The following is a 72,089-nucleotide window of genomic DNA, read 5'->3' as shown; positions in this document are numbered from 1 at the left end:
CCATATACCTAGAAAAAAGCTGGAAGTGGTGCTGTGGCCCAAGTGGCCAACCACTAGCCTTGAGCAAAAAGACAAAGAACAGTGCTCAGGCCCTGAGGTCAAGCCCCAGGACTGGGGAAAGAAAAAATCTACTAAACCAACACTTCAGGACATAGTAGAGTTTATAGGAAAACAGTTTCTCCCAGACATTCCAAATTATTACTTGATACTGATGCTTTAATGGGTCCTAGGGATACAGCAAACTACAAATGCAGTCACCATATCAGGACAATTATAATGCTTTCTAAGTTGTTTTTACTCTGTGTGTGTATATAGGTTTTATTGCAGTCTGGATTATAATGATCTAATATAAATAGGGTCTTTTGTTATTATATAGTTGATGTACACAGGGATTACAGTTACATTAAATCATTTCTTTCTTTCTTTATTTTTTTTACTTGCCAGTCTTGGGCTTGAGCTCAGGGCCTGAGCACTGTCCTTGGGCTTTCTCAAGGCAAGAGCTCTACCACTTGAGCCTCCGCACCACTTCCAGCTTTTTTCTATGTACATGGTACGGAGGAATCGAACCCAGATATTCCTGCATACTAGGCAAGCACTCTACCACTAGGCCAACCTTCCAGTCCTTTTTGTTTTTTTAATTCATTAATTTTCTTCTTCATTTATTTTTATGTGGATTATGGGACTTGAACTCTGGTCCTGGTTGCTGTCTCTGAGCTCTTCAGCTCAAGGCTACTGCCCTAGTCTTGAGCCACAGCCTCACTTCCCATTTCCTAATGATTAATTGGAAATACGAGTCTCTGGGGCCTGTAATCCTAGCTACTCAGGAGGCTGAGATTTGTGCATTGAGGTTGAAAGCCTGTCCAGGCACAAAAGCACCTAAGACTCTTATCTCCAATTAGCCACTAGAAAATCTAAGTGGCACTGTGGCTCAAGGGGTAGTGCAGTAGCCTTGAGCTGTAGAGCTGAGGGGCAATGCTCAGGCCCAGAGTTTGAGCCCCACGTCAGACACAGACACACACAATACCAAGACAGTAGAAAATTGTACCTTTAGGCACATCTAAAATTGGACTCATCTCCTTTCTAGGACTCAGCTGTCAATAGCACTAAGGGACAATGAAATGCACAGGTACCTCTATGCTTAATTCATAATTGATAGGGCATAGAAGGAATATTATCAGAAGTCACTGAAGGAAAATAAATGAGTTAAGCACCACCATAGATAAATAGGCAAATACGATATATGCAATAGCTTATTATACAACTGATTTAGAAAGGACATTATAAAAAGATGTACAGGTGATATTTTGGAGTATACTATATGAACCCTAATGGAAAAATTACCTTGAATAATAAGAATATTATTTTGGGGGGCCATGAGTTTGGCCTAGTGGTAGAGTGCTTGCCTAGCATACATGAAGACCCGGCTTCGATTCCTCGGTATCCCACATACATAGCAAAAAGCCAGAAGTGGTGCTGAGGCTCAAGTGGTAGAGCTCTAGCCTTGAGAAAGGCTAAGGACAGTGCTCAGGCCCTGAGCTCAAGCCCAGGACTGGAAAAAAAAGAATATTATTTTTGGCTCATTGAAAGCAATATACGTGTATGCTGGATATTATAAGAACATAGTATGAAAATAGTTCTTAAGGGTAAATAAAATACTGTATTTGATCATGAGAAAATGTTGTTAGTTTTACATTTACAAGAGGTAACTTTGTTTCATGCTTTTCTACATTTAAGAAATATATATATATATATGTAAAACAAATACAGCAAAATGTAACATCATTAACAGAGAAGGCACAGCTTGTGCATATTGCTTTTTAAAATATGTTGATTTTGGGCTGGGAGTTTGGCCTAGTTGTAGAGTGCTTGCCTAGCATGCACGAAGGCCTGAGTTCAATTCCCCAGTACTATATACATAGAAAAAGCTGGAACTGGTGCTGAGACTCAAGTGGTAGACCTCTCACCTTGAGAAAGCCCAAGACAGTGCTCAGTCTCTGAGCTTAAGCCCAAGACTGACAAAGAAAAAAAAAGCAAATAGTTGATTTAGGTAGCATGTTTATGCTTGACAAGACTGTAGTAACTTTTTGAAATCTGGAGACAAGTGTTATTTGTACTTTTATTATTACTATTAAGGTGTTGTACAGAGGGGTTACCACTACAAAAAAACTAAGGTAATGCCTACATTTCTCTTTAAATGAATTTGTAGCTGGCTGGAAGTACCTCCTGCCTATAATTCTAGCCACTTGAAGGTTTGAGATATGAAGATCATCATTCAAAGCTAGCGTATACGAGAAAGTTGACACTTTAATCTCTAGTTAACCACTAAAAAGTTGAAGTGAACTATGGCTCAAGTGGTAAAGTGATATCCATGTGCAAAATAAACTCAATGGTAATGCCCTGAGTTCAAACTCCATACCAGCACAAAACCCAACTTCTCAGTTTTGAATCTCAGTCCTCCAGGCAGACTTATTTTACAAAGTCTTCCAGATAATACTGTTGTTCATGTAAGTTTATTAACTCAAAATTAAATACACCCTGACATCACAGACAGTGGGCAGACACTCATTAGCAGTTCTTACTTGTTGGAGTAGGTGTCGTACAATCCTACTTTCCTGTCCTCAGTTCCAACAACTGAGCAATCTTCCTTGTTTGCGTGCAGCAGCACTAAAAGGAAAGTTTCCAAATGAGAACATAGGACACAAGGGGAATAGAGTGAGGAGAATTTTTAAAATACTCAAATGGAAAAATTTCTGCCCTGGAGTTCTTCAAAGTTTCAATTATTAAAAGAATAAAATATAAACACAACTACATACACATAAAAACCTATGACTCTATAGATATGTTTTATTTCATAAATTAATGTATCTATGATATACAAACCCTTTGCCTAATTTTGATTATGTTCTAAAAATTAAGTGCCAGCGATTGTATACAGAAATTCCCTTCTTGAACACTTGTTTGTTAAACATGTCATTTGAAATATAATGTAAAAATCAATGTTTATAAATTCTTTAATAAAAAAAGAAAAAAGAAAAAATAGTAGCTGGGCTCACACCTATAATTCTAGCTATTCAGGAGACGGAGATCTGAGGATCATTGTTGGAAACCACACTGGGCAGGAAAGTTCAAGACTCTTATCTCAATAACTAAAACAAGTTTGAATCCTCTTGCAATCTCACCTCCCACAAATGGTGAGGTTTTTGTTTCCAGTTTTGCATCACTTTGTCCATATCTGGGGACCTAAATGTGCACAGACATAGTAATAAAATAGTTCAAACAAATGATGGGCACATAAGACAGTTGGTGTTTGTTTTCTTTCTAGAAGAAGATGTGTTGACTTACCTCAGAGCCAGGAAAGTTGTAGATCCCGCGTGGTGGGTGGCGCCCCACCCGGCCCAGAAACACGGAGGTCCAGGTGGAAGAGGCACCAGCACCTGATTGCCACCCTGGGTGCAGAGCCAGAAAGGGAAAGCTCTGGCGTTCCCCATGACCACATGAACATGGAGAGCTAAGAAACCTGGAACCAAGGCCAGAAGAGAGGCCCCGGTAGCCTCTGAGCGCTGCCTTCCTTCTCTAGTGCCGGTTGTTTCTCAGCAGCCAGGATCACTGGGTGCCCGTGCGCATGCGTGGCACTTCTGCGCCAGGACCTAGCACTGGCCATGCATGCGTGTTCCTGTGCAGCACTGGGCTAATCTTGCAGTGGTCCAGCTCCATTTGCAAGTCAGCCCTGAGGCTAATAAAGCCTAATGCCAAACAAAGGCATGAAAAAAAAGAATTTCAGAGGTATCTTCCTGGGTTTGAGCACTATCCTATAAGATCAGGGGTTTTGAGGGGCGCTCTTGCTCTCTCTGTATCTACAGTTCTTGGGGCTTCAACGCAGTAACCTGGTGCAGTTCCTGTTCTATTTTTCTGTTTTTCTCTTGACTAGTGTTCTTCCACTTGAGCCATTGCACCACTTTTGGCCTTTTTTTGTCAGCCATGGGACTTGAACCCTGGGCCTGGGCACTGACCCTGACCTCTTCAGCTCAAGGCTACAGCTCTACCCCTGGAGCCAAATCACCACTTCTGGTTTTCTGGTGGTTAACAGGAGGTAAGAGTCTGACAGTCTTTAGTGTTCAGGCTGACTTTGAACCACAATTTTCAAATTTCAGCCTCCTGAGTAGCTAGGATTACAGGGGTGAGAAACCCTGGCCTGCTCTGACAATAGATTTGCATGTGTACAGATCCTGAGTTTTGAAGTCATGGTTTGGTCAATGCACCTGGGCTATTTTGCTCAAAATTCGTGCTCTACCACTAGAGTCAAAGCTCTAAGTTTAGTGTTCTTACTATTTAATTGCAAGTAAGTCTCATAGCTTTCCTATCCTGGCTGGCTTTGAACTCTAATTCTCAGACCTCAGTCTCCATAGTAACTAGGGATATAGGCATGAGACACATGCTCAGCCTGTAATTTTACCTGTATTTTCCTTGAGCAAAGCAGAATACTACATGAGTTACAATAGCCAATGAACTCTTCTTTTATTGAATAGTGCTACTTCCTATAACTATCTTTTTTCCATGCCAAGGGAATAGACTCAGCTTCCAAGATGACCCACTAAAGAAAACTAAAGAAAAATTTTGCTTTAGCAAACTATATCTTCAATGGGACAGAATAAGATTAGCCAAGATCTAGAATCATTTGAGCATAAGCAAAAGGGTGGAACACAATCGAATGTGCTAAGCAGAAGACTAAAAATTGTCTGTCTCAAAAGCTTTCTCAGGGCCTGGAGTTTGGCTTAGTGTAGATTGCTTGCCTAGCATGCACAAAGGCCTGGTACCACATATATAGAAAAAAATCTGGAAGTGGATCTGTGGCTGAAGTGGTAAAGCTCTAGCCATGAAAAACATCCTACTACAGTGCTCAAGCCCTGAGTTCAAGCCCCACGACTGACCAAAAAAAAAGTTTCTCAGCTCTGAATGTTTAACAGAAGTCCTGAAAAGTTTGATATGCCAAGTGGGAGAGGCAGGGCACCTCCAATGAGCCAGGGACCACCAAAGTCCTGGTAGAGGTGGAGAAATTAAAGGAAGATTGGAATGGAAGCAAGAATATACAAGTGGCTCTGCTAAGACATGAGTCCTGAGAATACGTAGTTTGCAGATCTGAAAACAGCCATGAAACAAGGATTTTGATTTCATGAGCAAATCCTTAAAGTACTGACTACTTACAAAGTACATTTTATAAAACAGCCCTTAGATAATGGCCCATATTGAGTGGTAAAATATCCTGGTTCAGTCTGATCAACTTTCAGTCATCAGATTAGGTTGTTCATTCTCACATATATGCAATCATGAACACAAAAATTAGAAAAAGCAAAATGAAAACAAAATTCTGTCATTTCTGCTGGAGTGGAGGGAGGGGATCCAAGGGTTCCCTTTATTTTCAATGACATGAATGAAATCAGGAAAGAAACAAGCTCTTTCCTTACTCTACTGGTGTTGAACACAAAACAAATATACTTAATTTCATCAGATGATTTTGTGTGAGAATATCAATGTTCAAATCCAAACTCTCCTAGGTTAAAGAAGAAAGTATAGGATTTTGGGGTTTTTTTTTTTTTTTGGTGGGCTTGGGTGCTGTCCCTAAGCTCTCGAGCTCAAGATTTGTGCTCTACCATTTGAGCCGAAGTGCCACTTCCTATTTTCTGGTAGTTAATTGGATGTAAGAGTCTCATGGACTTTAGTGCCTGGGCTAGCTTTGAACCACGATCCTCAGATCTCAGCCTTGTGAGTAATTAGGATTACTGGCATGAGACACTGGGACCCAGCTGACTTTTCCTTTTGTTCTGGACACCTGTTGATGGTACTTGTAGTTAAGACTGATGCCTTTTGGGTTTAGAGATAGTGAAATTTATCATTTTTTTAAGCATGCCTTTAAATAAAGGATTAATAAAAATCAGATGTTGCCTTTTTTCTTTTGCCAATCCTGGGGCTTGAACTGAGGGCTTCAGCACTGTCATTGGCTTTCCTTAAGGCCGGAGCTCTATCACTTGAGCCACAGCACCACTTCCAGCTTTTTTCTACATATGTGGTACCAAGGAAGCAAATCTGGGTTTTGATGCATGCTAGGCAAGCACTCAACCACTAGGACAAACTTCTGGCTCCAAATGTTGCTTTCTTCAAAACCAGTGTCTGTCCATCATTCAAGTAAAGATTTTCCTATGCAAATGTGTACAGGTAAAGGAATTGCTTTAGAAAATCCCACCCCCACCCCCACTGCCAGGGTTAAGTATCCTTAAAATGATAGCTCAGAGCGGGGTGCCAGTGATTCATGCCTGTAATCCTAGCCACTCAGGAGACAGACTGATAGATATCAGATAGAGATCAATAGATAGATTGATAGGTGGGTAAATAGAAAGAATAAGGCTAAAGCTATGGCTACAGCATGCTTGCCTAGTACATGGAAGCCCAGGAACTAAACACAAGTAAGGCATAAAATATATAAAGAATAATCTGTGACTGGGAACATGGCCTAGTGGTAAAGTGCCTGCCTAACAATCACAAAGCCTTAGGTTTGATTCTTTGGTACAACATACATAGGAAACTGAAATGATCCTGGGGCTAAAATGATAAAGCACTAACCTTGAAAAAGCCCAAGAAATTTGCCCAAGCCATGCGTTTAAGCTTCAAGCCTGTCAGAAATAAATAAAGGAAACAAGCAACATTTCATGAATGGTGATTAAAACACCTGTGTTGTCTGAGATTTGTCTTCCTCACACTCTCCTGTTCAAATACGTAGTTCACCATATAGAATATCAAAGTTAGATAACATTCTGACACTTGGCTAAAATAGTTATGAAAGATTTTAATCTTTAGGGTAACGCAAATGTGAACTACTGTAAAGCATTCTGAATACTACAGATTAGTTGAGGCCAAGATCAAACTGTACACAGATATTGAAACACACAGATCAAAAGATGGGCTTTTTATAATTAATAAATTTCAATTCATCTGAGAGTTTTAAAAACTTCAGTTATATGCCAGGCATGGTGGCTCATGCCTGTAATCATGGAAGGCTGAGATCTGAGGATCTAGGTTCAAAGCCATCCCTGGCACTAAAGAGAGACTCTTATCTACTATTAACTCCAGAAAATCAGAAGTGGTATAGGGTGGTAGCCTTGAGCTGAAGAGCTCAGAGACAGCATCCTGGCCCAGAGTCTAAGCCCTATGATTAAAGAAAAAGAAATCATTAATAAAAATATGTAGTGTACCCAGGCTCTGTGGCTCACACTTATAATCCTAGCTACTCAGGAGGCTGAGATCTGAGGATCACAGTTCAAAGCCAGTCCTGGCACTAAAGACAATGAGACCTTTTTTTGGGGGGGGGTGTCATCAGGCATGAACTTGGCAAGTTCAGCTCAAGGCTACTCTCCTACCCTTGAGCCAAACCCACTTCCCTTTTTCTAGTGGTTAATTGGAGATAAGAGTCTCTGGTCCATTTTGTGCCCTGACTGGCTTTGAACCTTGATCATAAGATCTCAGACTCCTGCCTAGGCAGGATTACAGGCATGAGCCACAGCACTGGGCTAAGTCCATGAGACTCATCACCATTTACCCAACAGAAAACCAGTAGTGGCACTGTGTCTTGAGGGGTATGGGAGTAGCCTTGTGCTGAAGAGCTCAATGACAGTGCCCAGGCCCAGAGTTCAATTCTCATGACCGACAAAAAATAAAAATATGCGGTGGAAGCTGGGGCCTGTGGGCTACTCACGTGTACTTCTGTCTATTCAGAGGCTGGATCTCAGGTTCATACTGTAAAGACAGCCTGGGCATGGGAAAGGAATGTGGCTCAATAGTAGAGAACTTCAGACATCAACAAATGCTGATGGTGATGTGGAGAAAGAGGAATCCTACTGCACTGCTGGTAAGAGTGTAAGTTAGTACAGCTGCTGGAAGGCAGTTTCCAGATATCTGAAAAAACTAAAAATAGATCTTCCCTATGCATCACCCATGCCACTCCTGGTCATCTATACTGAACATCATAACCCGGGATATGATAAGGACATCTGCACAGTTATATTCATCACTGCACTACTCAATAGCCAAGTGATGGAAACTACCCAGGTGCCCCCCTACAGATGAGTATATCATATATATATATGCTAATTATGTTGAGTGAGATAAGTTAAGACCAAAGGAAGAAAAGGTGCCTGGTCTTCTTGATATGTGGATACTACATCCAAACAGTACAAGAGCAATATTTGGGTACTCAAGGTTATTGACACTGTCTTGGAAATGTAAATATAACTACATAGACATAAAAATCCATGATCCCATATAAACTATATAAATCTGTTATTTAGATCTCTATGTGTCTATAACATACAAACTCTCACCTTAATTTTAATTATGTTCTAAAATTTATGTGCCAGTGGTTGCATATAGAGAGTCCCTTCTTCTCCCGTCCCGCGGGTTCAGTTATTCGTCAGGCCCGAGGAGGCACCTCCTAAGAGAAGAAAACCAATGGGGGAAAGAGAGGAAGGAGACCAGGCGCATAAAGAAAGACAGAGACAATCTGAGTCGCGTCAAGGTCTCATTTATTGAAAGCAGAGCAGGGTTTATATACCCTGAAATAGGAGGAAGGGGCAGTGTGGAAGGGTCCAGGGTTGGGTCACACTGCCCTTTTGGCCGTTGTGCTAATCTCGAAAGCGCATCTTGTGGTCCTTCCAGGAAATCCTTTGAGTAATGGTCTCTGCCAGGTGCTGTTTACTCAGGACTGAGTTATTGCTCAAGGCTACAGGATGTTGAACTGCTCCATTTCATGACCTCAGTCTCCAACAATTCCCCCTTTCCTTTAAAGAACAAGGTCTCTATAGGTGGAGAGAACACCCTGTCTTAGGCTGTATGGAGGGACCCTTACTCCTGGCAACATGCCTTGTTGAGCCGGCCTCGACGGCCTCTGTATGTTGTGCCTCCCAGGGTAAGCTCCATAATAGTCCCGTCATTGGATGCTCTCTAGCCGCTTTGGGGTTTATCGGCCAAGAAGTGTATGAAACTGGAGCCCTCTTTTGGGAGTGCTTGTTTTGGACCCCACAGGGTCATCCTGAGCCTCTAAACGATGATAATGCACCGAGATTAAGTTTTTGGAAATGGCAGAATCAATTTGATTTTTTATAAATCGCATAAGGCGCTGAAAAGCCCAAGGGCCAAAAGAAATTAGGAGGAGAAGTCCCACAAGGGGGCCCAAGAGGGAAGGTAAAAGAGTTGATAGCCAGGGAGATGTGGAGAACCAATTTTGATACCAAGATTCTTGTTTTTCCCTTTCTCTTTTTCGCTTTTCTAGGCTAGCTGTAATTTTTTCTAAGCTATCCTTAACAAGTCCTGTTCTATCTACATATACGCAGCATTTTTCCTTTAAAGCCGCGCATAGGCCTCCTTGCTGTAGAAAAAGTAAGTCTAATCCTCGTCGATTTTGGAGGACAACTTCTGCCAGAGAGCTCAAAGATTCTGTTAAATGCTCCATTCCTGTTTTTAAATCTTCCAAATCCTGACTTATGGCTGCATTTAGGGCATGAAGCTGTTGGGTATTTTCTTTAGAATCAACTATAGAGGCTATCCCTGTGCCTGTACCAACAGCTCCGAGCCCCAATAGCACAGACAAGGTAAGGGCAGTAATAGGTTCTCTTTTACTTCTGAGATGAGGGGCTGATCTTTCTTCCCAAAAATTTAAAGGCTCATTGGGTGAATAGATGGAGAAATTTGGGAGTAACTGTACTATTACACAGTAATCTCTATTCTTCCTAAAATCTTCTATAGCTATAAGATGAGTAAGTCCTTCAGAGCAGGCAAAATACGTATCGTTAGGGGCTAACAAATATCCTGTTGTAGAGGAGTTTATAATAAGGGTATCATTACAAATATATATAAGCTCAGCTGGAGGAATCATATGTGGACCCAATATGCAGGATCCAATACCAACAACCTCCGTGAGGGTCAGCTGTAAGCCTTGGATTAGTTCCTGGGGTGGCTGTGCAAGAATTATAGGGTTGCCAAAAAGAGCTCTTCCTTCGTAAAAAGGAGGACTAGCAGAAAAACACAGCCAACATTCCAAGTCATTGGTGTCATTATTTTTCTTTTTAGCTGTTAAAAGAGTGGAGGCAGATGCATTAAGAATGCTCCACAGTAATTCAGCTGAAGATTTAGGACTAGGGGGTATGGTAGGCTGAAAAATTGTGCTAAAATCTATAGAAGGCGTAGGGGTATTTAAGGCACTGTTTTTAGAAGGTAAGGGGTTCAATGGGCTTGATGGGCGATGAAGCTGAGTGTTGGGACCTATAGATGCCTTATATTGGGTGGGGATTTCTTTAAGTAATTTGATTTTAAAGGTGAGTCCAGGGTCCTGGCATCCCCAAGTCATGCCATCGCATGTCCTCAGCCTCATTCCCCATTCTGGTGCTTTTTCCCATGAGGTGAACCTTTTTCCTGAATCTGTAAATCTGATAAGAAGCGGGATGCACCACTCACTGGCACAACGTGTCCTTTCTGGGGTTTGTGTAGTAATTTGCAATATTTTCTGTAAATATTGTGGGAGATATAGTCTCCGTACTGTTATGAGGTCCCAGGACGAGGTTGGCTTCCAATAGGCATCCCCAGTGGTTTCACATTTCCAATAATAACAAAAATAAGAATCTCGAAAACCACATTGGTATTGTAGGGATCTATCCCTATGAACATCTCCTGGGCAAACATATAATCCAGTGGAATCTTCTGCCAAAGCCATACGAAAATAATATGAATTACATGCGGCTGTTCGCCCTTTGTAATCTGGATTAGGTCCATCTACAGGTCCCTTTTGGGGCATAAATTTATCAGGCGTTCCCCAGGAGGGATCAGCGCCTAAGGCTAGGGCGCATAAATCGACAAATAAATCAGGCCAAGGGATGGTGGCGCTTAGGGAGGAGGTAGCATTGGCTATATCCCCTGCTTGATTAATAATAACCCATGTATAGTTATATATTTGATAGGGAGTTTTTTGTTTTGTAGTTTAGACGTCTTCGATTACCAGGATCAGCATCACCGTCAATAGCATCATGCCGAGTGATGACGGGGAAGGCCTCATCATCATGGTTGTTGACCTGTAAAAGAAAAATATTTTTGTTCTCAGGCACCACCCTGGAATTAATTATATGGCTTTATTGTTTATTATATGGTTTTATTAATCTTTCAGGCAACCATCTAGCTCCCCCTTCTTTAGAATTATAAATGCAAGCTGATCCTTTTCCCCAGATAATGACTGGGTCAGGGCCGTTCCATATTCCCGTCAGTGGGTCTTTCCATAGGGCCTGGGCGTAGTCTGTTTGCGTGGTGGGATGCCAAAGGCATTCTGCGGCAGATTTGCCATTAGCGTCAAGGGTTAAAAAGTTTAAAACAAAGAGAGCATGTAATAGTAAAGTCTTATAGTTTCCTTTAAGGGAATATAATGTTTCTTGTGAGGCAAGTTTAATGAGGGTGTTTTTTAAAGTCTGATGAGCCCTTTCCACTATTCCTTGTCCTTGGGGGTTGTAGGGGATTCCAGTAATATGTTTTATGCTCATTTGGGAGCAAAATTGTTTGAACTTTTGACTGGTATATCCGGGCCCATTGTCCGTCTTTATAGCTTGGGGTTGTCCCATGACAGAAAAAACATATAGGAGATGGTCTATAACATCTTTTGTGGCCTCCCCTAAATGAGCGGAGGCACAAATAAATCCACTAAAGGTATCAATGGTAACATGTACATATTTTAACCTTCCAAAGGAGGGGACATGAGTAACATCCATTTGCCAAAGTTGTCCAGGTATGAGCCCTCTGGGGTTTACACCTACATGGGGTTCAGGGAGCAGGGTTAGGCAATTTTTGCAGTTTTTAACAATTTGTCTTGCCTGTTCTCTAGTAATTTTAAATTTTAAGCGCAGGGTATGAGCATTAAGGTGGTGAACAGCATGGGCCTCTTGTGCAAGGGTCACCGGATTAACTGTTTGAGATAAGGTAACTATTTGGGTTGCCAAATCAGCTAATTCATTGCCCTGGGTTAGTGGACCAGGTAGGCCAGAATGAGCACGAATATGTCCTACAAAGAAGAGGTACGAACGTTGTCTAATAAGTTTTTGCAATTCAAAAAATAATTGAAAAGTAGGTGTAGTAGGCTGAATAACCGGAACCATTTCTAAAACTTGTAAAGCTCTAACAACATAATGGCTATCCGAAAACAGGTTAAAAGGGTGGGTCTTTAACAACCGAAAAACACAAAGCGCAGCAAATAATTCTACTAACTGAGCAGAGTTAAAGGAAGTATTTACAAAGTGGGAAACATTATTAATAACATATGAAGCTTTTCCATTTTTCGAACCATCAATAAAGATGCTCAAAGTATTGGGGATGGGCTTTATTAAGGTATTTTTTAGAAAAACAAAAGGAGTAATATTAAGGAATTGAATAAGTCTGTCGCTGGGCATGTGAGTATCAAAACTACCCTGGAACCCAGTGCATAAAACAGCCCAATCATCTTGTCTTTGTTGTAACCAATTAATTTGTTCCTTAGAGTAAGGGGTAATTCTGATATCAGGATCCTTGCCAAAATATCTGACTGAAATTTTTAATCCTATAAAGATAAGTTGAGATATTAAAAGGGGGTAGGGGGGTAATACTTTAGATTGAGAGGCAGAAGCATGTACCGAAAATAGGGGTACTGCTCTCTGCCATAGTAAACCAATGGGGGTGAATTCGGTGGCAAATATAATTAAATAAAGAGGCAAACTGGGGTCAAAATAGCCTATATTTTGTTGGGTAATAGCTGCTTCTAATTTTATTAAGGCCTTTTAAGCCTCTGGAGTAATTTTTCTTGGGGACGTGGGATCAGAATTTCCCTGCAAAATATTAAACAAGGGTTTTAATTCTCCTGTTGTTAATTTAAGATAAGGGCGTAGCCAATTAATGTCCCCTAGAAGTTTTTGAAAATCATTTAGGCAAACTAATTTATCCCTTTTAATTTTAATTTTTTGTGAATAAATTAAGTTGGGTTCTAATTGAAATCCTAAAAATAAAAAGGGATAGCAGGTTTGAATTTTTTCTGGGGATATAAAAAATCCTCTATCTTGTAAAGCAATAATTATTTTTTGAGTCACTTGATGCGCCTCCGGTTCTTGTTTGGCGGCAATTAATAGATCATCCATATAATGTATAATATATATATGAAGGTATTGAACACGAATTGGGTCTATGGATTGAGCCACAAATTTTTGACAAAGAGTGGGAGAATTAGCCATACCCTGTGGCAACACTCGCCATTGAAAGCGGGGATTAGGGCCCTTATGGTTTATCACGGGTATGGAAAAGGCAAATCTTTTACAATCTCCAGGATCGAGGGGAATGGAGAAAAAACAGTCTTTTATATCTATTACAGTTTTAAAAAATCCTTTAGGGATAGCTGTGGGAGAGGGCAGTCCAGGTTGTAGGGCTCCCATGGGTGCCATGGTTTTATTAATTTCCCTTAGATCCTGTAGTAACCTCCAACTTCCATTTTTCTTTTTTATAACAAATATGGGAGTATTCCAGGGAGAGGTAGAAGGTTCAAGATGTCCCTGCTCTAATTGTTCCTGCACCAACTGAAGAGCAGCCTGAACCTTTTCTTGAGGCATGGACCACTGGTCTATCCAAACCGGATTGTCAGATTTCCAAGTTATTTTATCAGCTTGGAGCGCAGGGGGAGCAATGGTCTTTAGGAAAAAAGGTCGGTCCCAAGACCCTTTCTATCCCATTTAGGGGTGGGTATAATTGGGTGACTAATTCCTTGCTCATGCTTTCCCAGCCCTTTTCCTGGGAAATATCCAGACTTGAGCATCATGTTAGTCACAGTCTCATTAGGACTGAACATGATAACTCCCATTTGGGTCATTATATCTCTCCCCCATAGATTTACAGGGAGTCCGTCCACCACAAAAGGTTTAACTGTCCCAGTGTTTCCCTCTGGGTCTGTCCATGTTAATATTTTAGAACTCTGGAGTGTATTTTGAGTCTGCCCAATACCCTTTAAATGGGTAGCGGTGGGTTCCAGAGGCCAAGAGATAGGCCAATGTTGTTTTGCAATGACAGTAGCATCGGCCCCTGTATCTAAAAGACCCAGGAATTGTTTTCCTTCCAAAAAAAGTTTTAAAGTTGGTCTAGATTCTGTCAATTGATGTACCCAAAATATATCTGTTGATCCTGGGGTAGAATTGCCACGCTGGGGATGCTTATATGGGAACTGTCCTGTTACGGGCAGAGGGAGGGCTTGTGCAATGCGTTGGCCTGCCGATATGGCAAGAGGGCCTTGAGAGGCATGAACTAAAATTTTTAATTCGCCTGAATAATCAGTGTCAACCACCGAGGGAATGACAGAGAGTCCTTGCAGTGAGCTTGAAGCTCGGCCTATAATAAGAAAAAACATTCCTGGCGGGGGAGGCCCAAACCTTCCAGTGTTTATAACAACTGTTCCTTCCTCTGGAGTTATAATCCTGGTGGTGGAGGAACAGAGGTCCAGTCCTGCGCTGCCTGCAGTGGCTCAGAACAAGTCTGAGTCAGCGATGTTTGCATCAGAGGCAGATTTTGGGCGGGAAGGGTCATTGGTTGTCGCGGTGGGTATGTAGGGCCCTGTACTGGGGCCCATAGCCCGTTTCCCGAGACCGCAGATAAAGGCTGGCCATTTATATCGGTCTTGGACCGGCACTCTCTAGCCCAGTGACGGCCTCTTTTGCATTTAGGACAAAGGCCAGGGGGAAGGGGGAGGGGAATCGTCCCAGGAACGTTGGGTTGTTTAATAGCTCCAGGGCATTCTCTAGCAAAATGTCCGATTTGTCCACATTTAAAACAGTTTTTAGGGGTAGATATTTGTCCTAGTTTTCCTGAAGGTGGAGTCTGGTTTTGGAGTATGGCTCCAATGGCCAAATTAACAGATTTAGACATTTTATGTTCAAAGGAATCCACATCATTGCAAATTTTAATCATACCATTTAAATCTAGGGTCTTTGTTTTGCCTCTTAAAGCAGCTTTACAGGCTGCATTAGCATTTTCTATGGCCAACTGTCTAACTATAATATCATCTGTATCTACCTCACCTAATATTCTTTTTTTTTCTTTTTTTTGTTTATTTTACTGTTGAGATAATGTTCAGAGAAGTGACAGTTACATTCATCAGGTTGTGGGTGCATTACTTCTCTCACATTGATACCCCTTCTCATGTCTTTGTTCCCATTTCCCTCCCCCCACCCCTTCCCAATTATCTTGGTTTCCCCCTTCCCTTCCCTATTTCAAATAAACATATATACAATATACCCGGTAACAGAGTCAGATACAGTAACATAAGACTAATCATAACGGCAAAAAAGACAGAGAAGAGAAATAACATAGTACATTAAGAGCAACAATCACACAAGATAAACCCTTGTTTCCATATCTTAGAGTTCATTTCATTTAGTCTCATCCTATATGACCTTATGTACAAAGTTTTTGACCTACTGCAGTCCTCTGCTAGAAGAATCCTAGAGGTGTACTAATTATTACAAATGAGAGAAACCATTGAGCCTAGTTCCTTTGGGTCTTGCTTACTTCACTTAATATGATTTGTTCCAAGTCTTTGCATTTTCTTACAAATGGGGCGATGCCATTCTTTCCGGTGGCTACATAGAATTCCATTGTGTATAAATACCACATTTTCTTGATCCAGTCATCTACTGAGGGGCATCTGGGTTGGTTCCATAGCTTAGTTATGGTAAATAATGCTGCAATGAACATCATTGTGCTAGCAGCTTTAGTATGTCCTTGGTTCTAGACATTTGAGTAAGTGCCAAGGAATGGAATTGCTGGATCATAGGGGAGCTCTATGTTTAGTCTTTTGAGGAACCACCATACTGCTTTCCATTGTGGTTGAATGAGTTTACACTACCACCAACAGTGTAGTAGTGATCCCTCCCCGCCAGCATCTGTTGTTATTAGATTTCTTGATCTTGGCCCTTCTGACTGGAACGAGGTGGAATCTCAAGGTTGTTTTAATTTGCATTTCTTTTATGGCCAGAGATGTGGAGCATTTCTTCATTTGTCTCTAGGCAATTTCTATTTTCTCTTCAGAGAAGTCTCTAAATCTTTAGCCCACCTTTTAATGGGATGGTTGTTTCTTTGAGGATTTGTTTTTTTGTTTTTTGGTTTTTGGGTTTTTTTTTTTTGCCACTCCTGGGCATGGGCTTAGGGCCTGAGCACTGTCCTTGGACTTTCTCAAGGCTAGAGCTCTACCACTTGAGCCTCAGCACCACTTCCGGCTTTTTTCTATGTATGTGGTACCAAGGAATTGAACCCGGGTCTTCATGCATGCTAGGCAAGCACTTTAACCACTAGGCCAAACTCCCGGCCCTGAGGATTTGTTTTTTATCTCTCTTCACTTCTTAACTCACATGCTGATGTTTCTTCCACAGCCTCCCACCTACTACAAAGGATTTATGAAAACATTCATCAGAGGTGAAAGCCAAGTTCACCTTCATTCATTATAGCACAGATGGAATATTCCCTCCCATTCTGAAGCCTGATCAAGTGATGGGTATTTGCTACTCCTTGACACTACAGATGCTTGGTCACCAAAATGACTTCCTCATGGGCAGTGATGACACCCAGTCCCATGGGTTGAGATGATAGGAGCTTTCCACTTTGGAGATGGCCAACTGCTTTAGTTCACTTTTTGCTTCTCCTTTTGGAAAAACAACTAATAGACTTATGACAGTGAGCCATTTCCCTTCTCTGCCTGCTCCTCTTGTCTGTATCACCCACTGGAAGGGGCATCACAGACAGTCTTCTTTCTTTGTTTACTGTTGCTCTGAATTGCTGGTGTCTGACCTGTGCTCTCTTGAATCTATGGATAAGGTAGTTTCAGACTGGGCAGATTTTCTTATTGGCTGTTTAAACTTGGGTTCCCTGCAGCAGAGATTAAATATCCTTTTTAGGTTTACATTTTACAGAGTTGGAAGAAGCAGATTTGTTATTCTTCATTCATAAACTGTATTCATTAAACTTTAATCAAATAATTGCTTTACATGGGATTACAAGATTCAAACTCAGAGAAATTATAACATATCTTACCAATCACATCTGGTACCAAAATTATTTTAAAAAACAAAAATATCATGGACTTTTGTTCCCCCGGCTGGCGTTGAACCCCAATCCTCCCATCTTAGCCTTCTGAGTATCTAGGACTACAGGTGTGAGCCACCAGCACTCAGCCTAAAATTCATTTTGATAAATGGTATTTAAAATGTTCAGAGAAGTTATGCTTTTTGATTTCTTCTCTAAGAGTATTCACCTTCAGTTTGACTGTGTGTGATGACCTAGAGTTCTGTATAAGTTATCATGTCCAGTCATATTTTAGATCTAGTGTCTACATATGAAAGAAAACATGCACTGTTTGTTTCTCAGCATTTGGTTTACTTCCTTAGCATGACTTGGTCTAAGTCTATCCATTTTCTAAGTCTATCCATTTCCCTGAAAATGACATAAGCATATTTTTTTGCCAGTCCTGGGACTTGAACTCATGGTCTGGGCACTATCCCTGGACTTTCTCTTTTTTGCCAGTCCTGAGCTTGAGCTCAGGGCCTGAGCACTGTCCTTGGACTTTCTCAAGGCTAGAGCTCTAACACTTGAGCCTCAAGCTAAAGCTCTAACACTTGAGCCTCAGCACCACTTCCGGCTTTTTTCTATGTATGTGGTACTGAGGACTCGAGCCTGGGTCTTCATGCATGCTAGGCAAGCACTTTAACCACTAGGCCAAACTCCCGGCCCCTTCCTGGGCTTTCTCAAGGCTAGTGTTCTACTGCTTGAGCCACGGCACTACTTCCAGCTTTTTCTATGTATGTGTTACCAAGGAATTGAACTCAGGGCTTTGAGCATGCTAGGCAGGTACTCTACCACACTGGCCACACTCTCAGCCCAAGCACAAATCTTTTTTAGAAAAAAAAATTAGATGCATATAAGACCAGTCTTCATTAACACCAGTGAGATGTACAAGGGAGTTTTATTTCTATGTGAATGTGTGTGTGTGTGTGTGTGTGTGTGTGTGTGTGTGTGTGTGTGTGTGTACAGGTACGTTAATCAGACTCACCCCCTTCATCATGCTCTCTTTTCCCCCTCACCACCCAAACCAGTATTAACAAGTTTCATTGCTCCACTTTTGCACCTGTACATAAAGTGCTTTGAGCATACTTACCATCCTTCACGCTCTCCTCTCCCTCTCCTGCTCTTACCCTTACCCAAGACAGGACACATTCGAACTTCCCAATATGCATTTTGGTAAAGTGTATCTGAATTACTTAAAGAGAGTCTTCTTCTTTTTTCTTCTCAAGGCTAACACTTTACCACTTGAGCCACAAATGCAATGTTGTTTCCCCCAGAGAGAGGGCTTGGTCACTACTATTAGTCAAAGACAGCCAGCCACAAGGCTTGGCAAAGAAAGCCCTCTGAAAGCCAGTGATGCTGCATGTACTATACTAATACTATACTATACTATGATATCAGATTGATTTCCTCCCTGACACTCACTTTTCCCAAACCCACTACCCCCTATTGTTCAACTTCTTTTTTTTTTCTCTTTTTTTTGGCACTTTTTTAATTGTAATTACTAAAAGGGTTACATGATATTTGCCAGATAGAAGGTGCATTAAATCAAATACATTGATAACCTTTCACATGTCTTGGTACTCATTTCCCTCCCCCCCACACCCCCTACCCGTCTTGGTTTTCCCCCCTTCCCTATCAAATTTCAAATATCCAAATACAAATAAATTCAATATATCAGATAACAAAGTGAGATACTATACCAATATGAAATAACCAAGGGACAGCAAAGGAGATGAGAGACAACATAGTACATAAAGGACAAGAATCATTCATTATATGGCTTTTGTTTCACTATCCCTGAGGTCCTTTCAATTAGCTTCACATTATATGTCCTTATGTATCAAGATTTTGCTCTATTGCAAATCTCTGCTAGTAGAGCCCAAGGTTTCTACTGATTATGACGAATGAGGGAAACCATTGAGCCTAAGTTCCTTTGAGTCTGGCTTACTTCACTTAATATGATTTTTTCTAAGTCTTTCCATTTCCTAACAAATGGGGCGATGTCATTCTTTCTAACAGCAGCACAGAATTCCATTGTGTACAAATACCACAACTTGTTGATCCACTCATCAACTGAGGGACATCTAGGTTGGTTCCATATCTTTGCTATGGTGAATAGTGCTGCAATGAACATTGTTGTGCTAGTGGGTTTAGTATGTCCTTGTTTCTGGATGGTTGGGTAAATGCCAAGTAGTGGAATTGCTGGGTCATAGGGGAGTTCTATGTTTAGCCTTTTGAGGCACTGCCACACTGCTTTCCATAGTGGTTGGACGAGTTTACACTCCCACCAACAGTGTAGTAGTGATCCCTCCTGGCCACATCCCCTCCAGCATCTGTTGTCATTTGTTTTCCTGATCCTGGCCATTCTAGCTGGAGTGAGGTGGAATCTTACAGTTGTTTTGATTTGCATTTCTTTTATGACCAGAGATGTTGAGCATTTCTTCATGTGTCTATAGGCCATTTTTGTTTCTTCTTCAGAGAAGACTCTCTTTAAGTCTTTGGCCCATTTTTTAATGGGATGGTTGTTACTTTGGAGGTTAGTTTTGGAGTGATTCAATTTTTTGAGTTGTTGATATATTTTAGATATGAGGCCTTTGTCCGTTGTTTGGTTGGTGAAGATCTTCTCCCACTCTGTAGGCTTCCTGATTAGTTTACTAGCTATGTCCTTTGCCATGCAAAAGCTCTGCAGTTTAATGCAGTCCCACTTATCCAGCCTTTCTCTGATTTGTTGTGATTCTTGGTCCTTATTAAGAAAGTTTCGACCTGTGCCAAGGAGGCCTAGTGTATCTCCTATTCCTTCCTGTAGAGCTTTCAGTTTGTCAGCTTTTACCTCCAGGTCTTTGATCCATTTGGAGTTAATTCTAGTGCAAGGTGACAAAGAAGGATCCAGCTTTAGTTTTCTGCAGGTGCTTAACCAGTTCTGCCAGCACAACTTGTTGAAGAGGCTGTCTTTCTTCCATTCTATTTTTTTGGCTCCCTTGTCAAAGATTAGGTGGCCATAGGTCTGTGGTTTAATATCTGGGTCCTCAGTTCTATTCCATTGGTCTTCAGGCCTGTTCCTGTGCCAGTACCAAGCTGTTTTTAGAATTATAGCTCTGTAATAGAGTCTAAAGTTTGGAATTGAAATTCCTCCAGCGCTGTTCTTTCTGCTAAGAAGTGTTTTTGCTATACGGGGTCTTTTATTATTCCATATGAAATTTTAGATTGCCTCTTCTATTTCTTTAAAGAATGACATTGGTATGTTGATGGGTATTGCATTGAATTTGTAGATAGCTTTTGGCAAGATTGTCAATTTCACAATGTTGATTCTTCTAATCCAGGAGCATGGGAGGTTTTTCCATTTCCTTAGTTCTGCTTTAATTTCCTTTTTTGGGGTTTTCAAGTTTTCGTCAAAAAGGTCCTTTACATTCTTAGTTAAGCTAATTCCTAGGTACTTTATTTTCTTTGAGACTATTGTGAAAGGAGTTTCTTTCCTGATTATTGCCTCGTTCCTCTCACTGTTGGCATAAAGGAAGGCAGTTGATTTTTGAGGGTTGATTTTATAGCCTGCTACTCTTCCAAAGCTTTGGATCAGCTCACGGAGCTTGGCAGTAGAGTCTATAGGATTCTTTAAATACAGAATCATGTCATCTGCAAAGAGGGATAGTTTTACTTCCTCTTTCCCTACTTGGATCCCCTTTATGCTTGCTTCTTGCCTTATTGCACTAGCTAGGAATTCTAGTACTATGTTAAAGAGGAGTGGAGAGAGTGGGCATCCTTGTCTCGTTCCTGATTTTAGAGGGAATGGCTTTAGATTTTCACCATTAAGTGTAATACTAGCAGTAGGTTTCTCATACACAGCCTTTATTACATTGAGGAATGTTCCATGGATTCCTAGTTTCTCCAGAGCTTTTAACATAAAGGGGTGTTGGATCTTGTCAAATGCCTTTTCCGCGTCTATTGAGACAATCATGTGATTTTTGTCTTTGCTCCTGTTGATGTGTTGAATTATATTAATTGATTTGCGTATGTTGAACCAGCTCTGCCTCCCTGTGATGGATCCAGTTTGATCATAGTGTATAATTTTTTTGATGAGTTGTTGTAGACGGTTGGCCAGTATTTTGTTGAGAAGTTTTGCATCGATGTTCATCAAAGATATAGGTCTATAGTTCTCTTTCTTTGATGAATCTCTGTCTGGTTTGGCGATGAGGGTTATACTGGCTTCACAGAATGAGTTTGGTAAGGAACCTTCATTTTCAATTTCGTTGAAGATCTTGAGGAGTATTGGTGTGAGCTCTGCTTTGAAGATCTTATAGAATTCAGCTGTGAATCCATCTGGCCCTGGGCTTTTCTTAGGTGGAAGTTATCTAATTGCCATTTCTATTTCAGAGCTTGAAATAGGCCTGTTGAGTTGGCTTAGTTCTTCTTGGTTCAGTGTGGGTATGTTAATATTGGCTAGGAATTCATCCATTTCATCTAGATTCTCAAATTTGTTGGCATAAAGGTTTGAGAAGTATTCCCTCATGATATTCTGGATCTTGGTAATTTCTGTCGTGATATTACCATTTTCATCTGCGATTTTGTTTATTTCGATATGCTCTCTTCTTTTTTTGGTAAGATTTGCTAAGGGCTTGTCAATTTTGTTAATTCTTTCAAAGAACCAACTCCTTGTTTTGTTGAGTCTTTCTATAGTTTTTTTGGATTCCAAATCATTTAATTCTGCTTTGATTTTAATTATTTGCTTTCTTCTACTGGGATTAGGGTTGGTTTGTTGCTCTTTTCCAGGAGCTTAAGGTGAGACATTAACTTGTTGGTTTGCAATTTTTCCAACTTGTTGTTGTAGGCACTCAGCGCTATAAATTTTCCTCTGAGTACTGCCTTTGCTGTGTCCCAAAGGAGTTGGTATTTTGTGTGCTCCTTACTGTTAAATTTCATAAACTGTTGGATTTCTGTTCTGATCTCTTCGATGACCCATTGGTGGTTCAACAATGTGTTGTTCAGTCTCTATGAGTTACAGGGTTTTCGTTGGTGGAGATGTGTGTTCAGTTCCAGTTTGATGCCTTTGTGGTCTGAGAGTGTGCATGGAATAATTTCTGTGTTTCTGAATCTGTCCAGGTTTGTTTTATGGCCTAAGATGTGATCTATTTTGGAAAATGTTCCATGTGCTGCTGAGAAAAACGTATATTGTGTTGTTGCTGGGTGGAATATTCTGCAGATGTCTGTTAGATCTAGTTGGTCTATATAGTTGTTCAGTTCTAAGGTTTCTCTGTTGAGTTTTTGCCTTGTTGATCTGTCCATAGGTGAAAGTGGTGCGTTAAAGTCACCGACAATCACTGTATTTCGATCGCTGTATGGTTTCAGTGTAAGTAAAGTTTGCTTGATGAAGTTTGGAGCTCCGGGATTGGGTGTGTAAATATTTAGGATCGTTATGTCTTCCTGGGGGAAAGATCCCTTTAGTAGTATGTAGTAACCTTCTTTGTCTTTTCTTACTAATTTTGGTTTGAAGTCTATTTTATCTGATATGAGGATGGCAACTCCAGCGTGTATATGGGGGACATTAGCTTGATAGAGTTTATTCTAACCTCTCACTTTCAAAAGATGCTTGTTTTTTGGGGTAAGATGTGTCTCTTGAAGACAGCAGAACGATGGCTCTTGCTTTTTGATCCAACTAGACAGCCTATGCCGTTTAATTGGAGAGTTGAGTCCATTGATATTGAGAGTTAGGATTGAGAGATATTTATTAGGTCCTACCATTTTTAAAAGCTTTTATTTGGGCCTGTGTCTTGACAGTTCTTGTGGTCCTTAGGTGGTATGCTGTTTAGGTGCCATTTCTTTCCCTATATTGCCTTTATTTTGGTTTTCTATGTATAGGACATCTTTCAGAATTCTCTGTAGTGTTGGTTTTGTTTCGACATATTATTGCAGCTTTTCCCTGGAATGGAATGTTTTTATTGTTCCCTCAGTTATGAATGAGAGCTTAGCTGGGTACAGTATTCTTGGTTCGTAGTTATTTGACTTAAGGGCATGACATATATGCTTCCAGTCACTTCTTGCTTGCATGGTCTCTGCTGAGTAATCTGGGGTTATTCTGATTGGTTTTCCTTTATAGGTTACTGAACCCTTTTCCCTGGCTGCCTTTAGGATCCTTTGTTTGGTTTCTACTGATCCAGTTTGGATTACGATGTGGCGGTGAGATGTTCTTTTCTGGTCAGGTCTGTTTGGGGTTCTAAAAGCTTCTTGTATCTGGATGGGCCTGCCCTTCTGGATATTTGGGAAATTCTCTGAGATGATTCCCTGAAGTATATTTCCAATACCATTGACGTCTTTCTCCAGACCCTCCTCAATACCAATTAGCCTTAAATTAGGCTTCCTAATTGTATCTTGGACCTCCTGAAGCGCTCTCTCATTTTTCCTAGATTTGGATTGACTCATTTTCTGTTCTTTCTCTATAATAACTAAATTATCTTCAGCCCCGGAAATTCTCTCCTCTGCATTGTCTATCCTGCTATCAAAGCTATCTACTTTATTTTTCATCTCCCTTGCTACTAATTGCTCATTTTTGATGCCTTGCATCTCTTCTTTTAGATCATGTATGGATTTCTTTAGCTCCTTGATTTCCATTTGCGTGGTTAGCTCAGTAGCTTTATTTTCTTTGAACATTTGCTGGAGTTCGGTCACCTTTTCATTTGTGGATTCTATGAACTCATCCATCTTTCTTTGAACAGCCTTTATTATGTCTTCCTTTATGGCTCCTTCTTTTTCACTTATCACCTTGTTTATGGTTTCCTCTTGTTCAGCTATGGCTTCCTCCCTTATCTCTTTCTTTATATTTTCACATTTTTCACTAATGATGTTTATCAATTGCATTTGTACAGCACTTGGAAGACTCTCCTCTAGGCTTGCCAGTGACTGTTCCATTGGCTGTTTACATTGGGTGGGGGAGGTGGGAGGTGTTGTTTCTTGATTTGACATTTTTCTTGATTTTCTTGTTCTGCCCATTTGAAAATGGGAGCAAGATTAATACTAAACACGATTATAGTTTTTCAGATATAACCAACCTAGATCTCTGTAGCTGGCAGACTCTAGATGTTCACAAGTTTTGATTGGTGTTATCACTCTTTCTATTTGTGCAGTTACCGACTAGTCTAATTATTCACTGATATGCGATTTATATCCAAAACAATAAGCCTCTCAATCCAATCTCTATTGTCTTTAAGTCCCTCTGAGCCTAGAGAATAATTAAACACCTGGATATACAATGTTGCTCAACAGCCATCAAGTGTAGATCCATGCAGTATAAGGGTTGAAAGAGGAGCAGAGTTCCAGAGATAGAAAACTAGAATGAGAGAGGTCAGGGGGTAAGTAGGTAGAGTATTTGAGTACAAAGTTTGGAAAGTATTAGAATAAAACTTATGTGTTGCTGCGCGACTAGCTCTTAGCCCAACCAGTGGCCTCACAGTGGACCATGGGATGGATCTGCGAGCTTCCGTTTGAGCGAGGTTGGTGGACATTTTCCTGTGCTGCTTCCAGGGGCGGACCCAAGCCAAGGGTCTGGGGATTGAGAGTTTCAGGAGCTCTCAGCAGGACCAGCAGGAGGCCCCTCTATTCCCAGGGGCGGGGCCCAGCTGGGGACCTGGGCTCCAAGGGCGGAGCCGTGCCTTATTGGTTCTCAGAAGGGGAGCTTGGCTGCTGGTGGGCCCTTGAGATCCCTGCTGTGTTTCCACTGCTTTGTCAGAGTCTGTGACTGTGGGGGGGGCCCTCGGTGGTGTCTTGCTCAGGATTCCCAGCTGGAGGATGCCCTGCTCGAGAATTGAGGGGGGGCAGATTCTGGCTCCTATTTACCCGCACCCCCTACCCTCTGTTGTAAGGCAGGGTCACAAAGCCCTCCACTCTCCAGATCCAGTGGCCTGGGAGAGGATCCTGGTGGGCGGGTGGGAGCTGGGACAGCTCCGCCTCCCCTGGTGGGGTGCTGAGTCTTAGGGTCCGCCCTCTTGTCTCCAGTCAGAGGGCTGGGGGTTGAGCCCGTTGGGCGGGTGGGAGTTGGGGCCGCCCCGCCTCCCTTGGTGGGGTGCTGGGTCTTATGGGTAGCCCGCCTGTCAATCTCCAGTCAATGGCCTGAGGGAGGGGGGCCTCTGCGTCCGTCTGCGGGTGCTCCACGGTGGTGGGGAGTCTTTCACTCCCCTGGGGTCTCCGCCACCGCCTGTGGTCTGCGTCTGGGTTCCGCTGCTTGCTGTTCTGGCTCCGCGTCTGGGTTCCGCTGCTTCCGCCGTTCGCTGGCCCGGTTCTGTGCTGGTTTCTGCAGCCGTTGGGCTCCCAGCCTGGTGCCCTCCACTGCCGCCGCTTTTCGTGGGTTAGAGGCGGTGCCCACCCCCGCTTTCCCTGCGTGGAGCCGGCGCCCGCTTAAGCTACTTTTCCTGACTTGGTCGGGCACCAGCTGCCGCTTATCGCAGCTTTCCGCGGCTTTGGGCGAGAGGTGGGGGAGGGGTCCTCGCGTTCCGAATTCTTTGAGAAAGTTGGATGTGAGCTTTATCTGGATTTCTTTTCCGGTTTGAGTCCTTTTCCGTTGCTTTTTGAGTTTGTTGTTGTGGATTTCTTTAGAAAGTTGGCTCGTGGGACTCCCTGGTTCTCTCTTTTTGTCAGAGAAAGGTAGGCAGCGTCCCTATTGTCTCGGCGCCATCTTCCTTCCCCCCTCTCCTAATATTCTTTCGGCTGCTTCCAACAGTCTGGCAACAAATTGAGAATATGGTTCATTATTGCCTTGTACTACCCTGGAAAGAGAGGTAGTGACCGCTCCTGCAGCAGGCACGGCTCTCCAGGAGGCCAGGGCAGCCTGAGCAGTCTGGGTTAATATTCCTGCAGGGAGTTTTTGTTGTTTTTCCTCTGAGGCAAATTTGCCCCTCCCTGAAATTTTATCAGAAGACCATGAAGCCATTTGTGTATGTTTTTTATTGGTAATGGCTTGATTTTCTGCCTCATCTATAAATTCAGCTTTCCAGGTTAGATATTGACTCCTGGTTAAAACAGATTGTACAATCTTGTGCCACTCATGAGGCAATAAATGTCCCTCACCCCCGAGGCCCTCCAGTACTGTTAAAGTAAAAGGGGCGTTAATTCCATAATTCTTAACAGCCGAATGTAGTTCTTTAATTTGTTTAAACGTTAATTTCCTATATGTAATTTGAGAATCTCTCCTTGGCTCCTCCTGATCACCCCCTTCCTCCTCGGAGGCAGAGGAATCTAGGTTTTGTCCCTCCTCCTGCCTTCTGGTGGTGTCCGCCTCCTCCTCTCCCGCTTCTCCTCCCTCCCCCTCTTGTTCCTGAGGTTGAGTGTTAGAGCGAGTAATTACGGGGAAGGAGAGGGGAACAGTTTGCGCCCCGGATCCGAGTCTACTATTGCGGCTCTTTGAGGCCGAGGGTGTTTTAGCAGGCTTGTTACCCGAGGCATGGGGGGTAGTCGTGGCTTCCCCAACAAGATCCATTTGTAAATCATGAATTTGCAAAGTGAGGTCCCTTAACTCTCTTTTTAAATGAAGCACGTTTTTTAATTCTGTCACTTGTTTCAAGAGAGAGTCTTTGGGTTTAAGGAGACCTTGCACCTCCGAAGGAACAGAAAATGATCTCAACATTTCCTGTGGTGGGGCTGACGGCAGAGGGGTGTCTGGATAGGGGGGAGGGGTGGGCCAGTGAAGGGCCCTTATCTCTGGAGTCTGTGTAGCTGCAGAAACTTGGGGAAGAGGAAAAGGGCCATATCTTTCTTCCTCATAATGTGCTGCCTCCTCCTCTAGCTCCACCTCAGAGGGGGGGTTGAGCCTGCCATTATCAGAAGTCTTAGGAATAATAGGATAAATATTTTTGTAAGGTTTTAGTGACATATTTTTCCTTTTAGTATTGTTCTTGATGCTGTCTTCTAAAGGGGGTTGGACTTGTTCCTCTTTTTCGGGGATTAAAGGTGGCGCCAAGCAGCGTCCTGAGGGCACAGGCTCATCAATCAAAGAGGGGGTGCGCGAGCCAGGCCGAAGGCCAGTGACCATAGGTTTTTCATTGTCACTTTTGCTTTTGCGAGACGGGCAACATGACTCCGTTAGGTAATTCTCTGTTAAAGCTAGTAAGCGAACACTGTCACCTCCCTCCTCTGCTTCCTTTAAAATATCTCTAATAACCCCATAGAAGCTAAAGAAGGCCTCGGGGACTTCCTCTCCCTGACGGAGTAATTCATTGATATTTTTTCCTACCTTATTCCAGGTAAGGGGATGGATGTCTGGTCCGTGCAAGACCAACCACGGACACTTTTCTCCAACAAAACAAAAGAATTTTACCAAATCTTTCTTTTTAACTCTTATTCCTCTCTCCCTAAGTGATCCTTTCATTTCTTTTATAAATAAGACCTCTTTTGATAACGCTTTGCCCATGGTTGATGGGATGGCAGAACTTACCTCAAGACTCTCCCACGGTGCACGAGCGATGCGGTGTGGGCGTCTCTACCTTAATATAATCGGGGTCCCCTGCTCTCCACGCCATCCGGTAGGTCACTGTGCCTCGAGCCCCACGTTGGGCGCCACTTCTCCCGTCCCGCGGGTTCAGTTATTCGTCAGGCTCGAGGAGGCACCTCCTAAGAGAAGAAAACCAATGGGGGAAAGAGAGGAAGGAGACCAGGCGCATAAAGAAAGACAGAGACAATCTGAGTCGCGTCAAGGTCTCATTTATTGAAAGCAGAGCAGGGTTTATATACCCTGAAAAGAGGAGGAAGGGGCAGGGTGGAAGGGTCCAGGGTTGGGTCACACTGCCCTTTTGGCCATTGTGCTAATCTCGAAAGCGCATCTTGTGGTCCTTCCAGGAAATCCTTTGAGTAATGGTCTCTGCCAGGTGCTGTTTACTCAGGACTGAGTTATTGCTCAAGGCTACAGGATGTTGAACTGCTCCATTTCATGACCTCAGTCTCCAACACCTTCTTGAATACTTGTTAAACATGACATTTGAAATATGATGTAAAAAATCAGTTTTAATAAAATCTTTTAATAAACAAAAGCAAAAGCAACAAAAAAAGTAGAGAACTTGCCTAGCATACATGAAGCCCTGGGTTTGATTCCTCACTATCACATAAACAAGGCTAAAAGCATGGCGCTATGGCTCAAGCAGTAGAGTGGTAGCCTTCACCAAAGCAAACTCAAGAAAAGTTCACAGGCTCTGAGTTTCAGCCAGAGGCTATCAAATTTTAAAAATAAGACCCTGGCAAAAAAAAATCTGTGAGAATTACATTTCAAAATCTCATTCCCAGCTTTGGAAAACAAATCAAAGACAAAAAATAGATCTACAGATCCATTGATCTACACATCAAGTGGTAGAAAGCAAGCCAGAGAGAGTGTCCAGCCCTGACTTGAAGCCCTAGATCCGGCACCAAGGGAGAAAATAATACTGGTGGAATGAGATTTTTTGGTTTGGTGCTATTTTGGGAATTTGAAGCTAGGCATATGGTCTGTCCCTGAGATTCTTTGAAGTCAAGAGGAAATGGATCATCTCCCATGTTATGTGTTTGGTTTTTTGGTTGGTGGTTTTTTGCTAGTCCTGGGACTTTAACTCAGGGCTTGAGAACTGGCCTTGAGATTTCTCAAGGCTTGTGCTCTACCACTTGAACCACAGCACCACTTCGTTTTTTCTGTGTATGTGGCACCAGGGAATCAAATTCAGGCTTCATTCATGCTACCAGTAGGCTACACTCCTGGCCCTCACATCCCACCTTGCAGTGAGTTTTCACACTTGACCCTGTGTCCCAAAGCCACCAACTGGGAAGCTTCACAAAGCTGGTCATATGACCAGGATCCCTTTCCATTCTGACACATATTCTTGATTCTAAAGAAGAAAAAATGTGAAACAAACCCCAGGGATGTCACCTGCCACCTATAGCACAAATACCAGTGCTTGAAAATAGTACCTCAGATTTTCTTATCTGTTTACATAAAAGCATATCTACTCATATATTAGAGATTGAAGTTAGTAATCTCAATGGTAGCAAGTCAACCAAAATGACTTCTTATATAGATTAAAGTCTAGCCCAAATGTTCTGTGCAGCAAGCTTCTTTCCAGGCCTTTCTCCAAACAGACCCCTAGATCGGCTGTTGTGTCATCTTGAAAATCAACAGTCCATGTCATACCTCATGCACACTTAGAAAATCTTCATGAACACTTCCAAAAAAGCAGCAGCTTACAGCATAAAATTGTAGTGAAGACTTACCTCTACGACTTCAACTTCTTTCATTTCATATTTGCACAAAGCAGTCTGGCTCACTGAAGGCAAAGTGCTTCACTTATCAACCCTTTCCTTTGGTGGATGGAAAGGGGAAGTTATCCCAAAGAACAGCTAGGAGCTTGAGGTTCAAGCTGGACCAGCTTTGAGACATCTGTTATGTAAAATACAGCTTACATATCTCAACATCAAGGGTCCTATCTTACCACAGTCTACATCCTCCATTGCCTGCATTCCTTTGGCTCTCTGTATTCACCAATAAATGAAGCAGATTCACTCCCCCAAATACAGCTCACTGGCCCCTCACTAAGGACCTATATGCTGGGACATCAGATTGTACATGGAAAAGAACAATGTTCGGGTCAGGAGTTTTACGTAGGGGTTGAGTGCTTGCCTAGCATGCATGAAGACCCAGATTTGATTCCTTGATACACCACATACATAGAAAAGGCTGGAAGTGATACTGTGGCTAAAGTGGTACAGCTCTAGCTTTAAAACCCAAGGACAATCAATACTCAGACTCTGAGTTGAAGCCCAGGACTGGCAAAAAAAACCCCCACAAAACCTCTGATTTGTATTCAAGAATTTGAACAGGCAAATTTTAATAAAATTAAAACAATTTATGATATAAACATTAGATATCAATCAATAGTAAAATATTTGTGAGAAGCAGGAGTCGGGGGAGGAAGCAAGTTCAAAGTTGCCTGCAGGCCGAAAGGCTAAGTCAGGGTCCACAATGGTATCTACCAACTTAGGAAAGACAAGCGATCTTCTTGTCACTTATTCAGTTTACTAAGTGTAAGAACGGAGAAATTTTCCATTAATCACACAGGAGTTGGTTGATCCCGCTAACCAAGAGCTTTGCCAATTTGAACTGTTTGTGGCAGATCTAGGAAGTGTTAAAGTAAATGGAAGAAAGACTGCTTGTTCTTCAGAAATATCTCTGAGTCATTGTTCCACATTTGGGGTTAAAACAAGTTGGGTATCCATACAATTCAAAACTGAGTTGGGCCTTTCTACAAATGAAAAATCACATGCCATCCACAGGCTTCATACAGTAGTGATGGCTCCAGATCTCCATCTGTCACCATCATTCGCATCACTGGTGGCTACTAGGTTATGAGTTCTGGGGTGACTGCATTCTGTAGGCCCAAATCAGAGAATGAAAATAAATATATGATTATTAGAGAAGTTCTGGGGTGACACAAATGCCATGAGGACCTAATGGAAAAAGCTGTGGAATGTGAATTTGAAATGAACATGGATGAGGAATTAGGGTCTATTTAATGCCTGGCCATGCTTGTTTTCTTTCTATAAGAGAACACACAATACCTGGAAGAGAATTCCCATAAAAGGCCATTGTTCCAAACTGGTAGTAATAAGGACTATCTCCAGCCTGGGAGGACTTTCCCTAGGGATCTGGTTCCATCCATACTCACAGGCGCCCACACAAGGACTTCCCTGCCTTGTCCTTGATCTGATAGGTCACAGGTTCTTCCAGTTGGTCAAGGAGAATGTGTAAACGGAGGAGTATGTCCGAGGAGGGCATGTTGAGCATCACGTAGAACAGGAGTTCAGTCAGGGTGTGTCTGTTCTTCAATCATAGAAATCATCAGGAGAAAAGTCCATCCACATCATGAAGATGGAGCAAAGGGTGCTGTGGGCAGACTGGTGACAGGAGGATGAGCAGCGCCCTCCCTATCATCAGGACTTTCCCACCGAAGTCCCTTTCTTTGCTTGACTCCCAAGCAGAGGCTGTTCATCTTAGATGCACACATGCAACTTGTGAAAGAAGTAGACACTCCTGCAAGCAGAATGATCTTCACCACTCAATTCTAGAAACTTCTAGAGTACAAGTCTTCAAAATTTCATTCAGAGGGGCAATTTTAACACTGATTGTAGACTTTCTGCACAGAGCCCTCCCTGTCATCCCTGAGACCAGAAGCACACCCACAAGTATGTGCTCTGCCATCCACTCAAGTCCCAAGCCTCAATGCCCTCCTGCAAATCACATTTGGTGTGCAAAGGAGAAATTTGCACTTGGAGACAGAAAGTCCAAAGATCCAGTTTCAAGGACACCCCTTCCCTTGGCCCCAAAGCCCACTTCTTCACTTGCTCATCTTCCTTACAGTTAGGCCAGAGTGATTTGTACCTGATGAAGAGGAGGAGGAGAAAGTCACCCTCTGGCTCTCTTTTTCAGAACTAAAAGGACATCTATGGGGTTGGTTAAATCACAGTTGAGAATACATAACAAGAAGGCACATGGAATCAATCTATACTTTTCTCTGAAAAATTGAAGAGGTTTGAAGGACTGTGTCCAATATAAATGCTCTGCATGGTGACAGTGGCTTGTGCCTAAAATCCTAGCTATTTTGGAGGTTGAGCTCTGAGGAACAGAGTTCAACACCAGCATGTGAAGGAAATTTCCACGAGACTGTTATGTCCATTAACGAGCAATCAGCCCAAAATGGCTCAAGTAATGAGCACTCCATCACTTCACCACCAAAATCAGAGACAAAAAACAGGTCTTTCATTCAAGGAAAAGGATCAGAACCAAATATAAAATGCCTCATATATCTGCAAAAGTGCAAACACAGTATCTCCTTTCCTGGTGGTTCAGTAGACACAGAGCCCTCAGTCCACCTGCTTCCTAGCTGTCCTCTGTCCACATTACTGCACAGGCCTCCAAGATTGCTTTTGAAACCTTAACTAATTGGAAATATGGTTTCCTAGGGCTGCATTCATGTGAGGGCTGAATTTGTGTGCCAGTGTCATGTGCCTCTGATCATACCCTCTTAGTAAGTAGACTTCTGAGGCTTCTGTAGCTTCTGAGGGGAATGACATGTACTGGGAGGCCAGGTCTAGGAAACCAGACAAGGTGTACAGTTGTGTTATCCCATATTCCCAATACAACACCCCAGTGGGAACACACAGGCTCTGAGATGCTGAGTATTCTCAAGTCCCAGCCAGGAAAGGCTAATTAGCCCTGAGCTTGAGGAAGGAACACTCACTTTCGAACCAAAATAGTCAGCACTTGCTCCATTGTCCCACAGAGTCTATAATTGTGTAGAAAGTTTTGAAGAAAGAAAACTGCCTTTCTGGGTTTCATCACCAGCATCTCCAGCAGGCCTACCTCCAGGCTCCACACGTTACAGGGCACATTCACAATCCGCCCTGAGTCATTGTCACTCTAAGGGGTAAAGACAAATTATCTTTTAAGAGTGGAAATGGGAGCACATTTCAAATTGAGTAATTGTGACAGAGTAGACTGAAAACCATACAGAAAATAGTCTATCATTATTGGAACAGAAAAGCACAGAAGGAGACGGTATCCAGACTATACTTCACCTGAGCTGCCTTGTGATTTCCATTGATTTCTTGGTGGAAAATAGACTGAGGTGGCTGGGCACGGTTCCAACCTCTGCAGGCTTGAGAGACACACATTTCCCAATTTTCTGAAACCTGAGTCTCCTGACAGTCTCCTACAGCATGAGAACATCTTTCCCCTTCCAGAGTCACAGGCCAAGTGAGCTGGCTTGACCAGAATGTCAGTTATAGTTCCTGGCTACCAGAGTTCCAGGTTCCATTCCATTGTGAAGGAGGTAGGGTCACTGCTCAGAGTCCAATGACCTATTCTGCTTCTCACATAAGTCCTACCTGGAGACAAACTAGAGGCCAAATGCCCCTTCCCACTGCACAATGTGTACACATAGACAAAGTAAAAGTCATACCTTGTCTTTTGAATCCTGAATTCCGCAGCTAGGTCTAGGTTCTGTCCTGGACTGTGCTGAAAGGAGCCATTCCTAGGTTACATCAATATCTTCCTTGTCACCATTCCTCTCATCCTGCACAAAACATTTTGTCTGACTGTGCCATGGACTTTCTGCACACTTTGCTGACATTACGAGGACTTTGTTAAGTGTTTATAAGTTAAATATCAGATTTTCCTTGAAATCGCTTTGTGGTGTCATCCAGAGCAAATACACATACTTGGCTAATGGAAAATAAAGACATATCTGAATCAATGTCATGTGTTCTCATATGCACTCAGGAACATATGAGATTAGAAATACCATGCCTCTGGCCCTACATAGGCTACAGCACTATCTGTAAAGCCAGCGGAGCGTATTCATTGCTGCTGCAGCAGCAGCTCCAGCAGAGGAGACCAGTATCCAATCCTGAGTCCCCAGGGACCCGGGCCAAGTGAACACCCCATACCAGCTCCCAGTACACACCAGTAGATGACCACCCAACCCACCCCTGCAACTTTCTCACAACCCTGTTGGTGTGGAGGGACCATCAGAGGAGTGGGATACACCACTGAGGCTGGAAGGGGGAGATCTAATGTTGGAACCAGCAGATTGCACCAGAGAGACTGGAAAGCTCCACAAGAAGGCAGATCGCCAAGGATACAGATGTTTGATAGCAAGTGTATAAGAGGGCACCACAAGCCTGGTGGCTCCATGGTACCCAACACTGGTGTTGGGGGTGGGACTCACTCCCACCCCCCACAGCGCTGACTCAGCCGAAACTTGGAGCCTGTGGGTGGGGCCTTGCTGGAGACTGTGCTCCAATAGCCTCTGTCTCTGCCATGGTGGAACCTAAGTACCTAAAACCCTGAGGAGCTAGGATGACAGGCAGGTGCCAGTGGCTCCCAAAGCTAACCTTATCTTTGATTTAGAAACTCTTTGTCAATAACAGTTCAGTGTGAAGTAATAGGATATAGTAATTGGATAAAAGTTAAGTGGACATACATATGTGAGAAATTTACAATTTAGAAATAATGTCAGGAATCAAATCTGTTTACACTAGTATAAACAGTAAAACACTTACGAATAAATATATCCCAGATGAACAATATAGAGAAGATTGGCATGGCCCCTGTGCAAGGATGACACTCAAATTCGTGAAGCATTCCATATTTTTGTATATATCATTGTTTCTTTGGAATAGAATAGGGAAGGGAGGACAAGATGATTAGGAGGGGTGGGGGTAAGAAATGGGGACAAAAACATGAGAAAGGGTAGCAATGTTCGTGAAGTAATGCACGTTCTTCCTGGAGAATATAATGTATTCCTTCTATTAATTACAATAAAATATAATTTAAAAATATATCCAAAATGTTACCTTGAACAATGAAAATTACACTGCACAGATAGTCTTGAAAGCATCCCAGTTTTTGCCTGATCTGCTTGCCTCTGAGGAATTTTCTTTTAAGGAAGAAATTATTAGTTTGTATAGTTGTATTTGGTATGAAGTTCAAGTCAATATATTCAAATATGCTCTATGACCTCCATTTTCATGTGGAATAGCTCAGGTTTACAAAAAGACCCAATGAGAAACCATGTACTCAAGGACTAAATATCATGTATGAAAGTTTCTTACCCAATATTTCCTGATCATGTTGTGTGTAAAGGATCATCAAAACTCATAACAAGCTGGGCCTGATAGCTCACACCTGTAATTCTACCTACTCAGGTGCCTGAGAACTGATGATCATAGTTCAAAGCCAGCCCGGTCACTAAAGGCCATGAGACTCTTATCGTCAATTAACCACTAGAAAGGTAGAGGTGGCACAGTGGATCAAGGGTAGGGTCATTGCCTTGACCTGAAGAGCTCAGGGACTGTGACCAGACCCAGTCAAGCCCCAAACATGAAAAAAAATCATAATAAGCCTTTAAGAGAGAAGCATAGGATCTTAGATATGAGGGAGACAAGAGATCTGTCCCAGCCAGGAGTGGCAACTCACACTGCAATCCTAGCTACTCAGTAGTCAGCTGAAGAAATTATTAAAGAAAAGGCAAGGCCAATAGTTTGGACTAGAGGTAGAGTCCATGCCTTGTACAAATGAAGACCTGGGTTCCATTCCTCGGTACCACATACACAGAAAAAAGCCAGAAGTGGAGCTGTGGCTGAAGTGGTGGAGCTCTAGCCTTGAGAAAGCCCAAGGACAGTGCTCAGGCCCTAAGTTCAATACCCAGAATGGGCAAAAACATTTTTAATTTAAAAATTTTGATTTATTTAATAAATGATTTTTCTAATGGGACAGATCAGTCATCAGGAGAGCCATCCCATATCACTCTAGGAACAGGTTGAGCGATGTTCAGCAACAGGTGGGGGACCAAAGGGGATGGGGACTGACCCCAGCCACTGCTTTGCGCTTCCCTTGGCTGGGGCTTCCTCATGATTCAGTGCCCATGGGAAGGTCCAGGTTCTTTTGCCTTGCCCCCTGCTCCTCTATGCCAGGACCTGGGTGTCTTTAGTGCCGAGGCTGGCTTTGAACCCTGATTCTTAGATCTCAGTCTCCTGAGTAGCTAGGATTAGAGGCATGAGCCAATAGCACCTGGATCAAGGCTACTTCTATTATTAGCTTCTTATTTATTTTTTGTGGGTCATGGGGCTTAAACTCACCCTGGGTGTTGTCCTTGAGCTCATCAGCTCAAGGCTACCACCCTACCCTTGAGCCAAGCCCCACTTCCAGTATTCTAGAGGTTAATTGGAGATAAGCATCTCAGGGTGTCAATGTGTGAGACTTAATGCACCTACTACATGGCGAATGTAACTGTAACCCCTTTATACATTACTCCAACAATAAAAAATAAAGTTAAAAAAAAGTCTCAGGTCCTTTTGTGCCTGGGCTGGCCTTTAACCTTGATCCTCAGATGTCACCCTCCTGAGTACCTAGGATTATAGGTGTGACCCACCACGCCTGGCTCCATCCAACCATCATGTTTTTTTCCTTTAATACCAAAATTAAGTTTAACAAAAGCAGGTATGAATTGTGTGGTATCTTCAGATAGATGGAGAAAGGGAAAGAAGTTATGGCAGATAGATATTCATCCTCCTGAGAACTTTACTTACAACCTCCAGAGCAGGGAGAAAGCCCAGGGGCTTCATATCATCCACACTGGTGTTTTACTGTAACTCAACAAATGTAATCCTAGCTACTGAGGAGGCTGAGATGTGAAGACTGACCTTCACAGCCACCCTGGGCAGTAAAGACCACTAAAGACTAAGAAACCCTTATCTCCAACTAATCTCTAGAAAAAGGAAAGTGGGACTGTGGTTCAAGGGGCAGGGAGGTAGCCTAGAGCTGAAGAGCTCAGGGACAGTGCCCAGGCCCAGACTTCAACCCCCATGACCCACCCAAAAGAAAAGGTGTTAAGAGAGATTTGACTTCTGTGCAAATTTTATACTAAGCATGGAATTGCATCTTCTATTCACAATTCAACTCTATGTAGTATGTCATTTCTATAATGCATGGACATACAGTGGGAGACTTTAGAGGAGTAGTGGGAAATGGATGCCTTCCAAGTCCTTGGCTGATGAAAAATCATTAAATATTTGTTCTGTTTTCTAATTTTCTTCTAGTGAATCTCTTCTCTGATAAATATTGAGGCTTGCCTTCCAGACAAAAGATTTTATTCCATTGTTATAGTAATGAGATTTCTCTCTCCTGTGTGTTTTAGAAGTACAGAGCCATGAATTCTTAGTACAGGGCATTCCACAGTTGTTCCATTCAAACAATTTCTCTCCTGTGTGTTTTCTTCTGGAAAATGACTTCTTGAAAACATTTCACAGGTGCTGGTGACTCAAGCCTGGAATCCTAGCTACTCAGGAGGCTGAGATCTGAGGATCGCGATTCAAAGCCAGCCCTGGCACAAAAAGTCCAAGAGACACATATAGCCAGTTAACTACCAGAAATTAACTAGTCTTACATCCAATTAACTAGCCAACAAGTAAAGTAAAAACAAAAACAAAAGCAAACAACTTCCCACATTTGTTTCATTCATAGGATTTCTGTCATGTGGAACCCTGAGCTGTGCCTTCTGAGTGAAAGACTACACATTTGCTACATTCATTAGCCTTCACTCTGTGTGGGTACCCTGATACAAACCGAGTTTTCTTCTAGGAAGACTTCACATATTTTATTAGTCTTAAGCTTTCTCATCAGTGAGACTTCTTTTATAGTTGCTTAGATGTCATATTTATGTGAAGGACATTGTACATTTGTTACATTCAAACGTTTTCTCTTCTATGTCATCTCTGATTATTAGTAAGTCCTTCCTCTGGATGAAAGAGTTTCCACATTCATAACATTCATAAGGTTTTTCTGTTTGTCTCTTTTGATGGTTGGCAAGGTCTGCCTTTTAGGTGAAAAGTTTTCCACATTAATTATGTAAGTTTTCTCTCCTGTGTGTACTTTGAGATTTAATAAGGTTTGCCTTCCAAGTGAAAAACCCTTCACATTCATTAAAATTCATAAAGTTTCTGTCTTGTGTGTGTTCTGGTGATTATTAAGGATTGTTTTCCAGGTGAAAGACTTTCCTCATCTGTTACATTGATAACATTTCTCTCCTGTGTGTGTTCTCTGATGCAAAGGGAGCTATGACTTCTTTCTGAAAGACTCTCCACATCTGTCACATTGATAAGGTTTCTGATGGGTATTAAGTGCTGACTTGTGGGCAAAATCTTTCCACACTTCTTACATTGATAAGGTTTCTCTCCTGAGTGTGTTCTCTGATGCAAAATGAGGCATGATTTCATTCTGAAAGACTTTTGACATTTCTTACATTGATATGATTTCTCTCCTGTGTGTGTTGTCTGATGATTAGTAAGGCTTGTCTTCCAGGAGAATGACTTTCCACATGCATTACATTCATAAGGTGTCTATCCTATGTGTGTTCTCTAATGGCAAGGTCTATTTTCCTGGTGAAAGACTTTCCACACATCTTACATGTACTTGATTTCTTTCCTGTGTGTATTCTCTGATGGGTAGTAAGGTATGCTTTCAGGGAGAAGGACTTTCCACATTCATTACATCCATAAGGTTTCTCTCCTGTGTGTGTTCTCCAACTATTATTAAGGCCTACTTTCTGGTTGAAAGATTTTCCAGGTTTGTTGCATTCAGATTGTTTTTTGTATGAACTCTGCAGTGCCTCCTAAGAGCTTGATTTGTGGGTGTTTTCCCACATCTACTACAATCAGTTGTTTTCTTCCCTCTCTGAATTACTGCTTGGATATTGTGAGTAGACTTATCATAGTTGTCTCTATGCTGGTTATGGTTACTGTCAGAGTCTCCCACAAAAACCCAATTCTGCTTAATATGCTCTGAGTTTAATACGGAAAAAGAGGATGACTTTTACACCCCACTTCCAGAAGCTTCTGAGACACAATCCTCCAAAATGCTCAATGTCATAGGCAATGTGAAGGTTGTTTCCCTATGGGATCTGACTGTCTGCACACAGCCCTAGCTGTAATCCATGAGAGTCCACACTCACAATTGCACCCACAACTCTATTCTGTATTTTTGTTGGCAGTCCTGGGCCTTGAACTTAGCTCCCTGACCAGTGTCCTTGGGCTTTTTGCTCAAAGTTAGCACTCTGCCACTTGAGGCATAGCACTACTTCCAGCTTTTTTTTTCTTTCTATGGATGCACTACCTAGCAATCAAGCCTGGGCCTTGGTGCATGCTAGGGAAGCACTCTACCAATAGGCCAAACCTCGGGGGCCCTACAACTGTGTTATCTAACATGTACTGAAGTCTGAACCTCAAGATCTAGGGGAAATCACAATTGATGTGCAAATAAGAAATTTGTGCTTTGAATAGACGCCTCAAAAATACCCAATTTTTAGGCAGGTGTGGTGGCTCATGCCTACAATTCTAACTACCCAAGGGGCTGAGATCTGAGGAAGGAGGGTTACAGCCAGCTCAGGCACAAAAGACTGTGGAAATCTTATCTCCAATTAACCACCAGAAAATCGGGAAATAGTGCTGTGGTTCAAGAGTAGAGCGATAGCTTTGAACTGAAGAGATCATTGTCACCACCCAGGCCCAGAGTTTAAGTCTCATGACCAATTAAAAAGATACCCAGTTTTACATGACAGATCTATTTCTGTGTAAGTCCACTTCTTTACTTGCTCATCTTCCTCCCAACTACAATGGATGGATCTGTAGTGATGGAAGGAGAGAAGGAAGTCAAACTCTATGGTTTTTCAATGTGGATCTAACAAGAGAAGTACATGGCTAGCTAAATCCCAGGCAGGAATATGAAACTACCCAGGTGAGATATGTCTACACAGTTCCATGAAAATTCTCCTAAGAGGCCTCTATGCATCTGTCCAAAGTAAATGCACCTCTAAATAACTAAATGCTCTAAATAAATAAATGAATGAATTAAAGAATTCTCAAAATAAAGAAGTAAATGCCATGCCTCTAATCTTAGCCACTCAGTAGGCTGAGATCTGAGGATCACAGTTGGAAGCCAGTGTAGTCAGTAAAAGTCTAAAGGCACTTGTCTTCAATTAGCAAAAAGCCAGAACTTGACCTATGACTCAAACGGTACAGTGCTAATCTTTGAACAACAAAGGGATGACACTCAGGCTGTGGGTTCAAGAGGTAGGACTGGGCTACACACCAAAATGTAAATGCTTTGAGGTTTTAACAGGCAAAGCTAACACAATCCCTCCTTGATGGCTCAGAAGTGATTCAGCTCCCGGCCTTTCCTCTGTCTCCAGTACTTCACAGGCCTCTGCCATTGTTAATGAAACCTTATTTCCTACTGGGAAATGTCTTTTCCTAGGAAATGAAATGGCATGTTGGCATAGTCCTAATAAAATAGTCAGCTTGAGCACTTGTGTCATGCTCAGTTCCCCTGTAAACACCCCAATGAACCAAACAGGCTGAGAGAGGTGCCAAGTATTCCAAGACTTGGCCAGGAATGGCTGATCAGGCCTGGGTTTGGGGGGGAACACTCACTTTTTCAAGAGAATATCCAGCAACTGCTCCATTGTCCCCCACTCTCTGAAACTGTGCAGGAAATTTCCCACATAAAAGAGATCACCTTTCTGGTAGGCAGGGATCAGCTTTATCAGCAGCATCTCTAGCAGGCCTTCCTCCAGGATCTATAGGATGCAAGGTTCATTCAGAGTCTGAGCTGACTCACCGACACACTATGTTGGCAAAAAAAATGGATCTTTCAAACACAGAAATGGGGGCAAACTTCACACTGAGGAATTGGGATACAGTAGATTGAAAATGACACAAACTGTCATCTTAGTATAGACACTTGAAAGCACACAAGAAGTTTGTAGTGTGTGGGGAGGATGATGATGGTGTCAAAGTGGTTTCCTTTCAGGAATATACCTCGTCTGAGTTGCCCTGGAGTTTCCTGGCTTTCTTCCCAGAGAAAGGCCTGATATACTGGAATTTTGGCTTGGCACTGATGCAGCATCTACCTCTTCTAGTGAGGCATCCAAATCTCTCATGCCTGAAACCCAAGTCTCCTGACCTTTGGCAACAGCACAGCAACATCTTTCTTGTTCCTAAGCCACAGGCCAAGTGAGCTGGCTTGAGCTGGTTGTCAGATACAGTGGCTTGGTTACCAGGGTTCCATACTCTGTTCCATTGTGATGGAGGTAGGGTCACCTTTCAGGGCCCAATGGCCAAAGATCCTTGCTCATAGAAGACCTCACCAAAGATATAATGGAGGCAGAAATCTCCACTCCAACCCACAATATACATGTGGAGGTAGTAAAAAGCACACTTTGTTTGTAAAATCCCAACATCTTTAACTAAGCCTAGCTACCAGTCTGGTCTCTGGCTCAAGGAGCCTTTCTTGAGTAAGATCTAAACTTAACTGTCACTATTCCCCTCATCCTTCACAAGCCATTTTGATTCACAGTGCCTTCTCAGCCTGCATTTTGCCTCTTGCACATTTTTTTGCTTTTGCTAGTCCCAGTGCTTGAACTCAGAGCCTGAGCATTGTTCTTGGGCTTTCTTTAGGCTATAGTTGTCCCACCGAGCCACAGCACCTCTTCCAGCATTTTCTATGTATGTGGTAGTGAGGAATAAAACCTGAGACTTTTTGCGTGTAGCCAAACACTCTATCACTAGATCAAACTCCCAGGCCATCTTGCACATATTTTTTGACATTGATCGACTAGGACATTGTTAGATTTCTGTATCCTAATCTATTTTTTTCCTGATGAACATCTATGCTGTCATCTGTAAAAAATGTAAGTGGGAAAATCACAGAAGTATGGGCGAAAAAAAACCATTACACACATAGAGAAGTGTTCATTCTTTGTAGGATAAAGGATATTTTGATATGGTGATGATGACTATTATAAATACTATGTCCGGGTTGGGAGTTTGGCCTAGTGGTAGAGTGCCTGCCTAGCATCCATGAAGACCTGGGTTCCATTCCTCAGTACCATGGGGATAGAAAATCTAGATGTGGCAAGGTGGCTCAAGTGGCCGAGGGCTAGACTTGAGAAAACCCAAGGACAGTGCACAGGCCCTGAGTTCAAGCCACAGGACTGGCAGAAGAAATAACAGAATGTACTTTTTACAAACTATTCACTCACAGCATTTGCCTCTGAAGTCTTTGCTTCTGCATCTTGTGACCTATTCCTTTCCCTCAAAGTAGAAAAGAAAAACAGATTTCATAACTTGCTATGCTTTTGTCCAATCTCTGGATATTAATTCAAGATACAATATTGCCTGAGATATTGTGTGTGTGTGCATGTGTGTGTATGTGTGCCAGTGTGTGCATGCACATGTGTGTATAGGGTTTTAGGTTTACTCTGGCCTATGGGATAACCCTGAGCATCTTTTCCTGAAAGGTATTGGTCTTTCGCTTCTAGCTTATTGTAGCTAATTGGAGTTGAGAAATTCACACAATTTCTTGCCCTGTGCATTGGAACTGAATTCTCATATGCCCAGTGCTGGGTTCTCATACTGTTAATTGTAGCTATAGAGGAGGCTGAGATCTGAGGATCCTGGTTAGAAGCCAGCCCTAGAAAGAAAGTCAGTGATAGAGATCTTTATCTTCAGTTAGGCACACACAAAAAAGGGAAAAGTGGAACTGTGACTCTGTTCCTCTTGTACCAGCCATGAGAAAAATTGTAATTGGCAGCACCTGGTCCCTGAGAGGTATCCTTAGTACTGGTTTAAAAAAAAAGAAGTAAAATAATGAAAAAAATTGAAACTTGCTGAGGACTTCATAAGGATAAAGGTTCCTGAATAATCTTGTCCTTTCAGATTCCCCCAAGTGCTTATGTCTATCTACATTTCATCAAAGTAATGTAAAGGCATTTACACATATTCTATCTTTCTTAAACAGAGATAACCATCCAGAGAAACACACACAAACTCACATGTACTATACCACACACCCATATGTGTCTGGCTATGAATGTATGTATAGTCATATATATTAATCTGTCTCTCTATACAAATACATAAATGCATAAAGAATATGTATTTAGACAAACAGATAGGATACATAGATAGGTCTCAGGGATTTCCAGATTGTGTACAAGTCCTCTGAGTGCAACTTACCATTCCATTGTTTGTCCAGTTAGAGTCCCTCTAACTTTTGGCCAGCTCCTTGTCCTTTGCTACTCTGCTTTTAGATTTTTCTCGTATTAATCCACAAAACCTTTTTTTTATCACTTGTCTAGCTATTTCATGGACGAAACCAGCATTCCTCCAGACTTAGATCCCCATTCCACCAGAACATACAAGGGTGGATTAGGTGTGGGGTCTGCAGGTGGATCAGAGCCTGTTTAATTTGGAGGGGATTTCTCCACTACAGGAAATGGAATACAAATTTAGAATCTGCATTCATGAGGTGACAAACTGGTAGAAGTTCTTATCAAATGTGGCAATGCATACTTCCAGCTTAGGACATGGTTTGATGACGCAGCACTACAGAGAATGTATTCACCCAAGTCCAATGGGACCCTGAACTTTGAGCCCCCTCTCATGAGGCATAGTGAACGGAGCCAAAGTGCAACCCAGTTAAGCAGCAGATCAAGCTTCCCATCTTCAGTATGGTATCGTTTGAAAACTGTGCATAGCTAACATTTGAGGTTCTGTTTGAAGCCAGCCCAGAAAAGAAAGTCCAAGAAACGCTCATTTCCAATTAACTGCCAAGAAAAAGCCAAACACAGAGATAAAGCTCAAGAGAGGTACAGAGTCACCTGTAAAGAATGAGTAGTTAGACCCTGCAGCAACCACACTATCTGACCTTGAAAACACCTCTGCCTGCACCCCAGCATGTATCCAGCATCTGGGGGTGACAGAGCCCCCTGCGCCCCTTGCCAATCTGCACTGACTCTGACATCTGCGGTGTTAACCTCACTCTGTGGGTTCTGCGAAGAGCTATCAACACTGCAGAAGGAGCCAACTATGCCCTAACTCCCACTGTCCCCTGGGACCCCTAGCATTCTCCCATCTGCACCCCTCCTGTGGCCTCTGGTCCTAGAGAGCCCTCCTGCTCTGTCCAGCACTCACATGAAGTGCATATTTCTTCTCCTGGGGCAACTTCTCCACAGAGAGAACATGACATGGCCACTCTCCATGGCAGGGGTAGAGCCTGCTAAAGCAGCTAATCAGTGATAAGGACATAAAGTGATGAACAGAATGCTTAGGCCCTTATGGCAGATTGTCTGCAAAATCCAAGGGAGAATGGAATTGGTGGGAACCAGGGATTAGGTTGTGGGCATGGCACCTCCTTGCAAAGGGTGGAGCAGGGGACGTTACAAGCTGGAGCATGCACAGGATGGGTGATAGGCCATGGGAAGCTGCTGGGCCACCCCCTTCTGCATCTCAGCCTTTGGGTTTGAGCTCTGTGATCGCCATGGTGTGCATTCTGTGCTCTGGATGGCAGAAGAAAGGGCCCCTGGAATACAAGTGTAGCCCCTATGTGAGTGTGGGAAAATGTAGCCTGGATATCCAGGCTCCAGGAGCTGGGAGTGGGGTAGAGGGGAATGCGAAGACTGGGGGGTGAGGGGTGCAGGCAGTCACGGTCACAGCACAGATAATTCTGTCTGTGGTGTGAGTGCCTCCCAAAAGTACAGCCCCATTTGTAAGGAAATGGAAAGACTTCGCAGAGATTTATTATAGAACAAACCAAGATACATAAGGCCACATAGAATGATGCTAAATGAAAAGACCTCCAGAATATACAAACAAAAGGCATATAAAGAGTAATTGTTGTCCTTCATGTACTATGTTATCTCTCATCTCTTTTGCTATCCCTTGGTTATCTCATATTGTTACTGTGTTTCAACTTGTTATCTGATATATTGAATATATGCATATTTGGTTATTTAAAATAGGATAGGAAAGGGTGGAAAACAAGAGGGATGGGGGTAGGGGAGGAAAACGGGGACAAAGTCATGAGAAAGCATATCAATGCTTGTGAGAAAATGCACCATCTGTCTTGTGAATATAACCCTTCTATTAATTACAATAAAAATATACGAAAAAAAAGAAGCCAGACTATGCCTCCATGGAATCATCAGATGAGGATGATGAATTTCAGTTCATTAAGAAAGCCGAAGAACATGAAGCATAGTCAGAGCAACAAGAGGAGTCATCTGTGTTGCTTACAAAACTGTCAGTGAAGAAGTGGAAGAGACTGGCTAAACATGGAAAAACAAAGGGAACCTGAAGTGTTAGGAGAAAGTAGGAGATGCCTGGCAGATTGAACAAGATATCAGTCAAGAAAAGGAACTAGAAATGCATGATTCTTTTTGTGCGATTGCTCAATATCTTTCTGTATGTTAGCTTAATGTATTATCGGCCATAACCATCCAAGAGAGACTGTCCTCCTGACAAAGGAACATGCAATCTGGCTTTGTATATGCAATCATTGCACAATGAGAACATGGAACATAATACTGTACTTCAATTACCTACCACATTTCTCCCTATATCTAGTTGTCTCTCTCATCCCTTAGATTTTTGCCAGTGCTAGAGCTTGGACTTAGGGCTTGAGCACTGTTCTTGGACTTTCTCAAGGCCAGAAATCTACCATTTGAGCCACCACACCACTTCCAGCCTTTTCTATGTATGTGGTACTGAGGAATCAAACCCGGGTCTTTGTGCATGCGAGGATAGCACTCTACCCGTAGGAAAAACTCCCAGACCACATCCCTTGGATTTCCAAAATGATCTTCTAACTAGCTGCTCTTCCTCATCTTTTCCATGTTTCTAATTTTTTTGTAGGGAGGTCATGGGGCTTGATCTTCTCCTGGGCACTGTCCTTGAGCTTTTCACCTCAAGGCTATTGCCCTATCCTACGCCTGAGGGTTGTCCTTGAGGTCTTCAGCTCAAGGCACGATCCTTCAGCAAAGCCCCACTTCCTGTTTTCTAGAGTTTAACTGGGGATAGGATTCTCAAATCCTTTTGTGCCTGGGCAGGACTTGAGCTTTGATCCTCAGATCTCAGCCTCCTGAATAGCTAGGATTACAGGTGTGAGCCATTGCGCCCTGCCAAGCTTGTAACTTTTGACACTACTGTTAAGTTTAACAAATCTATGCCTTAGTAGTGTTTGGCCACAAAATTCTGAAGGGAGCTGGTTAAAGGAATAATTACTGGTGGTAGAAAGATATTCATCCTCCTGTTAATTTCACCTCCAGAACAGTGAGAAAACACAGGCTCTTCACTTTATGAACACCGGTGTTTTATTAAAACTCATTCAGCAGAACAAAAGAACAGGCTACGAGTCACAAGTGATTCATCATCAGTGAGTAATTAAATATAAAGGCAACACTGAAGTCATTTTGGACTTACTCATCCAAAACCAAATACTTAAGACTCTTGTCTTTACCCAACAAAGAAACCAGAAGTAGAGCTGGGGCTCAAGTGGTAAGCATTAGCATTGGGCAAAGATGCTAAAGGAGTGCTTATTCTCTAAGTTCAAGCTAAATGACTTGTGTACACAGACAAACACACACACACACACACACACACACACACACACACACACACACACACACACACAAAATATATCCCCAAAAGTGTGTCCTTACATGTTTTCTGAATGTTTCCTAAATAACTTGAGGCATAACGTGATGAAAAGCATTTTCCTATTGTGCAAATTTTGCAATAAACAAGGAATAGTATCTTCCATTCAAAAATTGAATTTGAAATAGTAAGTCATTTCTGTTTTAATGCATGGACCACACACAGAAGAGACTTTACAGGAGCAGTGGAGAAATTGATGCTCTCAGGTCCTTGGCTCAAATTGTGAGTCTTTCCCCATCCATCACTCCCCAGACCATCGTGAAGATTCTTATTCCAGTCTCAGTAGGACAGAGCTCTTATTACTGAGTTAATAAAATTAACAACACAAAACATTCCCTATTATAAAAGCCACAAGTCAACAACTTCACTCTCCTAATTATTTGCAAATCCTGAAGTAATTAATGCCCATCGTTTGTGTTCATTTCCTCTGGATAATATTCAGGGATTTCACCACTAAACACAATGAGAAGTGTTGGCTCAGTAAGTGCCCAAGCTGAAGAGTCATTTCCATTACACCTAGCTTACCTCGGCCATGCAGAATTTCTTGTCCAGTTTAGTAGTCTCTCTCTCTCTCTGTCTCTCTGTCTCTCTCTGTCTCTCTCTCTCTTCCCCCCTTTTCTCTTTTTGGTGACAATCATCAGGCTTGAATTCAGGGCCTGAGCTTCTTTTGCTCAAGATTATCACTCTACCACTTGAAACACAGTGCTGCTTCTGGCTTGCTTTTTATTTAGTAATTAGGAATAGAACCCAGGCCTTCATGCTTGTTAGTTAAGCCACACAGTCACCCCATATACAGGTTTCTGACAATGGTTTTTCTATATTGTATTTATTTCTTCTCTGAGTGCTCTTAATGCTTGCTGAAGGTTGACATGTTTTGAAGAACTTCCCCTAATGCTTACATATTCAGTGATTCTATATATAGCTAAAAGTTTTTCATTACTCAGAATTTCTCTCTTGTGTATGTTCTGAAATGTACTGAAGACTAACTTTTGATTAAAAGTCATTGCACATTTGTTATATTCATTGGTTTTCGTTTCTTCTATGTGAATCAGGTTTGTGATGAACACAAAGGTATGCCTTCCAGGTCGAACACTTCCCACATTCATAGTATTCATAAGGTTTTTCTCTTCTATGTTCATTCTATAGTTAGCCATGGGTTCATGATAGATTTTTCACATTCCTTACATTCATATGGTTTCTATCCTGTGTATGTGGTCTCATGCAAATTCAAGTATGACTTCTTGAAAAACTTTCCCTTTTATTTCATTCATAGGATTCTCTCCTGTGGGTGTTTAGTGATAAATCCTTAGTTGTGCCTTTTGGGTTAAAGACTGAAAATTTGCCACATTCATTAAGGGTTTTATCTTGTGTTGGTTGTGTGACACAAGCTGAGTTTTCTTCCAAAGACTAAAAAGTCTTTCCCATTTATTACATTGCTACGGCTTCCCTAGTGTGTGAATTTCCTTATGCTTCCTGAGGGGTGAAGACTGCATGAAGGACTTTCCACTTTGGTTACATTACTAAGGTTCCTCATATGTGTGAATTCTGTTATGCCTCCCTAGATGTGACTTCCACCTGAAGGTCTTTCCACATTTGTTGCACTCATAAGGTTTCTCTCCTGTGTGTGTTCTCTGATGCAAATTGAGGGTAGACTTCCATCTGAAAGACTTTCCACATTGGTTACATTCATAAGGTTTTTCTCCTCTGTGAATTGTCATGTGTCCGTTGAGGTCTGATTTCCATGTGAAGGATTTTCCACATCTGTTACACTCATAAGGTTTCTCTCCTGTGTGTATTCTCTAATGAACATGGAGTTTTGCCTTCCAGGTGAAAGATTTTCCACATTCACTACATTCATAAGGTTTCTCTCCTGTGTGAGTTCTATTATGCATTGCAAGATATGACTTCCATGTGAAGGCCTTTCCACATGTGTTGCACTCATAAGGTTTCTCTCCTGTGTGTATTCTCTGATGAACACGGAGTTTTACCTTCCAGGTGAAAGATCTTCCACATTCACTACATTCATATGGTTTCTCTCCTGTGTGAGCTCTATTATGCGTAGCAAGATATGACTTCCATTTGAAGGTCTTTCCACATTTGTTGCACTCATAAGGTTTCTCTCCTGTGTGTGTTCTCTGATGCAAACTGAGGGACTACTTCTGTCTGAAAGACTTTCCACATTGGTTACATTCATAAGGTTTCTCTCCTGTGTGAATTGTCGTATGTCTCTTGAGGTTTGACTTCTGTGTGAAGGACTTTCCACATCTGTTACCCTCATAAGTTTTCTCTCCTGTGTGTATTCTCTGATGAACACGGAGTTGTGCCATCCAGTTGAAGGACTTTCTACATTCATTACACTTATAAGATTTTTCTCCAGTGTGTGTTCCCTGATGAACAGTATGTTGTTCCTTCCACATGAAAGACTTTCCACATTTATTATTTTTATAAGGTTTCTCTCCCATGTGTGTTCTCTGATGAACTCGAAGGTGTGCGTTCTGGGTGAAAGACTTTCCACATTTGTTACGTTCATAAGGTTTCTCTCCTGTGTGTATTCTCTGATGCACAGTGAGGAATGACTTCAGTCTGAAAAACTTCCCACATTTATTGCATTCATAAGATTTCTCTTCTTTGTGAGTTCTCTGATGCCTGCTGAAAGCTGACTTCTGGGCGAAAATTTTATTACGTTCCTCATATTTGTAAGGTTTCCCTTCTCTTGGAGATCTGATTTCTCAGAAATTAAATTTTCACACTTGATATACTCATCGGATATCTCAGGATATTTGCTATGAGGTATTGTAAGGTGTATTTCATTAGTGATAGTTTTCTCACATTCCCTACATGTACGAGGAGTCTCTCCTGTGTATATTTTCGGATGTGTAGTGATGGTCAGTGTTAAGTACAATATTTTTCGACACACAGTACATTCAGCATTTTTCCTCCCTCCCTGAAGAATTTCTTGGGAAGGGAGAACAGAATTATGATACTGCAGCTCTTTTGGACTATCACAATTTTGACTAAAATGCTCTGAATATTTGAGGGATTGTTCAACAACAGGAGATATATGAGACCTATATGCAGCATGCATCTCATCAGGCTCAGGAGAGAGAAGCGTGTTCTGACACTTAATGAACTCCTCAGTCCTCAACTCTAAGGTGTTCCCACTAATACTAATCACCTCTGGCTTATGTGTGGAGCTCAAATTAAAAGTTGTTGCTAATCTCACATTTTCCTCTGCTTGGATACTACTTGCAACTGCTACTTCACAAAGACATTCATGTGGACTTTCCTGGCAGGTCTTAAACACATTCTCCATTACTTGGACATCTAAAATGAGTTATAGAAAAAAAAACACAAACATTCATGAGATCCAAATATTCCTCAATGTAAAGGTAAACTCTTAGATATTTTAAAATATAAAAGTGGAAATTGATTTGTGAGAAATATATGCATTTCTCTCTAACATATTAAGAATATTTTACAATGACCAATAATGTTTTTCTGTGTTTTAGTTTTCTTTCTATATAACAAGAAATATTTATTCAAATTACCCAACTATGTATTGCTACAGTTTTAAGCTGAGTACTGCCGATACTATACCTGTAGCTGTTTTTCAAATATTGTTTTATTTATATATTGGGGAATAGCTGTCTTTCTTTTATGAGAAATAATTTATATAATGTGCTGGTTTGCTTCTTTTTTAAACTTTCTTTGTTTTCCTTTCTTTTTTTTTTTCTTGGTTCATAGCCCTGGGTCCTGTGCCTGAACTCTTCAGCAGAAGGCTACAGCCCCTATTCTTGGGCTATAGCCCCACTTCCTGTTTTGTAGAGGTTAACTGGTGATAAGAGTCTCAGGTCCTTTTGTGCCCAGGCTGGCTTTGAACATTGATCCTCAGATCCTGAGTAGCAGCTAGAATTACATTAACCAGCTCCAATGCTACTTTGCTTCTTAACCATTAAGTGAGGAACAGGAATACTTTCTAGACTCAGAGGCCACAAGAGTGGTTTATATGTCTGTTTGCCTTTGATCTAAGCAAGAATGGTTCTTGAGAGTAAGGACTTAAACTTACATCCCTTCAGTCATAACTTCTCACTAACATCTCAATTTAGGTACTTGTGGGAATTTTGAAATTTGTTTCTTTCCATTTGAAGTCTCATCAAAATTCCTTTTCTCACACTCCTGTAACTTAGACACATGGAAGACCAGAAATACTCCACCTCATTGCCTAGTTAATTATCTTCTCTAGAATAAAACATCATGTATTTTTTTTCCCTTCTACTCCTGGCCTTGAACTTAGGACCTGACCACTGTCCTTGGGTTTTCTCAAGGATAGAACATTACCAAGTAAGTCATTACTTCCAGCTTTTTCTATGTATGTGGTACTGAGGAATCAAATGTCTTTGTGCATGCTAGGTAAGCACTCTACCACTAGGTTCAACTAGTGGCTGGAAAGGTTTGGTTCTGAATCCCAGTCTCTGCCTATCAGTGAAAAGCTATTATCTTTACCAGAGAATAAAGCCCTGACACTTATTCCTTGTTCCCTCATATCTTTATAGTCTTAGTTTCAAAAAAAATAACATCTCATTTCTACCTTTCTTTATTTCTCTCTTTTTTTTTCTTTATCACTCATGGGACTTAAACTCTGGACCTGCGTGTTGCCCCTGAGCTCCTCAGCTCAAGGCTACTGCCCTACCTAATTGAGCCATAGTCCCACTTCCCATTTTCTATTGGTTCATTGGAAAGAAGAGTCTAAGTTCCTTTTGTTATTGGTCTGGCTTTGAACTTTGATCCTCAGATCTCAGCCTCCTAAGTTGCTAGGATTACAGGCTTGAGCCACCAGCACCAGGCTTTCTCGTTTTATTTTGTTTCACATTGATTTCCACAGAGAAATCTACCTTTAACTCTACTGCCACATAGAATTCATTATATCACCATATGATTCTTGGGGTTGGGAGTTTGGCCTAGCATGCACAAAGACCTGGTTCAATTCCTTGGTACCACATACACAGAAAAAAGCCAGAAGTGGTGCTATAGCTCAAGTGGTAGAGAGCTAGCCTTGAGAAAATCCAAGGATCATGCTCAGGCCTGAGTCCAAGGCCAGGACTGACAAAAAGAAAAATGATTCTGGGCCAGGAGTTTGGCCTAGTGGTAAAAGTGCTTGCCTAGCATTCATGGAGACCCGGGTTCGATTCCTCGGTACCACATACATAGAAAAAAGCCGAAAGTGGTGTTGAAGCTCAAGTAGTAGAGCTCTAGCCTTGAGAAAGTCCAAGGACAGTGCTTAGGCCCTGAGCTCAAGCCCAGGACTGGCAAAAAGAAAAAAAAAGAAAAATTATTCTTTATTCATTCACAAAGAATCCCCTAGGTTCCACACACAGGACTTAGGGTAACTAAGAACATTATTACTCAGTACATCCCAACATGAACTTACCAACTAGGCTCAGGCTCCAACATCAATATGAAGATGCCTTAACTCACCTGTGGTATTCTTGTCAGAGGAATTTCCCATCCAGGGTTCTGCACCTTGCTCTAGCTTGACAATCAATACAGGTTTGGGAACACAGAGCCCTGTAAATTAGAAATAGTGGAGAAATATTGCTTATGCTGGGTCATCATTTCTTTAATATCTCAGACATCCAGCTCACAAGGTAGCTATTCAATCTTTTCTTTATTTCTCACTAGCTCCATGGTTGACATTTCCCTAGCTCTGGATTCATTTTGTATGACATAAACTTAGGTCTTTTGCTCAAGGCTGGAAATCTACCACTTTGAGGTCCAGCGCCACTTACACGCATGGGTCTTCAGGCATGCTAGACAAGCACTCAACCACAAGGCCAAATTCCCTGCCCTCCACCAACATTTTTGAGGGGTTAATTGCAGTTATAGAATTTAATGGGGACTTTTCTGCCATTGCTGGCTTCAAATTAGAATTCTCAGATTTCTTCCTCCTGAGTGTCTAAGAATACAGGCCTGAAATGAAACGTTGTACGTATTTCAGGTTTCCATTATAAACTCACTGTTTAGTGATTTGTAGATCCTATTTCCAATAATGATATATATTCTATTCTAGAAAATTTATCCACTTACAATTACTGTGTAAGTTTGGAATGTTGTCTCCATTAGTGGTAACATAATTTAGAACTTTTGTCAAAGTGCTGATTAGGTATCCTGAAGAATGAGAACAAAATTACCTTAGGTTTTCCTTAGAAAGAAATGATACTTCTCAGGGACTGGAATCTTACATTTAAAAAGCATTGAAAGTTTGATAAATATTCACGTATCTACAAAATAACAAGGCACTTGACCTTATAAGTTAATTTGACTTTTGCCCACCTAATGACACCAGGTTGCTGTAGGTCTCCAGCATTACATCTCTGTACAGGGTCCTCTGAGCATTGTCCAGATCCTGCCACTCCTCCCAGCTGAAGTCTACAGCCACATCATCAAATGACACAGACTTCTGTAATGGCACATTTCCATCAAGCAATTAGCCCTGAGTTATAAACACACCATGTCTGGAATTTTATTCTTCTACATGAATGCTTTAGACTTCTATAAAATATTGACCTGAAGAGCTTAGGGATGATGCCTAGGCCCAGAGTTCAAGTCCCATGACCCAAAAAAGAACAAAAAGGCAAACCAGGTGTTGGTGGCTCACACCTATAATCCTAGATACTCAGGAGACTGAGATCTGAGGACCATGGTTCAAAGCAAGCCTGGCACAGAATTCCATGAGACTCATTTCCAATCACCCACCTGAAATTGGGTAATGGCTTGTGGCATATAATGGCAGAGCAACTGTGGTACCAAGAAAAAGGAGAGGGGAGGCAACAGATTTAGGTTATAAATGGAATTATTCCACTGAAAAGAAACTACATTATATGATGGTATATGCTGGTACTGTGAGAACATTGCAAAATCTTAGGGTATGAAGTAATAATACAGTGAAGTACATGCACAATGTTAATTTCCTATGTCTGGCATAATAATCAGTTGGGGAAGAAATATTTTTCCTCTTTTTCATTTTTGTATGTTGTAGGACTTTTACTCTGGCTCTGAGCACTGTTCCTGAGCTCTTCACCTCAAGGCCACCATCCTTCCTAGGAAGATACAGTGCCACTTCCCATATTCTAATGGTTGGCTGGAGATGAGAGTCTCACAGATTTTTAATAGCCAGATTGGCTTTGAACCAAATCCTCAGATATCAGCCTGATATCTGAGTAGGTAAGATTATAGGTATAAGTCTCTGCACCTGGCAAGAAATTTATTTGTTGCTGTTTTATATTACTACAACAAGTTTACTGTATGTTTTCCTTTTTAAAAAGCACTAAGGGTTCAGACTGAGGATGGCCTTTCTTCTGTACATACTGGGGTAGTGTTAGAGAAAGGGCAGCTGTAGGGTCAAATTTATTATAAAAACTAGTAGTAGCAAAGTATATGTGAAATTTAGTCTGTGGTTACTTCTTTATGAAGAAGACAGACAAACTATTATAATACATTATAGCTACAACATAATAGACTTTTCAAAGGAATATATAAACTGGGCATGGTGGCTCACACCTTTAAACCTACTTACTCAGGAGGCTGAGATCTGAGGATCAAGGTTCAAAGCCAAGCCGGGCACAAAAGGATCTGAGAATCTTATCCCCAGTTAACCTCTAGAAAACGGGAAGTGGGGCTTGGCTCAAGGGTCAGTCAGTAGCCTTAAGCTGAAGAGCTAAGGGACAACACCCAAGCTGAGTTCAAACCCCATGACCCACCAAAAAAAAATCAAAGGAATATATTAGGTTTCTTATATTTGTGAGATGCACAGATTCAACTAACCATAAAACCAAAATGCCTGAAAAACTATGGTGCCTGTATTCAACATGCAGCCTTTGGGGGAAAAAAAAGAAACAAAAAAGAAAAAACTGTCATTATCCTATGAACAAAGTAGTATAGAAAATACTTACACAGGATTTAAAGTGTAATAGGCATGATGAATGATTTAAAGTGTAGGGAAGGATGTGTGAACATTATATGGAAGCCACATAAGAAATGAATATCAGATGAGACAATCAGATAATAAATAGCCCAAGGGCCATTAAAATGAAATTGTATTAATATTGTATTATAAATATAGTAAACATATAAGGTACCATCTGATTTAAACAAAAGCAAAAAACAAAATTCAATAAGCTATCCAAAGAGACATACATTGAATACAGAGAAACAAAAATTAGTAAATACGAAAATACCACATGCAAAGATCACTAATAAGCTGGGTGACAGTAGCTCAGGCCTGTAATCCAAGCTACTCAGCAGACTGAGTACTGAGGATTGTGGATCAAAGACAGCTTGGGCATGGAGCATGAAAGTCCATGGATGCTCATCTCCAATTAACTGCCAGAAAACTGAAAGTGGTGCCTTGGCTCAAGTGATAGAGTGATAGTCTTAAGCTGAAGAACTCAGCAACAGCGCCCATGCCCAGCAAACAAAAAAAAATAAAAATCACTAATGAGGGACAGGAGCATGGTCTAGTGGTAGAGTGCTTGCCTAGCATGAATGAAGCCCAGGGTTCAATTTGCTAGAAACACATACACAGATAAAGCTCAAAGTGGGGCTTACCTCAAGTGGTAGAGCAATAGCCTTAAGCAAAAAATATCTAAGAACAGTGCCCGCGCCCTGAGTTCAAGCCCCAGGACTGACAAAAAAAAAAAAAAAGAAAATCACTATTGGAAAACACAAACAGTGATAATATGAAAATAAATAAATACTTAAACATCAGCACAAATCGTTTCACCACAGATACACAACACTTGATTAGAGACAAATCATACATCTGGATAATAAAAGTTGAATGCTGAAAAGGAGGTCTCCAAGGATGTTTAATAGGCCATGAAATTATAATTTTTTAAATGTACCATTACTACTGGAAAATTAATATTCCTCTTCCTGATAGAAGAACCAGACAAAAAAGTCAGCAGGAAGGCCGGGAGTTTGGCCTAGTGGTACCGTGCTTGCCTAGCATGTATGAAGACCTGGGTTTGATTCCTCAGTACCACATGTTGGGGCCTGATCCCCATCTCTGAGACCTGTTCAACATTTCTGCTCAGGGACCATTAATGAGCTTTGGCCAGGCATTTCTCACGTTCTTTGCATACCTCTCTTAAGGCATCTCTGTGTACATGATTCCACTGAGCCCCCCCCCCCCCCCGGAGCGCAGGTCGCCAGTGCTTTCCTGCACTTGTCCCACCCAGTACCTAAAAGTTTGCCCTGTACTCTTAGTGATAGCATTGTGGCCCTCTTCCTATTGGCTAGTTTCCCAGTTGCCACCTTCCCTTTCCCCAACTGTGTATAACTAAGTGCCTGTTGCAATAAAAGTGAGATCTGATGCACTTTCATGGTTGACACAGCTCCTGGCTCAGTGTGGTTTCTTCCCCAGTAATTGGGGGAGGGCTGTGTCATCAATACTTACTACCTCGCTTGGTTTCGGGAGACTTCAGGCTGGCCCTGGGTGTCCCTCCCTATACCCTTGTTGCTCCAGAGTAGCAACACCACATACATAGAAAAAAGTAGGAAGTGGTGCTGTGGCTCAAGTAGTAGAGCTCTACCCTTGGGAAAGCCCAAAGACAGGCCCTGAGTTTAAGGCCCAGGACAGGCAAAAAAAAAAAAAAAAAAGCAGTCAGCAGAAACACACGCCTTTTCTTAACCTAAATGCTATTTATAAAGCACTGTCAAGTTACAATTACCAAGGCAGACATTCTGGAAGTAAATCTCAAGATAAACTTTCTAGAAATCAATATGAGAAATAAAAAGCTACAAGTTATAAATACATTAAAGTCAAATAATACATTTCTGTGAGTGAAATAAACACAGGGAAACTAGAAAGATCTGGAAGAAATGTACACTATCATGGTGACATAGAGAATGTTAAAGGTAGTCTCTTTCTTCACCTTTGAAATAAAAACAAACCATTTTTTTTTGGTACGGTGTATTCACCTGTTATCTTCTGGGTTGTGGGGGGAAGCCAGAGAACTGAAGGGAAGTAGGGTGAAAAAGTACAGCTGGACAGTACTCAGACCTAGTTCAAGCCTAAGGTCTGGTAAAAAAAAAAGGGGGGGGGAGGGGGAGCTGGGGAAGGTGGGGATGGTGGCTCACTTTTATAATCCTAGATACTCAGGAGGCTGAGATCTGAGGATCAAGGTTCAAAGACAGCTTGGTACAAAAAGACCTGAAAGTCTTATCTCCAATTTAACTTTAGAAAATGGGAAGTCGGACTTGGCTCCAGAATACGATGGTAGCCTTCAGCTGAAGAACTCAGGGACAGTGCCCAAGCTGAGTTCAAGCTCCATGACCCACAAAAAAAAAAGAATATGGAAAAATATGGATTCTGTGAACTTGATCAGGGATATAAATCCTGTACATGTCTCTTTTCCTGTTGAAATAACTAATTGGAAATATTTTTGAAGTTTTTACCTAGAAATGTACACTATAAGTGGAATTATTAACAAACACATATGGACAAAAGATACATATTATTGTAATATGTGTATGCTGCTTTTAGTTTTTGTATCTTTTCACTGACGATGGTTCAAATGAGTCACATATTCCTGAATCATTTCTCCCAGTTGAAAAATGCCACACATGTTAGCTTGTACTAAAGTTCTTGAGAAATCAAAAGCAACTACTAAGCAAATGTATAAGATTTTCCATCAGTGATATTTCAAATATAAAAACCCTACTCACTGTATTATTTAGTATCAATACCAGCTTCTAACTTACACTGGCAGTGGATGAGAATCTTCAAATGTACTGAACAGAAAAAAGAAAACTATAGTACCACATCAAATGAGGTTGGACCACTTGAAGGCAATACAATCAGGAAAAATCAAATTATTTGGTGTGCATCAATGGGTGTACACAGAAATTTCTTATAGGGGGACCAAGAGTTTGGCCTAGTGGTAGTGTGCTTGCTTAGAATGCACAAAATCCTGGGCTCGACTTCTTGGTACCACAATCATAGAAAAAGCCAAAAGTGGTGCTGTGGCTCAAATTGTAGAGCTCTAGCCTTAAGAAAACCCAAGAACGCTGCTGAGGCCTTGAGTTCAAGCCCAGGACTGGCAAGACAAACAAACAAACAAATAAATTTCTTGTAGGGAGCCATGAATTTGAGCTGAAGGTAAAAAATTCTGAGAGGTTGGAACTCTACCCTGACAACACTCTGAGAGCTGACCAAGGAAGGGTTAAAACAGACAACTCAGGAGAGGGTTAAGAGACCCTTCCCCAAACTCTTCCCCTTCTTGAGTGCTACAAAGGCTGGGAAATGAACTTTGGATGCTGTTGATTTTTTTTTTGCCAGTCCTTGGTCTTCAACACAATGCCTGAGCACTGTTCTTGGGTATTCTTCAAGGCAGGCACTCTACCACATGAGTCAGAGCAGCACTTCTGCCTTTTTCTTTTTCTGTTTCTTTTTTTGTGGGTCCTGGGGATTTAAATCTGGGCCTGGGCGCTGTCCCTGAGCTCTTCAACTCAAGGCTACTGCCCTATCCCTTGAGCCACAGAGCCACTTCCCATCTTCTATTGATTGATTGGAGATAAGAGCCTCACAGTTTTTAGTGCCAGGCTGGCTTTGAACTGTGATCCTCAGAGCTCAGCCTCCTGAGTAGCTAGCATTACAAGTGTGAGCCTCTGCACTTGACAATTCTGGCTTTCTCTGTGTATGTGGTCCTGAGGAATTGAACCTGGGTCTTCGTGCATACTAGGCAAGCACTCTACCGCTAGGCCACACTCATGACCCTGCTGTTGGCCTTTAAGGTGTGGTAAAGTGAAGTTCACATTTGGACTTTCTCCAGGCTCTAGTTTGCAGACTCAAAAAAATAAGTGAAAAAGTGTCTCTCCCAAACTCTTTTTTGGCTCTGATTGTAGCATTAATATAGATGATTTATTTTTTAGATGTATCCATGGTAACCTTCCCTGTGTGAACTCTAGCAAATATACTTGCTTTTGTGTACTCAAGTGCCAGTGAATCTTGGGAGCCCTGGCCTCCCCTCCCCCATGATCCCATGTCTCTGTTTATGTCTTTCTATTTTTCTAATTTTCTTTGGTACTGTTATCTTATAAAATTGTTCAGGGTTACAGTTAACAATTTTCCTACATTGTTGATAAGAAAAGTATCAATTTGCAAGGTGTGATGGCTCACATCTCTCATCCTAGCTACTCTGGAGGCTGAAATCTGAGGTTCTCGGTTCAATGGCCCTGGCTATGCAAGCCGAGCATTTCAATCCTTCTGCCATTCCTATAATATCACTCATATTACAGGCATTCCTTACAATCCTCAAGGTCAAGGCATCGTGGAGAGAGCTAATGGATTATTAAAACATCAAATTGCTAAAATAAAGAAAGGAGAGTCGTATCCCGCTACTCCTGTGAATATACTTAATCATGCTTTATTTGTTTTAAATTTTTTGAATCTGGATTCAAATAATTTATCTGCTGCTCAGCGATTCTGGGAAAAAAGAGAGCAACGTGCTTTTGCCTTAGTAAAATGGAAGGATCCCCTAACTGGTGCTTGGCACGGACCAGATCCTGTTCTAACCTGGGGTAGAGGGCATGTATGTGTTTTCTCACAGGAAGAAAATGATGCCCGTTGGCTGCCCGAACGCTATGTTCGGATTGTGGAGAGTGACAGTGGTCATCCAAGCAGCGACTCACTGGACCTTCACCCCCAACCCTCCAGTAATGCATCCAGTAATGGGGAAAAGACCTGAATTCATGTTTTTGTGTTAAGTGTAAAAGTCTCTGTTTCTTTGTCATGTTCGTGTTACATATTTTTTCTTGTCCAGTTTTGTCTTTGAAATTGGTACCAGTTTTAAATATGGATCCTTATGGTTTTTCTAAAGTTTTCTTTTGAACCTGGTTCTCACCTGCAAGAGTAAAATTGGCAAAGCTCTCTTGACACAAACTTCCGGAAAATGAATGGCCAATATTAATTTTGTGCACTTTAAAATCTTTGAGTATGAATGTGTGTGAATGAGTGAGTGAATATGTTCAAGCTTTAATCAAGAAAATCATTTAGGTTTGAATTATTGCATTGTTTTAAAGAAGGGGGAGAATGGAACATTAGATCAGAAAAAAAAATGAACTTGATGTTCGTATGACAGCTCTTAAGTCCCATTAAGAAGGTCGAATCAGTAAATTGGAGAGAGAACTCCGAGAGCATCAAGGGAGGCACTTAGAGCCGAGAAAAGAGCCTCAAGAACCTACTAATAAGGTCCCAGAACAGCAGAGACAAATCATGTTGAAAACTACTGCAGCTTCTGAAGAATGAGGAATTGCCATCACTTCAGATCCACCAACAGCCAATATCAAGCCAAGTGCTGTTGTTTCTACTCCAAGTAAAGTGACAACTGAAGCTATGGTTGGGAACAAATCAACACCTATGGCCAGTACCCGTCCAATGGTCACATCTGCAACAGTCACCAATCGAACAACTCCGCAGATCTAAGCCCCAGATGGATGAATTCCCCCCCGAGAGGAATCGCAGTCAAGGATGGGATAAGAGGGGACGCTCTCTGACCAACCTAAGACAGGGCGTTCAGCTTGATCTGAAGAAGTTCCCCATGACGGGTAAGGCAGAGTCAGCGATCCACTCAACCTAAGACAAGCAAGTCCGCATCTTTTAAAAGAAAGACGGGGGAGATGTTGGGGACCGACTGTGGGGTCAATGACCTTGGACCTGACCTTGGACCTACACAACTGTATACAGAAGGAAGTAACTCTTATCATGATGACTTTAAGCAATGTCAATCAGTTCTTATCATGATGACTTTAAGCAATGTCAATCAGTTCTTATCATGATAACTTTAAGCAATGTCAATCAGTTCTTATCATGATGACTTTAAGCAATGTTAATCCTTTCTCATTTATCCTGTATGTGATTTGTTTACTATTTTGTATGAATGTAGCCTCTAGCAGTTCCCTAGTTTTAAGAAGAGTATTTAAGGTCGGAACTAAAAATAAACGAGCGAGTCTTAGGCGGCAGTCTGGAGCTCACAGACTTCTTGGACTGCTGACTTGGGCTGTAGTCCTCCCGAACTCCATCTGTTTGTCTCTCTTCTATTTTTTCCTAGTCATTGCCCCTATTTCAGGAATCCCAATCCACGAACCCTGGTTTGCTGCCGGCTGGCCCCGGCACATTTCTAGGCTAAACATGTAAAGAACCCTGGACATCCTCCTGGAGATATAGCACCTAATAAACGTACATCATAAAATACCCCAAACAACTATCCTCAGCCAAGATGAAAAATATCGGATTTTGGGGTTTTTTATTGTTTGTTTTGCTTTTTGGTCAATCATGGGACTTGACCTCCAGGCCTGGGTGCTGTCCCTCAGTTCATCAGCTGAAGGCTACCACCCTACCCATGAGCCAGAGTGCTGTCCTTGAGTTCTTCAGCTCAAGGATACTACCCTACCCTTGAGACAAGCCTCATTTTCCATTTTCTAGAGGGTAATTAGAGATAAGAGTCTCAAGGTCCTTTTGTACCCTGGCTGGCTTTGAACCAAGATCCTCAGATTTCTCAGCCTCTTCATAAGACATTTTAACGTAGTGTTTATGCTTCACTGACATCAACTGGAAATAGAATTTCCTAAGAGAAATAATACTTCTTTGGGCAGATTGTGACAGAACAGTAACAGTAGCTAAAACTTCAGGGTAGGTAACATCTACAAATCATACAACGTTGACCAAGATACATTACCACACCAAAAGCCTTGTATAACTTTTATTACAAACCCAAAGATCCCACCCCAACACTTTTTCATCAGTCAGGACGAGCCAACACGCTAAAGCTAGCATCAGCATATCCATAGATGGGTCATTTGGGATAAGTCTGAGAGATCATGTACTAGAAATGAGAGTGGGAAGAAGCTGAATAATTTGAGAGACTAGAATAAGTGGTTAGTACCTAGAAAGATACTCTGGTTGGACAGTTATCCCTGTACTCCTCATGTCCTTGCTAATAATTAGGCTGTGGCTTATTCCTCAGGCCAGCTCATTTTCTTTCCTAAAAGTTGTTCTAAACCTTTGAACATCACCCAGTTATTGAGAGTGTTGGAGGAGAGTACAATGTGAAACTTGTGCTCTGGGAAGCAGAACCAATTATTGCTGAAGGCAAGGAAAGCTAAAAACATCTTCCTCTTCCTGTGCTTTTCTGCCTATGTTGTGTAGGGCTTGGCAGAGTTGGTGGAATCTATCCTTTTAGGAGGGAGACTCCTATTCATAGGGTGACCTACTTCAAACATTGCCAGGCTCCATTTCTAAAAACATAGGACCAGCACACACTACTCCAATATCCCATGTAGAACTTTCTCTAGACACATGGTTATGTATGAACATGTGAGAACTCAAGCCAGCAGTCCTAAGAAGGATAGCATGGCAGTAGCAAAACAGAAACTCATCTAGGAGAAACAAATCTTACTGATCATAATAATGTTGTAAGAAAGACCATCAGAAGATGGCATGGGAGTAAGATCAGACTGGAAGGTTTTAGGAAGGACATGGAAAGGCTCCAATTCCAGGGAGTAGACATCCCCATCTCTGCCTCTTCTGGCCAGGAGAGGTCCTTGATGGCCTCAGTTACCTAGTCTTTACAAATGAAGGAGAGGCCTGCACCTCCTTCCCTGGGCCTATGGAGAATTAAGTAGATGGGAACTTAGGCAGAGTAGGGTCTCTGTAGGTGGAATCTCACCTTCAGCACCAGCCAAGGACTGAGTTAAAAAAAACTGTTTCACCTCCTTTCTCTTATCAGGTTCCCATATTTCTAGCAGCTTCCACTTCACTCAACTCTTAGAAAGAACCAGTTCTTTCCTCCTACTACTCCCTCTCTTCATGTCAGTCATGGGTTTGAACACAGGGTCTAGGCCACGTCCATGAGCTTATTTGATCAAGGCTAGTTCTCTACCACTTTGAGCCGCACAGCTTTACCTCTGGATTTCTGAATAGAATTACAGGTGTGAGCCACAGAAGTCCAGATCTTTCTTCCACCCCACTTCCTTCCTTTCCATGCTTTCTCTTTTTTTCCTTCCTTCCTCCATCACTCCCTCTCAACCTCACTGGCTCCCCCTTTTCTTTCTTTGTCTTTTTTTTTGTGGGTCATGGGCCTTGAACTCGGCCTGGGCACTGTCACTGAGCTCTGCAGGTCAAGGCTACTGGTCTACCATTGTTCCAAACCCCACTAGCCATTTTCTAGAGGTTAAGTGGAGATAAAAAAGTCTCAGATCCTTTGGTGCCTAGGCTGCCTTTGAACCCTGATGCTTAGATCTCAGCCTCCTCAGGAGCTAGGATTACAGGTGTGAGCCACGGCACCCAGCTGACATTAATATTATTAAATTTTTTATTTCCATAAATATTTCTACTTAGTGCAACACATTTTATTAAAAAGTGTGATTCTTTCTTTCATTTTGTGCTAGCACTACGGTATGAAATCAGGGCCTGGATGCTATTCCTGATCTACTTTGTTCAAGACTGGAACCTGGAATTCTATCACTTGAGTCACAGCTTCACTTCCAATGTTTTTTTAGTGAATCAGAGATAGAAATCTCATAGTCTTCCTGCCCAGGCTGGCTTTAAACCACAATCCTCAGATGTCAGCCTCTTGAGTAGCCAGGATGAGAGATGTGAGCCACCAACATCTGGCATAGATTCTTTCCTTCTTTTCTTTCTTTTTTTTGCCACTCCTGGGCTCAAGCTCAGGGACTGAGCACTGTCCCTGGGTTTTCTCAAGAGTAAAGCTCTACCACTTGAACCTCAGCACCACTTCCAACTTTTTTCTCTGTATGTGGTAGCAAGGAATCAAATCCAGGGCTTCCTGAATATTAAGCAAGCACTCTACCACTAGGCCAAACCACTAGTCCTGGACTAGTTTCTTTTCAAAAACTTTAATCAGGCTGGGAGTTTGGACTAGTGATAGAGTGCTTGCCTAGGATGAAGAAGACCCAAGTTCAGTTCCTCAGTACCACATACATAGAAAAATCCAGAAGTGGTTCGGTGACTCAACTGGTAGAGCTCTAGCTTTGAGAAAGCCCAAGGACAGTGGTCAGGCCCTGAGTTCAAGCCGCAGGACTGGCCAAAAACACAAAACCCCAAAAAACTTCCATCACAGGCAGGGGTAGCTAGTGCAGTACTGAAGCACAAACCAGGCACTGTGAACAGGGAATACATGCCTCAACTGGCCTAGCATTATTAAAACCAGTTCACACTGAGTAAACTAAATTTCTCATAAATTTACCTAGAAGGGTTGAGAATCTATGCCTTAGTGCCAATGACTATAATCGTAGCTACAGAAAAATCTGAGATTTAAGGACTGGAGTTCAAAGCCAGCCTGGAGAGAAAAATCAGTGAGACTCCAGTAAGCCACTAAGAAGCCAGAAATGGTAGAGTGTACCAACCTTGAGAATGAAAGCTTAAGGCCAGCACCCAGACTATGAGTTCAAGCCCTACTATATCAACAACACATAAGACAGACACAGACACAAAGACACACACCCAGAATCCCTCTAGCCTGTTTGTCTCATGTGTTTCATGTTACATGGACAGAGGAAAGGATTTCTAGGCCACTAGGACACTAGTATGTGTGTGCACCAGTGCTAGAACTTTAACTTAGAGCCTGGGTACTGTCGCTGAGCTTTTTTGTTCAAGGCTGGCAGTCTACCACATGAGTCACAGATCAGATCCGCATCTTTTTTTTTTTTGTGGGTCATGGAGCTTGAACTCATCCAGGGTGCTGTGACTAGGCTCTTCAGCCCAAGGCTACCGCCCTATTCCTGGGCCTGGAATTTGCCCCTTAGCACTTCAGCTCCAGGCTACTGCCCTACCCTTGAGCCAAGCCTGCTTCTCTTTTCTGGAGGTTAACTGGAGATAAGAGTATTAAGGATTTTTATGCCCGAGATTGCTTTGAACTTGATTGCTTAGATCTCAGCCTCCTGAATAGCTAGGATTACAGGTATGAGTCACAGGTATGGCTAGCATCTAGCTTTTTAGGAGATAAGAGTTTCAAGGACTTTCCTACCTTGGAATGGCATTGACCCATAATCCTCAAAAGGCTAACTTACCAAGTACCTTGGGTCACAGGTGTGACCAACTGGCTCCTTTTAGTAAGGTTTTAGTGAAGGACAGCTGGTGAGATTTTTGGTACCTATTCTGTGCTGACGGACTCTGAGACCCCTAAAGTGCCAAAAGGGTTCTGCCAGGATGAGTCAGTATCATACAAGTGACACTGCAGCAACAAACAGCCCTGCCTTATTTCTACTCACAACATGTGTTCAATGTGACTTAGCAGGCAATTCTGTTCTTTCTGTGAGGAACAGAGGCCACCAGGTGAAGTCTCCACTCTGAAACTCTTCCAATATCACTGTAGCAAAGGGAAAGGAACACAGTGACTTTCACATTGACCCATAGGATCTTCATCTATGGTGTTGTAATCACATTACTGTGCCGAACCTGGGAGAGAACTGAAAAGCCTAAGTATACCATGTTCTGGAAAATAAGGCAGGCATGTACATAAACATACACAGAAGTGTTAATATATTCACAAGTGTTGTAGGACCATTGATAAGAAGTCACTTGGTCCATTTTTCTTTTTTTATACTAAAATTTTTGTGCTGATGTGGACAATTGAACTTGAACTCAGGGCTGCTGACACAGTGACTTGAACCTAGGTATTTTTACTCAAGGCTAGTGCTTTACCACCTGATCCACAGATCCACTTCTAGATTTTTGGTGGCTAATTAGGCACAACAGTCTCATAGACTTTCCTGCCCAGGCTGGCTGTGAACAGTGATCCTTAGCTCTTAGCCTCCTGGGTAGTTTGGATTACAGGCATGAGCCATTCCTGGGTCTTGAAATCAGGGCCTGGCCTCGTTGGTCACAATGTCACTTCCAGCTTTTTCTGTTTATGTGATACTGGGAAACTGAACCCAGGGCTTCATGTATGTTAGGCAAGCACTCTATCATTAAGTCACATTCCCAGCCCAGTCTATGACTTATCTCTATTTAATAGGAAAAATAAAACTACAAAGAACAAAAACAGAAGATGTGGCTCACATGGTTCCAATTGTAAGCCAAAAAAGCCAATCAAAAATATGAACGAGGGGGCCAGGAATCTGGCCTAGTGGTAGAGTGCTTGCCTAGCATGCACAAAGACCTGGGTTCAATTCCTCGGTACCACATACATAGAAAAAAAGCTGGAAATGTTGCTGAGGCTCAAGTGATAGAGCTCTAGCCATTAAGAAAGTCCAAGGACAGTGCTCAGGCCTTAACTTCAAGGCCCAGGACTGGCAAAAAAAAACTATGAACTGGTGTTGGGAAAGAACACTTGCACCCATAATCCTTGCTACTTAGGAGGTTGACAACTGAGGACTGCAGCTCGAAGCCACCATGTGGAGAAAAATCCATGAGACTATTACCTCAAATAAATTACTAAGAAAAAGCCAGAAATGGTACTGTTGCTCAGGAGGAAAACTTGAGGGGGGGGAGAACATATTCAAGTTTAGTGCCCAGGTCCTAGTTTAAGCCACAGCACTGGCACTGAAAAAAAGAAAGAAAGAAAGAAAGGAAAGAGCTGGTGGGGTGGCTCATATTTGTAATCCAAGCTACACAGTAGACTGAGATCTGAGGATCTAGTTTCAAAGCCAGCCAGGGCTGAGGACTTGAGACTCTTATCTCCAATTGACCTCTAGAAAATGGGAAGTTGGGCTTGGCGCAAGGGTAGGATGGTAGTCTTGAGCTGAAGAGCTCAGGGACAGTGCCCAGGCCAGTTCAAGTTCCATGACCAAAAAAAAAAAAGAATAGCCGGTTGAAGTGGCTCACATATTTAATCCTTGCTACTATGGAGGCTGAGATCTGAGGATCAAGGTTCAAAGCAAGCCTGGGCACTAATGGCTCTTCTCTTCATTATTCATAGTCTACAGAAAGAGAAATTAAGGTCCAGAGACAGATGGTTGATGATGAACACATGCAGCAAATCAACAGCAGAGCTAAGGATACAGTACTGGCATCCAGACCCCTTTCAAGAAAGAAACACACAAACAAGATATAGGTGGGAGAAAGGTTATGCTGGCTATCAGGATTGGAACCTGGGTTTAGGAAAGAAGTATTCTAATGTTCTTCAGTTTCTGAACAGTAAATAATTACCATAATCCTGGATGTGGGGGCTCACGTCTGTCATCCTAGATACTCAGGAGGTGGAGATCTGAGGATCAGGTTCAAAGCCAGCCTTGGGGACAGACTGTGAGACTCTTATCTCTAATTAAGCACAAGAAAACAGGAAGTGGGACTGTGGCTCCAGGGGTAAAGTGGGAGCCTTGAGTAGAAGAGCTAGGGGACAACCCCAGGCTCAGGGTAGGGTGGTAATCTTGAGCTCAGGGACAGAGCCCAGCCCAGAGCTCCAGCCCCATGTCTCACAAAAATATACATATGTAAAGATCAAGCTGACTACTCCTGGCAGTTTGCAACAACTGGGTAGAATTGCTACTCCCCTACTGATTAGCTCTGTGACAAAGAACCCTCTGTGCTCAAGATACCAAACAGATAATAGCCTGATACTGAGGAGAAAAGAAAACCATCAACCTCAAAATCAGCCTCTTCCCTTCAGGACAGCCAATACTCAGCCAAGTCTGACCCTGATACACAACCCCATAAACAAATCTGAAATATCCCACTATGCAAAGCAATTCAAGCATGCCATATACTTGCCAGAAGATGAGAGATTTGGAGTGATGTGATGGAGCAGGAAAATGCTAGTCCAAGCCAGGTGCCAGTGGTTCACACAAGGGACTGAGATCTGAGAATCCTGGTTCTAAGCCTGCCCAGGCAGTTAATGCTGTAAGACTTTTATCTCCAATGAATCACCAAAAAGCCAGAAGTTCGGTGCCAGCCATGAGTGAAAATTTCTAAAGGGCAGCACACAGGTCCTGAGCTCAGGAACCAGGATCTGAATACTCATACACAGATGAAGGAAGAAAATGATAATTTAGTACAAATGCATGCACATATGTGCAGGTCCATGAGTGAGTTTCAAAGAGGCAAAAGCAATTCCGACCTTGATCATGTGATCATGATCAGTTTGTAGTACAAAAAAATACCATGTAGTGGGACCAGGACTTTGGGAGAGTGCTTGCCTAGCATGCACAAAGACCCGGGTTAAATTCCTCATTTCCACATACATAGAAAAAAGCTGGCAGTGGTGCTGTGGCTCAAGTAGTAGAGCTCTAGCCTTGAGAAAGTCCATGGACAGTGTTCAGGCCCTCAGTTCAAGGCCCAGAAGGGGCAAGAAAACAAAACCAACCATGTCTTATCAATTCAGTGGAGGGAAGGAAGGCATGCGGCATTCTACCCTCAGGGAACTGAAACTCTGGAACGTTTTGGGGGATCCCTCCACTGGGACACCTCTGCACTCCTGGAGAGTCAAAAATGAGAAGTTCCTCAAGAACCAGAAATTCATCTTTCACTCCATCCAAGGGACCTGAAACTCCCAGAAGATCATCGCACTCACTCCCCAAGGTATCCACAGGGCTTGACAAAAAACTAACAAGGGGAATGAGGGGAGCAGGTAAATTGCAAAACAGACTGCCTGAGAAGAAATACAGGATCAGTAGTTGGGGGTGATGATGGGGAGCAGAGATGAAGAGGGAACCAGTCCTACCCAAGGCATCACACCCTGGATACACACATGCAGACAGGGTGCTTCCCAGAATAAGAATGCTTGACCAGGACAGGGGACAGGAGTGGGCAACATAAAAAGAATGTACAGCCTGGAAATTTGAAGCAACAGTTCTGGATTGGGTATCAAGGGACCTGGGTTATAATTCTAACTATTGAGTGGATAAATCTCCATCCTAGGTGCCTCAATTTCCTCCATCTGGCATTATTAACAACAACAACAAAAATAATAATAGGAAGAAGCGCTTTAATGATAATAATAATAGGAAGAAGCGCTGACCCTTCCAGAGCCATCTCTGAGGACACAGACATGAGGAGAAGAAGAAGGAGGTGCAGATTTGAAATAAACACATTGCCGGGGAGGAGGATGGAGCATCCCCGGCCCCATGTCCCCTATGCACTCACCTGTCTGGCCATGGGGACCGGTGCAACCCCAGTTGGGCTGTTGCTTGCGGTGCAGAGCTTATAGCCCCACATAGGGTAAGAAAACCAGGGCCACCAGTACCAGAGCCACTTCCTGCAGAAGCTGCTTCTCCTTCTGCAGTGTCAGGGCCCACCAGCCTTGACTTTTCTTGCTGCAGGATGGAGCTGATCCACATGTGGTCAAAGGGGCATGGAAGAAAGCAGCAGCAGCCATATCCTGGCTCTTATTCTCCTTCACTTCCTCTGCACTTCTGCTGCTCACTTCCTGGGAATTGGACGCTACCACTAACTGGCAGCTGGTGGGGGGAAGAATGTGGAATCACCGCTTCCAGCGCCGATGTTGGGCACAGTGGAGCCACTCAGCTCGGAATTCCTTCTTCTGCACTTTGTAAGATATACTTCATCCATCTTGTGGAAGGTTCCAGTCTATCTAGGTGTGACTTGGGGACGCCAAATATTCCACCTCTTGCATGGCGATGGTGCATCCCACTCCACCCCTGCTGACCCCAGGTGAGAAAGTGCCCAGGTTGGGTTGTTAGGTAGCAACCAGTGCTCCCTGGGCTAGGGTGAGCATGGTGCTTCTTTTGATGCCCCAGCATCAGATGCTGGCCTCCTCTAGTGCTGGGAGCAGAGGAGTTGAGCTTCTCTGGCTTTGCCCATAATGCTGAGGCACCACCCATGCCCACCCCTCCAGAGTCTGAGGCTCCCCACTTGCCTTGGTTGGGCCCTGAGGACATCAAGACCTGCTTTGACCTTGGGGATATCAGTGTACTATGCCATGAAATGGGATCAACTCTGTGACCCCTGTGCACTTTTCCACCCAAGAGCCCTGGGTTTCTTTATGGCAAATATCTCAGATATTGGCTGGGTGCACACCCACGTGTGAAACGAAGTGCAGTCAGTGCCCTCTGCCATGTCTGCTGTCCCTACCAGAGTGGAGGGGAGGCCACATTCCTGGGGATGACACACAAGTGTTAATCAAACCTGACAGTACTAGATTATGCCTGTAATCCTATTCAGGAGGCTGAGATCTGAGGATCGAGATTTGATTCCAGCCTGGCGGGAAAGTCTGCCATATTCTCATCTCTAATAAACTACTCAGAAAATCACAGAAGAGATGCTGTGGCTCAGGTGGTAGAGCACAAAGAGGCCCAGGAACAGCACCCAAGCCCTGAGTCCAAGCCCCAGGACTTGCAAAGAAGAGGAGGAGGAGGTGGAGGGTGAGTATATGTTAAAACTCTCCTTTATGCCCTGCCTTCACTAGTGCTAACTTTGGGTGCTCTGTCACAATGCTTTTGACCAGACACTTCTTTCAACCCAGTCCTAGAAACTTTTTTGCCAGTCCTAGAAACTTGAATTCTGGGTCTGGCATTTTCCCTGAGTTTTCTCAAGGGTGTGCTCTGCTGCTTGCGCCACAGTTTCACTTTGAACTATCTTGGTGGTTAACTGCAGATAAGAGCCTATCAGTCACCTGGTGCTGGTGACTCTGATTTGTAATCCTCGCTACTTAGGAGGCTGAGATCTGAGAATCATGGTTCAAAGTTAGCTCCTGAAACTCTTCACTCTGATTAATCACAGAATGAGTTATAAGGGAGCTGTGGCTTAAGTCATAGAATGCTATGCTTGACCACAAAGAAGCTCAGGGACAGCAACCAAGAGGCAGTGTTCAAGCTTGAGAACTGACTAAGAGAAAAGGAAAAAGAAAAATGATTGGATAGTGATATTTCCCATTCCTAGGGGTTATTATGGCTATGTAATAAACAGAATTTATTGAGCATTTCCTATTGAGACTCTTCTCTCCAATTAATTTCTAGAAAGCAGGAAGTGGGTCTTGGCTCTAGGATAGGGCGGTAGCCTTGACCTGAGGAGCTCAGGGACAGTGCCCCAGCCCACTTGAAGTCCCATGACCCACAAAAGAAAAAAAAAGACTCAAATATGTAGTGCCCAAGCTGGCTTTGAATCACAGTCCACAGTCCTAATATCTCAGCCTCACTGTCTCAATTTAGATCTCTCAAAATATAACAATAAATTTTCCAGAGATTCCCAAATTCTATGTATGAAATCTTAAGGAGGTTTTTTTGCCTTCTTTTTAAATTATGTATTTATTTGTGTATTTGTTTATGCTGTGGATCCTTTGGCTTGAAGTCATAACTTGGGCATTGTCCTTGAGCATTTGCTGTGTTCTACTTGACTTTGCCTTTTTTCTACTTATTTCTTTCTTTGTTTCTTTGTTTCTTTCTTTCTGGTTTCTTTCTTTGTTTCTTTCTCTCTTTCTTTATTCCTTTCTTTCTTTCTTCTTTTTTGCCAGTCCTTAAGCATGAACTCAGGGCCTGAGCACTGCCCTTGTGCTTTCTCAAGGCTAGAGCTCTACCATTGAACCACAGCATCACTTCTGGCTTTTTCTATGTATGTAGTACTGCAAAATGGAACCCGAGTATTCATGCATGCTAGATAAGCACTCTACCACTAGGCAAACTCCTGGACTTGCCTTTTCCCTAATAATTTCTTCAGCTAACTAGTGCAAAGTTTCCTTACAGGCGTTTCCTAGTGCATAGAACACCACCTCCATTACTCTTCAAAGAGACGGTGGTTTGGAGGGATTGGTGTGAATGTGGGTGGGGTAGAAGAATGAAGTTTGATGTAGGTGTATGCTGATATGTAGCTTGATTGATTGCCTCAAACCAGTCTGTTTATTCTTTTCATTTTGTATCGCCTATGTTGTTTTCATTTCCTACCTCTTCTCTGATCCTACAAGTTCCTCTCCGTACCTCTAGGTTACATGTCAAGGGGACCTAAGACTTGTCTTTAAAAAACCTTATCCAATACAATGTGGAATAAATCTTTTTTTTTCTCAGTTGTGGGACTTGAACTGTGGGCCAGGGTGCTGTGCCTGAGCACTTCAGCTCAAAGCTAGCACTCTACCCCTGGAGCCACTTCCGGTTTTCTGCTGGTTAATTAGAGATAAGTCTCACAGATTTTAGTGCCTAGGCTGACTTTGAACCTCAGTCCTCAGATCTCAGCCTCCTGAGCAGCTACGATTACAGTGTGAGCCACCAAATCTGGCTGGAATGAACCTTTTTATCTTCCTCCCTCATATCTGAGATGCTATGTTTTTCTCTGAAAGGCTTACTGTTTTTTTTTTGTTTGGTCAGTTCTGGGGCTGAACTCTAGGCCTGGGTCCTGTCCCTGAGCTCTTCAGCACAAGGCTATCACATTACCCCTTGAGACACAGCACTGCCGCTTCTGGTTTTCAATTGGTTAACTGGAGATCAGAGTCTCACAGTCCATTTTCTGGGCTGGCTTTGAACCATGGTCCTCAGATCTCAGCTTCCTGAGTAGCTAGGATGACAGACCTGAACCATCCTGCCTAGCTTATTATGATTTTTGATCATTTCTTTACATATAACATGATTAGGAAATACTGGGTAAGAAACTTTCATACATGATATTCAATCCTTGAGTATATGGGTTCTTATTGTCTCTTTTTGTGAAGCTGAGCTATTCCACATGGAAAGATATCATAGGGCATATTTGAATACATCGACTTGAACTTTACAGCAGCTATAATTATGTTGGGGCCTAGCCTCCATCCCTGAAGCCTGATCCTGGCTCAGCTGCAATTAAAGGGCTTTGTATAGGCATTCGGTCCTTTGCATACCTCTCTTAAGGCATCTCTGTGTACGTGACTCGATTGAACCCCCCGCAGTTTCGCGGGTCTTGCAGCAGCTCAAGTCTCGCGCGCTTTCCCGCACCTGTCCTGCCCAGTACCTGAAAGCCCCACCCAGACCCT

General features: G+C 42.3%; 1 protein-coding gene, 1 long non-coding RNA gene and 1 pseudogene across 2 annotated transcripts; 1 reads left to right on the top strand and 2 right to left on the bottom strand.

The window, feature by feature from the left end:
• Nucleotides 1-34,188: 34,188 nt before the first annotated feature.
• Nucleotides 34,189-34,287, top strand: LOC150039854 (U6 spliceosomal RNA; annotated as a pseudogene).
• A 4,537-nt stretch (nt 34,288-38,824) lies between these two features.
• LOC150039853 (uncharacterized) lies at nt 38,825-40,710 on the bottom strand. The gene is made up of 3 exons (XR_016534201.1): nt 40,507-40,710; nt 40,120-40,265; nt 38,825-39,312 (listed from the first exon to the last, which is right to left on the bottom strand). It is a non-coding gene; the product is annotated as an uncharacterized LOC150039853 (long non-coding RNA).
• Nucleotides 40,711-47,129: 6,419 nt separating this feature from the next.
• On the bottom strand, nt 47,130-68,475 carry LOC150039852 (uncharacterized). Its single transcript, XM_090327564.1, is given in 6 exon segments — nt 47,130-48,910; nt 49,351-49,506; nt 51,658-51,747; nt 52,513-52,639; nt 67,612-67,741; nt 68,282-68,475. Coding segments are annotated over 6 exon segments (1,905 nt in total). The 3' UTR covers nt 47,130-47,702.
• Nucleotides 68,476-72,089: the final 3,614 nt, after the last annotated feature.

This window comes from Megascapheus bottae, unplaced genomic scaffold (assembly GCF_031878675.1).
Source record: "Megascapheus bottae isolate mThoBot1 unplaced genomic scaffold, mThoBot2.hap1 HAP1_SCAFFOLD_79, whole genome shotgun sequence".
Classification (NCBI taxonomy): Eukaryota; Metazoa; Chordata; class Mammalia; order Rodentia; family Geomyidae; genus Megascapheus; species Megascapheus bottae.
This window is presented reverse-complemented; position numbering and strand designations above follow the sequence as displayed.